Below are 72,089 nucleotides of genomic sequence, written 5' to 3'. Positions count from 1 at the left end.
GAATTTTTTAATTTCTTTCTTGATTTCTCTCTTGATTCATTGGTTGTTCAAAAGTAAGTTGTTTGAGTTCCATGTATTTGGATAATTTCCAAAGTTTTTCTTTTGTTTATTTCTGTTTTTATTGCTTTGTGGTCAGAAAAAGAGATATGATATGATTTAGTTATTTTTTTGTTTTTAATTTATATTAGCATGTAGTTTTACCATTTTTAACATACTGTGGAGTATCATACAAAGTAAAGCATTTCAGTGTCATGTAAAACCAAATTACCATCGATCCAAATATTTTTGCTCACGAATAGAAAAGTATCTAAGAACTTAGGAATAATATTCATCTCACAGCTCTATAAAAATAACTATAATGGATAAATATTGCATAATTTTTTTAATTATTGAGACTTGCTTTGTGATCTATCACACACTCATGTTAAATGTGCTGATGAGAAAGATATACATTTATCAGGCATTAGACAGAATGTTCTGTATATGTCTGTTAAATCCATTTGGTCTAGAGTACAGTTTAAGTCTGTCATTTCTTTGTTGATTTTCTGTCTGGATGATCTGTCCATTGCTGAAAATGAAGTATTAAAGTCCCCAATGATTGTCATATTGGTTTATCTCCATCTCTTTAGGTCTATTAATATTTTCTTTAAGTATTTGTGTCCTGATATTGGGAACATACATATTTTTGAATTGTTATTTCTTCTTGCTGAATCAATAACCTCTTTATCATTATGTAATATTCTTTACTTATTTTTAAAGTTTGTTTTATCTGGTATAAGCATAGCTACTCCTACTTTCTTTTGGATTTTATTTGCATGAAATCTCTTCTGTTACTTCACTTTCAGTTTTGTGTATTCTAAGAGGTGAAATGAGTTTCTTGTAAGAAGCATATAGTTGGGACTTCTTTTTATCCATTTAGTCACTCTATGTCTTCTACCTGAAAACATTAATCCATTATATTCAAGATAATTACTGGGGCTGGTGCTGTAGCTCAGTGGCAGAGCACTTGCCTATCATGTGTGAGGCACTGGGTTTGATCCTTAGCACCACATAAAAATAAAAACACACAAAATAAAAGTATTCTTCTGTTTACTAAAAAAAAAAGAAGTATTTTAAAAAAGATAAAGACAATATATAAAACCTTCTTCTAGCAACCCATAATTTGCTTTCTAACATTGTTGTAGTTCCTTTCTTTCTTTCTCTCTCTCTTACCATCTTCCTTTGTGGTTAAGTGATTTGTTCTAGAAGTGTGTTTTGATTTCTTGCTTTTTATTTTTGGTTTGCCTATTATAGATTTTTGCTTTGTGGTTACTCTGTGCTTACAAAAAAAGTTTTTATTATAACAAGCTATTTTGAAATGATAGTAATTTAAGGATCATAAAGAACAAAAATAAGAGAAAATATGCTAATAAGAAAAATACACTAACACTCATACATCCCCACAGTTTGAATTTTTGAGCTCCCAATTTACATTTTATACTGCCTATTTCTTAACATGTTAATATAATTATGATTATTATTTTAATTTTGTTTTTGGTCTTTATACTAAAAATACAAATGGTTGATGCATGATGCTTACCATATTAGAACATTCTGAATTCATTAGATAATCACATAATTACTCTTACCATTATACCTTCCCATTTTTTTTTACTCATTAATATCTGTCAGTTTGAAGAACTCCCATTAGCATTTCTTTCTTTCCTAATTTTTTTTTTTTCCAATGCGGTCTCTCTATGCTGCCTTTGAACTTGTAATCCTCCTGCCTTGACATACTGAATAGCTGGAATTACAGGCATGTGCCACTAACTCTAGTTTCCCTTAGCATTTCTTGCAGAACAGGTCTGGTGGAGATACGTTCTGTCAGCTTTCATTTGTCTGGAAATGTTCTTATCTCTTCTTCATTTCTAAAGGATTGCTTTGTTGAGTGTCATATTCTTGGTTGACAACTTTCTTCCTTCAATACTGGGAAAATCTCATGCTACTCTCTTTTGGTCTATAAGGTTTCTGCTGAAGTCTGATGTCAGGCAAAATGGGACATTCTTTGGTATTGTTTCTTTTCTCCTGTGGCCTTGAGAATTTTCTCTTTATCTTTCACTTTTAAGAGATTCATTATAAGATGTCTTAGGGTAGACTTCATTCAATCAAATCTGACTGGTGGCCTTTGACCTTCACCATACCTGTATATTTGTATCCTGCTCTAGGTTTGGAAAGTTGGATGCAATTATTTATTTGAATAATCTTTATACTCCTTTGGGCTTCTGCAGTACTTCTCAAACCCCAGTAACCCAAATATTTGCTCTTTTAGTACTATCCAAAAGTTTCTGTGTGCTTTTTTAATTTCTATTCTTTATTTTTCCTTTTTTATCCTACAACTATGTGCTTTTAAATAGCCTATCTTTGAACTCATCAATTTTTTCTTCTATTTGATATATACTACTATAGATGCCTCCTATTTGAATTTTAATTCCATTGAGCATATTTTTCAGCTCAAGAATTTCTGTTTGCAGCTGGTAACAGTGGCAGGCACCTGTTGTCCCAGCTACTCAGGACACTGGGGTAGGAGGATCACTTGAGTCCAGGAGTTCAAGAACAGTTTGGGCAACATAGTAAGACTCCATTTGAAAAAATAAAAAATCTATTTGATTTTTTAAATTGCTTTCATCTCTTTGTTAAATTTCTTTATTAGACAATTGAAACATTTTTCTGTCTTTTCTTCGAGCTGATTGACTTTCCTTAAAACAGCTGTTTTAAATTCTCTGAGAGTTTTTCCATATGATTACTATATGGTCAGTTTCTGGCACCTTATTTTGATCATAAGGTGAGATCATGGTTTTCTGAAACTTCTTGATGCTTGTTGGCATGTGACATCATCTGGGCATTGAAGGATTAGATATTTATTCCAGTAAATCTAACCTGGCCTTGTCTGTGCCTGTCTTCCCAGAAATTTTAAGCAGGCTTTGGTCAGGCACTACAGAATTCTGCCTGGCTGTGGGCAAAATCACCATGGGTGGACTAGCCCCAGGCTCCTGTGTCATACTTGTGGCCACCAGCACCATCAATCTGTGTCACACCCTGAGCCCACAGCCTGCAAACACAGCAGTGGTATGGGCTACCAACTGCTGAGGTGGACTCATGGCTCAAGAACACTGCAGTTAGCCACAGTTGATGCTGCTACAGTAGAGGTTTGATAGACAGTCTTCCTCTGGCATTGAAGCTATTTCAGAGGCTCCTTCTATAGGTAGTCCTGGGGTTATGAGGCCATTAGAATCTGCCCAGCATTAGGTTTTACCAGACCTGCACTAAGTTCCAGGGCAAAGTTTTATGCTTACTACCCTGTCCTTTACCCCAGCAAATGGGATTCTGCACATGATGTGTTGCCTAAGGCTGGAGTAGTATCAGTGAAGACAGTTCCCTTGGCCACTAAGGTCGACCCTATACTGAGTCATGCCTGAATCTCACAGCTGTAAGTAACTGTACAGTCTCAGCGGTGCACTGAGGCCCATGCCACAGCTGGGCGTGATGCAGGCTGAAGCCCAAGTCCATCCCACAGAGGCCCAGATCTCTTGCCTCCAGACAGAGCAGTTCTAGAGCTATCTTAAGTACTGGTCTGGCATTAGCTGTGCTGCCCAAGTTTGATGGAAGGGTGCTAGAAATGGTCGGTCCCTTGATCATTGAGGCTGATGCTAATCTAGGTTGCATCTGAGTCTCATAGCCACAGGGCCCTGCAGTCTTAGGAGAAGGGTGTGCCCAGGTCCAATTCAAGAATGGCAAGAATTCAGGCTAAAACTCAAGTCTGTGCTGCTGGTGCACAGGTTTCTTCCTGATGCCAAGGTCATAGAGGCTCTGAGTGCTGGCCCATGGATGGCACCTTCAGTTTCTATGAGTTGCTGGGTCTTCCCTGGCAAGCATGGTACCAGGTTCCAAGACAAAGCCCTGAACTAGCTTTTGTATTCTGCTACCCAGTGGATGGAGTTTCGCTCCCCGCTCGGCCTCTGCGGTTGGAAAAGGAGTAGTGGAGGCAGCCTCTGCCTCCTGGCTCAGTTCTAGTGACTCAGTTGTGGGTATTGGTCTGAGTTAGTGGTTGTGAGGCTCTTCCCAGCGCTGGGTTCACTACAGAAGTACTGGTACCAGGTTTCAAGTCTAAGAGCTGGACTTAATTCTCTCTCCCTCCCCCAAGTAGGAGGCATCTCTGTGTATGCTGGGCTGCTTGGGGTTAGAGGAAGGGTGTTGCAAGTAACTCTTTCCTACCTGCATTTTTCAATAGGTCTTTTCATCTTATTATACTGAAAGCAGGCTTTGTGGGCTTTTACCTGATTTCCTTGCTCTTGTGTAGGTAGTTTGGTGCATGAATGGCTGTTCAACCTATTGTATCTGTGAGGAAATGATTATCAGAGGATCTTAGCTGCCATCTTCAACGACTGTCTTAAAAGTTGAATCTACAAAGGAAATGAACAAACCCCTGCCAATGGCATAGCCATGGGGGAGGAGTATGGAATCTGCTTCCAAGTATCGGTTAAGATATTCTAAAGTAAATAAAAGTATTGGAAGAGGCTGCAGTATAATGAGCACCTGGCTCTCTGGACGATGAGTAGAGCTCAGAACGCCTCTGGATGTGAAAGTCAGGGTGTGGAAAGTGGTTTAATCAAATGGACAGCCACTGAGGTCACAGGAGGGTTGCAGCTTACTAGTGTTAGGCACTGAGCTAGGCAAGGAGAGGGCAGCTCCTCAGGGAGCTTTTCAAGTCGATGGGAAACCAGTCACACACCAGAAAATGTAAGCCTTCTGGGTTTAGGGATTCCAGGAAATGGGGTTTTGAAAGTGAAGCCAGACTCCGAATGGGAGCCAGGTGAGCAAAGGCACCGTGTGGGCACTGTGCTACATGGCATAGTTGGAAGATAGTAAGTTGGAGGACAGCTGAGTTGGGAAGGTTTCCTATAAGAGATGTGAGGTTGAAAAGGGCCAGACCAAGGATAGAGTAGGGGATTCAAATGACAAGATTAAATAATTTGCAAGTTAACTTATAGGTAATATGGAAAAGATTATGAATAATATAATCATTATAAACCCAGATCCTTGTGTCCAGTCTCTATGTGGAGTTACAATAAAAAAGCAGTCCAGCCAATATTAACAAAAAGAAAGAATTCTAGTCTTTTATTTTCTTGTTCTCAAATAACAATCTCTAGCAATTCTTTAATCCTTTTTTTGTCACCTCCAAACATACTATTTCATGACCTCTTTTTTTGCGATAAGCTCAGTTGCCCCACTCCTTTCTTGCTCTTCCTTTCTCCCTGCATTTTATTATAACAATCAACTTCAGTTTTCTGGTTCTGTTTTTTCCCCTCCCCCTCCAACATTTCTGCTCCAATATTTCTCTATTGCAAAATTCTGTAACCCTTTAGACAAATGAAAACTCCCCTAATCATGGAGATGGGAGAGGGTGGAGCATGGAAAGCAAAAGTTGAAGTGTAAAGACAACATTTTCTGAATCAAAATGAGAGATGGGTATATTCAAGTCTAAATATAATTTATTGCATCACTGTGAGATGGGGTACAGAGGAAAAATTGGGGTCTTAGGAAAATGTCTACAATTATTGATCTGACCCAGTGATATTCAGTATTCCCAAAGATTCTGCTGGTTATGATCCACACAGAGAGAACCTTACCCAGAAACACACAAAACCATGGTCAGATAGATTGGATATGACAGTGTTTTGATATTTGGGAGCCAGTGGGTGGATGGACAAGTTCAATGAAGGAAGGGCAAGCGTGGGAGACACTGGTGAGTTGATGGGTTGTGTGTCATCAGGGCTGGCAGGAAAGATGGTGAGTGATTGGCAACACTAATAAAGAAAATAAATTTTGTGATTTTTTTTTCTCAAGGTTAATGAGTCACAAATCAACCATTTCCATGTCAATAATTTCCAAACATTTTAAGCTGCATGTATCAATCTTCTGACAGGAATAAAAAGGAAAGAGTTTAAGTTCATATTTTCATTAAAATTTATTTTATTTTTTAAATTTTATACATAATTTCAGACTTCAGAAAAGTTGCAAGAGTAGCTTGTTGTTTTGTAGAATTCCAAATGTTTGTTTGTTGGCTGTTTTATCATGCCTTTGACAGCAGTGCTATACAGTTGATGTCACTGAGTCCTTCTCCATGTCTTATATCAGGGCACCATATTTTCATTTGAAAATAAAATATATTATGTGGAATGCTTGTTTTGAGAATGATTCTGTAAAAAATTGTGTTTAGATATAAAAAACAGAACAAACAGCTCCTGAATGAACAATGGAGGGACAAATGAATAATGGAGCTGTTTTCCAAGATGGCATCAGATCTGGGCCTGGGCTTTCTCTCCCTCTCTTCTCCTTCTTCTCCCATCCTCCTCCTCCTCCTCTTCCTCTTCCTCCTCCACTTCTCCTCTTCCTCCTGCTTCTCCTTCTTCTTCCATTTTCATAGTTTCTATGTGTCTAGTCCTAAGTACCTATAATCCCATTTAACTTTTAAAACTTTAAAAATCATGTGTTATAAGGAATATAATTCTGTATTAATATCTTTACAATATAGTCATAAAACTGGATGCTATGCATCCATTAAAATAACAATGTCTAATCATATGAAGTGACATGAAAAAATGTTCAGAATGAAGTTTTAAAAGCAGGATGCAGCTCTCTCTGCTTCCTTGTTGTCATGTCCTGAACTGTTTTCCTCTGCTGTGCCATTTCACCTTAATGTTCTGCCTCACATTGGGCCCAGTGCAATAGAGTTGGCTGTCTAATGACTAAGATATTTGAAACCATAATCACCAAATAAACTCTTCCTCCTTTATGTTGTTCTTATCAGGTATCTTGGTCAAAGCAGTGAAAAAGCTGACTAAAACAGAAATTGGTATCCAGAAGGGGGTCATTGCTATGAATAACCTGACCAAGTGGTTCAAGTGCTTTGAGAGCTTTTTGGAATTTGTGAGAGGAATTTTGAAAAGTTTAGATATGCAAACTGGAAAAGTTTTAGAATGTTGTAAGCAGAGCTTAATGGGAAATTCTGAGGGGTGGGGGGGGGAGGGAAAAAATAACAGAATGAATCAAACAACATTACCCTATGTAAATTTATGATTACACAAATGGTATGCCTTGACTCCATGTACAAATAGAGAAACAACATGTATCCCATTTGTTTACAATTTAAAAAAAAAAAAAGAAAGAAATTCTGGTGGGAGCTCAGAAGACCAGAATGCCAGGACTATGGACATTAAAGACTGGGCTGATGGGGTTTCAGAGAAGAAGAGGACTCCATTGGAAATTGGTCTGAAGACCATTAATTAATTCTGGTTAAGAAGTTGTCTACATTTTGTTCACGTCCTGAGATTTGTTCTGAGGCTGAATCTAAAAATGATGGAATAATTAATTTGGTGAAAGAAATTCTAAAGCAGCATTCAGTGAGTGGTATGGATATTGCTGGTAGCTTTTAGTTAAGTTTACTTTGATAATCAGGAGCAGAAAGCAGAGCAGAAAGATTGGAAAAACTTTCAGTATGGCCAGAAAACTCTGAGTATGATTGGGACAAAGGAAGGAAGTAAGTGTATATGTTGAAAAGATGAATATCCACTAAAGAAACACTAATTATTTCATCCAGAAACAATAGGAAAGATGACTTGAGGGCAAGATCACACCCATCTCAGGGTTAAGGATGTAAAAGTAAAAATTCCTTTGAGAAAAGACCCCAAGGGGCTGGGGAGGGGGAGGGAATGGGAAGTTATTTCATCATGCTTAGCCACCCAGGCATTAAGACACTACTGCAGCTGAGGTCCCAGGAGGCTTGGCTACTGCTTAAGACGGTGGCAGGCCTTGGCATCAACCATGTGGTACTGTTTCTGCAGGAATAGAAGATGCTGGAGTTAGGGAATCCTGGAGACTTCCACCAAGATTACAAAGGAAGGTCTAGGAGGTCAGGCAAAGTGAAGCAGGATTCAAGTCCCTGTGGGCAGCCTCTGACAGGGCAATACATGGAGATGTGAGAAGAAAAGTAAAGCGTCAGTGGAGATCCCCAAAATGAAGACATGCTGGTAATGTGTGATGCCTGCCAAGGAAAGCTGCAGTCATCAAGAAGAAACAAGCCAAGAGAGAGGCCATGTGGGCTACAACCAACAAAGCCATAGGGACAAAGCTGCACAAGCCCTTTGGAGAGAACATCACAATGCCATGTGTTCCATATGCTGGATATGGAGCTACAGCATTTGTTTGCCTGGCTGAATTTCAGTCTTTCTTTGGTTCCATCCCTTCTTTCATGCCCCTATTTCTCCACATGAAAATGTTTACTCTGCACCTTTATGTATTGTACATAGATGACTTGCTTTTGATTTTTACTGAGAGTTTGCCTTGAGTCTCAAAGGAAACTTTAGACTTGGATTTATAAGCAATGTTGGATCTGTTAATACAATGGGGACTCTTGAAAATGAAATCTATTAATTTCATATTGTGAAATGAGTTTGAGCTTTTGGGGGTGAGGGGCAGAAAGTTATGTTTCAGACATGTACTGTTCCTCAAAAGCTTATGTGTGAAACAATGCAAGAAAGTCCTGAGGTGAAATGATTGGGTTAGGAGAGCCTGATTAACTGAGTGGTGACTGTAGGTGGGTAGGGTGTGGCTGGAGGAGGTAGGTATCTGGGGGCACACTTTCACTTTTGAGGTATATATTTTGTCCCAGTGAGCAGAACTCTAACACAACTCTCTGTCTCTCTCTGTCTCTCTCTGTCTCTCTCTCTCTCTCTCTCTCTCTCTCTCTCTCTCTCTCTCTCTCTCTCTCTCTCTCTCTCTGCCATACCCTTCTTTCACCTTGATATTCTGTCTCACTATGGGCCAAGAGTAATGGAGTTGGTCGTTTATGGGCTGAGACCTCTGAAACTGTGAGCTCCAAGTAAACTTTTCCTCCTGGGTGCGGCAGGGTGCAAAGTTGTAGTTACAATCCCATTTTTGCAACAAAGCCACAAGGGAGAATAGAAATAGAAATGAGATAAAGAGATCTAGAAAGACGCATACCTAAGAGTGCTTATTTCTGGGATTGGTATATAGGCAAATTTCACTGTTATCTGTTTATATTTCTGAATAATTGGAAATTGTATATCACTCATGAGCAACACAAGTAATAAGGAAGTTTCCAATTTCCAAGAAAACTGCTTGTAAAACAAGTTCTGACAACTTTGTGGCATCTCTTTGAGAAGATCCCCTCTTACACACTAAAAAGAAAGGGAAAGCTCCTCCCCCCATTTCCCCACACACATCTCACCATTTCTCTGCACTAATTCCACATTGCCAGTTGCAATGGACAGACTTCCTTCCCCCTTTCCCTGGCCCCTTTTCTCTGGTGTCTCTACCCTCCTTCCTCTGAATTCCTCCCCTGCAGAGAAGTTCAGCTCTGTCCCCTTCCCATCCTTCCCATCCAGTCAACCATCCTAGAGAGGTATCTGCCCTTTGCTGCCCTGAGTCTTGAGATCCTTCTTCTCCCCACCCTATCATATTGTGCTCTTAAATGTGTGTCAAATCTAACAGTGGCCTTTCCTGGAAGGCTCCTTCAGCATCTGACATCTGCAGTGGCTTTTTTAAAACACTCTCTCTCCTGGCTTCTAGGTTAAGCTGCCATCTCCGGCTTCCTCTCCCCTCTCATTGCTCATCTCCAAACCCTCCAACTCAAATGAGTAAACTCTCACGGACTGCCCGGGGCCTTCTGCTCTCCTCTTTCACGTCCTTTCCCTGGACGATCTTACCTATCAGAGGCTCATCAGCTTCCCTCCAAATCTCCAAGGATCCTCTTTCAGCTCAGCATCTAGTCTTTTCTGTCATACCAGACAGACAACGCTGGCATTTTTACTTCCTCAGCTATTTGCCTACTAAGTCCAAGTAATTCCACCCTGAAATGTCTCTCTCTGTTTTTTTCCCTCCAGGGCTAGACAAATGCTCTACCACTGAGCAACAACCCCAAACTTGAAATGTGCCCCCCTTTTTTGGTTCAGTTTATTGAGGCAAAATGAATAAATAAAAAATGCTCACATTATAGTGGGTGTCCCTTTTCTCCCACTCAGCTGCCCCTGCCTGGTTCAGGCCTTTGCTGGCTTGTGACAGATGCCTCCTCCTCAGCTTTACACAGTACCTCTTGAGCTGCCCCTGAAGTTCCTTTCCTGAAAACATTGACCTGCCCAGGGCATTCCTTCAGTAAAGTCAACATTTGGATTCCCACAGGATGCCTGTTCCATGGAATATTAATAGCTGATAGGGCAACATTTTTAAAAAGCTCACAGAAGATTTACTTATTGGTAAACATTGGGTTTAACTAAGCCCAATAGGCATCTCTACTGATAACATTCATCAGAGTCCATCACAGAATAATGACCACTTTAAATCTCCAAGACAGAACTTATCAGTATATTGTTTTTCAAATTTATCTGACCTCAGAATTCTTTAACTTTTCATGGAACATTCATAGTTTGGGAAAGTTCTGGAGTGGGCAGAGGTTTAAGGCAGAAAGAGTCTAGGTCCCTAAGTCACTGCTTGGAGTTGAACTGCCAGCAGAGCAGCCAAACCAGAAATACCTGTGTTGGATATGTTGGATCACTGGGTGGATGAGATATACTTTGTTGTGTTCAACCACTAAAACTTCTGAGTTATTGGTGATAGCAGTTAGCCTATGCTGCCCAATATATAATGCATGCAGATTTTTAAGTTATTTGCCAACAAATAAATTATCTTTATAACTCCTGGGGAGTTTTGTCACAAATAATAATAAGTCACATGAATTTCACCCTTATTAAATGTTGGGCACTGTGATAAGCACTTTGCAAATATTATCTCATTTAATCCTATTACCATCCAATAGGGTATTATTGACCCATTTCATAGACAGAAAAAGCAAAATTTTCAGAGGCAAAGAATTTGGAGATTTGAATGCTGGTCATTTGGCATCTGAATCCTTGATTTTAATCACATCAAGGTGCTGCTTCCTGAATCCAGGTGATGAAGTCAGACATGCTGGATTTCAAGTGTAATTTGATTAGTTATTATGCTCACAGAATATCTGGATGATTTATTTATTTCTAGTCTTTTTATTTAGACCAAAGGTTCTCAACCAGGGTCGATTTTACTCCCCCATGGGATATTTAGCAATATCTGGAGGCAATTTGGTTGCTACAACTGGGAGGTATTACTGGGACCCTGTGGGTAGAGGTAAAAGATGCTTCTAAAGCATCCTACAGTACACAGTACAGCCCACACAACAAAGAACCATCTTCTTACAATGCCATAGTGCCAAGGTTGAGAAACCTTAAACTAGATATTTTGTACGTTTAATTAACAGAGCACAAAATGTTCATGTTAAAGCTACACTATTGCTTAGAACAAGAAGCATGCTTTAAAACTCTGCTTTATACTTTGATACCTAAAAGAGCAGGAAAAGCCAGGGCTAACAAGTAGCTTTTGGTGCTCAGAGATGTTGATCCCTGATCATTTTTGGAGAAAATCCAGCTCAAATAAGACTGGCCATGGATAAAGAATTAGGTTTGGCAGAACCTCAGGAACAATGTATGGTGGCAGAATAGAAATTCCTCTTGAAAGAATGCCAAACCTTTTTGGTTTCCTAGTAACGTAATTTTCCTGAGATTCCTCTCGTTTTTGAATTTGCAGCATTTCTACACCTATTTTAAATCAAGGCAACAAAAGAATTTTTAAAAAATGAGACAGAATCAGAGCTTCTTGGGGGAGGGAAGGAAACCTAAAGGACATCTGGCCCACCCCTGCTCACCCCTTCTGGTATACAGTGCCCCCCCCCCATTTCAACAATCATATGATACAGGGATGTCACTATCACAGATCCAATCTATTTCCAGAACGCTCTGTCAGAAAGGTCTCCCTCCCAGGAGCAGAAACCTGCTCTGTGAACTCTGCTGCTTCTAAATCAATCCAGATGTTAGGGGGAAGGGACTTGGAGATGGGTACACAAAGGACAAGTGGGGGACAGGCAGTGTTCTCTGGTGAAGCTTGCTGAGCCCCAGCTGCTGGGCTCAGTGTTTTCTGTGCCTTATTTCTAATCTTCCAGCAATCTGTCATAGCAACACAAGGTAACAACCAGATGTAGGCTCCCCACCCCTACCAGTTGTCTCTTTTCCAGATGAAATATCAAGAGATCTGTTTCCACATGCACACATTCCTTCTGCATCCTGCTCATTCATTCATTCATTCATTCATTCATTCATTCATTCAGCACATATTTGGTGGCCACCTATGCTAGGCTTATGCCAGATACTGGGGATACAACTGTGGGCAAAATGGCCTTTCAGACCAGCAGGCGTGAGAAGTCCTCAATTGGGGGATATTAGTATCATGTATAGGGAAAAAAATTTTTTTAAATCATTCTCACACCAGAAATCTACAAGGTAGCCTGAACATCAGGGACACATTGCAGAGGAAGTGATGTCTACCTGGGCACCTAAGCTGAGATGCAGAGGGCTTCTCCAGGGGATGGGATATGGAGTGCTACAAGCAGGTGGAATAGCCTGTGAGGATACCACAGATAAACTTGGGGCACCGAAAACAGGTCTGGGTGGCTATTTTCAAAGAGAGGCAGGAGCAGGAACAGTGCAAAAGAAGCAGGCCCAGACTGGTGGGCTCTGTAGGTCACAGAAAGGATTTGAATCTTCAGCAGAAAGGGAAAGACCAATAAAATTCAGAAACCATATGATTGGATTCAATTTTCAGAAATGAGCAGAAATGCCACAAAGTTGTCCCAACCCTTTGGAGGTGAGGGAGGGATTGCCATGGTGGCCATGGGAACTGATAGAAGTAACAGTGGTGGTGAAGGGGTTGGGGAATGTTTGCCATTTTCTCTGTCTCCATCAAGTCACCCCCAAAAGTTGCCCCGAATCAATGTCAAATTTAAAACAATATCTTGGCTATGTAACTGCAGTTAGAAAATAAGCCCCAATCACCTTCGTCCAGCAGATTACTCCATGAGACGCCCATGTTGAAATTCTATATCCAGCCTGGAGAAATAGGACTATTTAAGGTAGACAGGACTTGGTATTTGGATGTGGGGCACAGAGAGGAAGGAGGAAGCAAGGATGACTGGTCCCTGGCTTCAGCAGCAGGTAGATGATGGATGAGTGTGTTTACTGAGAAGGAAGATAGATACACTGGGACCAAACAGAGCAGAAGCACCTGTTGGTAGTCCAAGTGCAGGGAGAAGAATTAGAATCCCTGGGAGAATCAGGTGGTGAGAAGTCAGAGAACAAAGAATTGAGCCCAACAAGTGAATGAACCCTCCTGAAATCCCCATGAAATCTCCAGGGGTTTCTGAAAAGTTCACAAAGCACTTACCATAATGGTTACCCCCATGAAAACCAGGATGTGGCTGAGCTCTGCATCAGGATGGATGAGAGAAAATGGGATGCAGAAGCCAGAAGCTGAGGGACCGAAAGACTGCCACACCCCAGGGATTCACTGGACTTTGGAAATAATTAAGATGGGGGCGAGGGGATGTCTTGAGAACATCATCTAGAATGCAGAGAGAGTCAGACCCCTAATTCACACCTAATTCACATATATCTGGGCCTTTGGCTCAAGACATTTGCAAAAAGAACTCCATTGCGTTCTGTCATTCCCCAGAAAAGTTTGAAAACATCATCAAAGAAATAAGAAAACCCCTAGTGGTGGAATCATAGGAAACATGGCAGGCTATTGGGGTTATTGGTGGTGGGAGGGCATTTTGGCCCCTTCCAAATCACTCTGTCTACTGCTGCCTCCTTGTGCCCGCAGGTGCCCCTGGAGGAATAATCTTCCAGCTGTACGTGGTGAACCCTCTCTCCGTCTGTCAGTCTCATCATCTCTCCTGAAGAAAAGGAAAGACCCAGAGGGAACAGCAACAGAAAACAAGTTAGACTTTCTGAGATCAGGGAAATTGTGTATAATTCTATGTTTTTGTCATTACTTCTTAAAATGGGCATCAATTTTCCCTATGACTTTCACATCTGGAGACTGAACAAAACTGACCTGAACAATTGCACAGGAGCTGCCTAATCTACTGGAAATCTCTTGAAAAGCCATGTGAGGTAAATGTGGAAAATTTTTAAAACATCAATTTACTGCAAAATAATTTGCCATTTGAGTGTTACATGAAAAAAAATTTAATATAATTTCCATTTTCATTGCAGGTTTTTGTTGAAATAGTGTTGTCTTTGATTATTTTCTGTTTGTTTGTCACACAGCCAAGCAAGAGGCCTGGGTTCTTGCCTGCCCAGCAGAGTGTTTGGGGTTCTTGTCTTGCATGTGCCCTGCACTCCCCCGTACCAAACTAGCTAATTAATTTCTTAAGACTGAGAGAGTCTCATCTCTCACTGTGTCCTTTGCAGGCTGGAGATCATGAGTGTTCACCAAGAATCTTTGGATCTGAGGGGACTGTGGTGGAGATAGCAGAGTGGACTTTTCCTCAGGAAAACAGCCATCTCAAGAGGTTACTTGGTCTTCTGTTCTGGGTAACCCAGGGCTGCCAGGACCAGGTTGTAATTAGCTTTTTGTCCCAGACTGTGGTTCCCAGAAGGCACTCCACAAATGTTTGATGTAAGAGGATAGGCATCATGTCAGGAAAAGAGAACATCTAAACATAGGGGGAAATACTACAAATGCAGACCTTCTTCTCTTTGGAATTGGAAAACTCCAGGACAGAGGAGCAGCACCATTTTGGATCCTGGAACAGGAGAACTGTAACTGGTGGAGGAGGGTAGAGCATTTTCAAAATCTTTATTCCTGCTGGGAAAGCAACATAGGCAAGATACGCAAATCTGAGTGTCCATACCTAGGACTGCAGAGCTGTCCCTGTTAAAATTCTCAATTCAGAACTTCTCTTTACATACATTCAATTAATGGAAGCTCAGAGGAAAGACAGATTTGTGTTTCAACAAAGATCTCACCACTTACTGTCTATGTGACCTTAGACTACTGACTTAACCTTTTTGAGCTTCCATTTCCTCATCTATAAAATATGGGTAAAATGTCATAGTATAAGTTGGCAAGATAGTGAGATCTTGACACCTGTAAAACACTGTGCCTGGCACTCACCAAGCACTCAGTGAATTTGCAAGAGAAGAAGAGGCCAGGCCCTGACCACAGTTACCAGGTGGAAGGTGTCTGTCTATACCCTCTCTAAAAGCCTCTGCAGTGATTCCATGGCCCACGCTCAGGAATGGGGTAGGAGGACAGTTCGGAGAATAGGGAGCAGCATGGAAGCTGGGGCAGGGAAGGGCTGGGGCTGAGGGGAACTGCCCGCAAGAAGCCTCCTCCCAGCCTTGAGCAGGGGACAGGTGGGAGTTGGGGGTGAACTGAAGGCTTCTGTGGGCCAACACACAATGAGGGCTGTGAAGAGAAGCAGCAGCCAGGACAGGCCTAGGGGGATGGAGAGGGAAGACTGGGGTTACAGCCCCAAGGGAATTGACAGGCTGTTTCCAGAGTCTCTGCCAGAAGCAATCTCTCTGGTTGGAGCTCTTTTGCCCTCTTGGCTGACCTCTCATCTACCAGGGCTTACCCCAAGCTTTCCAGGCTCTGAGACTGAGGCATCAGGAGTGACTGCTCCTGCCTGCCCTGCCTGTCCGCCTTCCTCACTACCACTCAGCTCTCCACCCCGCTGACCAGGCCTCCCTTCCCCAGCTGTTTCCTCTCCTGCCAGGCTCCTCCCTGTGGCTCACTCACAGGCCTGCTCACAGCTTGCAGCTCTCTGCCTAATTGTCACTTTAGCCAAAAGACCATCCCTGTCAGCTACGGAGAATATCACACCTATCATTCCCTATCACTCTCCAGTTATTTTCTTCACAGTGCTGATCACCCTGTGACTCACTGTACATCATTGGTGAATTCGTTATTCTCTTCCTCCTACACTACAATGTATGCTCTATGATGGCAAAGGACATCGCTTACTCCCGTGTCCCCAGAGTCCGGCCAAATAACTGGCACTTGAGCATGTTTCTGCTCAAATGAATATTTGATGGGTCAATAAATTCATGAATGAGTGAGTTAACTGCCAAACCCAGCTGCTGCTATGTGAAGAACACTAATATTCTAAATTGGTTCTAGAACTTCACCAGCAAGGAACCAGGCCCTCGTGGAGGCTGTATATACTACTTGCTATATACTTGGGAGATGCGAGGGAGGGGAGAAGGCAGAAACTCACCCTGGGGAATTCTGTACACCTGCTTCAGGTATCTATCCTGGGATATTTTTATTAGGGGACTGTTGTACACTGGAATCTTCCTTTGGATTCAGTGGCGTGACCTCCTGATGATGGAACTGCAGGCATTGTGACCAGCAGGGGAGGTGAGATGTCAAGCTGTTTGGCTCACCCAAATCATACCCCTTGAGTCACTTCATGCCTATTTATAAGGCTAACTCCAATAGGAACCAAAAGATTTATGCAGTCTAGCCACTGGAAAACTTGAGAATTCAAGTCAGTTTCAGCAGTGTTCCGCAGATGAATGACAGCTGTGGTTAGACCTTGGATGAAGTTCTTGCCCACAGGTCTGGGTTCTCTTCTCTGGTGTTTAAGATCACTGCCTCGCCAAGGAGGCAGCAGGCAGGGTAGCATTACAGTAAGCAACTATGACACAAAATGCAAGAATGTCCACACCCCACCCAAAAGCCCATGGTCACGATGCTCGGCTGATCTGCTCATGACTGAATCCATTGAGAGGAATTATTTCAGTACCAAGAGCACATTCCTCCAGTTCCCGTCCATATGTGGGGAAAACGGCACACGCCTCATTGTGTGATAGTGCCCAGAAACAAGTAGGCGCTCAGACTGGAGAGTGACAGAAGTCTCCCCACAACCAGGCCCACAGCCTGGAGGCTTTCCAGGGAGCCTCCTTGAGGAAGCACTGATTTTCCAGAGAAGGGTGGAGCACAGTGGTGTTAAAGTGACAGAAAAGAAAACTGAAACGTGTTCTAAAAGTGCAAGCTTAGAAAGTGGTGTAACAGCTATGTAACAGGCTGTCCCTTGCTGGAGTGTCACCCTTTCCCGGGGCTCTACCTTCCCTGTCTGCTGCACTGAATCCCTCCTGGGCCATGAACTAGTTACAAAAAAAACCCATCCCCACAAAAGAGTTGCAACTGGACCGAATTCATGAGACTGGGAGGTGATCTATGCCTTCAGCAAAAACAGATAACCATAGGTCCATGGAGTTCTTTCATCAGGATTAAATGAGACTAAGTGAAATTGGGTACATAAAAGACCTAGAAAATTTATGCTAGGAGATAGTATTGCTCAATGAATTTTACTTTTTCTAAGTGCCTCATTGTTTTGCTTACTAAATAATATTAGATTACCTTGTAATGATTATTATTTCTTTTAACTTCTGGTCTAGGCTGTACCGTTTAGCTTCTTACATTTTTCTTTTAAAGAACATAAAAGGTACTTGGGTTTTAGTCATAATAAAGCTGTATGCTACAATATAGTTTTCAGATTTGAGAGTAACTTAAGAGATATTCATTTCCCCTATTAATTCATTTTTATCCCCCTTTGCTCCAAAGCATTTTGAGAGGTCTTCAAAACATAAATACATCCAGATACAAAGGGAGAAGATTAATTATTATAAATTAATCACAAAGCTGGTTCCAAGCTTTGTAGAAAGCAAATCTCAGAGGGAAATCTACGCAATAATAAAATCCCACAATGCTTGGAACATATCAAGGAGACTAGTTTTCCTACGCTCAGAGCTGCCTCTGATCCTGCCTGTTGGTACAAGCAAGGGTAATCACCTGAGAGCTGCTAAGGTAAAGATCCAAGCAAGATGGATTTCTGTTGGTCTCCCTTGATCGGGGGTGGGGGTGGGGGTAATTTCACTCACAGGAGAAATTAATTAAATATGTTTGTTAGTGTTGTCATAAATACTAAAAAAATTACCCCCAAAACCTAGTAGCTTAAAACTACTGTTCTACTTTGCTTACAATTTTGTGGAACAGGAATTTGGAAAGGGTACCACAGGGATTGTTTATCTCTGCTCCATGATGTCAGGGACTCACCTAGGTGAGGTGAAAGCTGGACTCTGGAGGCATCTTCACATACATGTCCGGTGGTTGATGTGACTGTTGGCTGGCACAGGAGCACTCACACGCGGCCTCTCCATGTAGCCTCACTGGCCTCACTGCCTGGAGGCTCAGAGTGGTTGAAATTCTTAAATGACCTCTTAGGGATCCAAAGAAGGATATCCCAGAAAGCCAGACGAAAGTTGAATCTTTCCTGGCCCAGCCTCAGAAGTTAGGTGAAGTTGTTTTTTCTGCATTGGGTTAGTTACAAAGTAAGTCATGGGTCACCCAAATTCAAGGAGAGATGACATAGGCCCCAGTTCTTTCTGTGAGGCATGACAAGTTCACATTGTACAAAAGCACATGGGTAGGAGAATTATTGTGCCATCTTGGGGAAAATTCAATCTGGTATAACATTGTTATGGTTTGGTTGTGTCCCCCAAAAGCTCACATGTGAGACAATGCTTCCTGGTACAGAGGCGAAATGATTGGATGGTAAGAGTCTTAACCTGATTAGTGAATTAATCCCAGATGGGATTAATTGAAGTGGTAGGGTGTGGCTGGAGGAGGTGGGAATTGAGGCGTGGTTATTGGGTAATATATTTTGTATCTGAAGAGTGGAGTCTCTCTCTCTTTCTGCTTCCTGATGATGCCAGCTGCTTCCCTCTGCCATGCTCTTCCACCACGATGTTCTGCCTCTCCTTGAGCCCCAAGGAATGGAACCAGCCTTCTATGGACTAATACCTCTGAAACTGTGAGCCTTCAAATAAACCTTTCCTCCTCTATAATTGTACTGGTCAGATCATTTAGTTACCGCAGCAAAAAAGCTGATTAAAACAAACATCCTTTATATAATCACCCATTAATACTGTACCTTGCAACCAAGATTTGATAAGAATTGAGCAAATGGAAGGGGCTTAGGTGGTGTCTTCCTGGTTTCAAACAGTAGGTGAAGGGATCTAAATAAGCATACAGAATGTTTGAAAATCACAGTCACCAAGCTAAGTAAATCATCAGAATCTGGGTTCTCTTGTGTATGGATGTTCTCAGGCTGCCATAACAAAGTTCCATAGAGAAGGTGGTTCAAACAACATGAATTTGTTTTCTCCCATTCTGGAAGCTGGAATTTCCAAATCAGAGACAGTTTCTGGAGAAGACTCTCCTTTGAGTAGCTGACAGACACCTTTTCTCTGACCTGACCTTTTCTTACTGCAAGTGCAGAGAGACACAGACACAGACACATAGATATGGATCTTACAAAAAAACTGCTTAGGAGGCTGAGGCAGGAGGATTACTTTAGTCCTAGAGTTGGAGGCCAGCCTGGGCAACACAGCAAGATCTCAACTCATCGTCGTCGTCGTTGTCGTCGTCGTCATCATCATCATCATCATCATCATCATCATCATCATCAAAACCAACAGCCCCATGCTTGTCTCACTCTACCTCCCAAAGTCCCATTTTCAAATACAGTTACATAGAGGTTGGGGATTCACGTATGAATTTGTGAATGACACAAATCTTTGACCATGACACCATGGTTTCAGACATGGTACTATCCAGTAGAAAATGGCATCAATAACTGAATATTTCCAAATATCTGGAGTCTTTAATCAAGTAGACAAATCACCCATACATGTAAATTTTTCACTTTTTTTCCATTTTAGTCTTATAGCCAAAATTCAAGCCTGAGATTTTGACAGATAAAAATAGACCCAGAGCATCATTATATATAATTTGGAAAGGATTTCACGGGCATACATCTGTAAGCAGTTCGGGAACACTTTCAAGCTGTGTTTACATGATATTAAACATCTGGATGAAAACTGGAAAAAAAATAATCAATTTGGATTGGAAACAAAACAGAAGTACAAATCTCGGTGCACTGCCCCTTGGAATTCTGAATGCAGAGCTGATCCCCATACCCAGGCATGAGATAATGATGCACAAGAAGGGCCATTGAAATGGTCCAGGCGGAAAGGGGGCTTCTGTGAGAAGGCAGAATTTTAAAAAAGAACTCCATTATGCACACAGGAGATGGGAAAGGATGAAATCAAAGGCTATGAAAAACGTGAAGAATATGAATCTTAAAGAATCAAACTGTTGGGACCAGGAGCTTTGCAGCTTGAAGCAATGATTTCAGTTCAACTGAAAATCCAGTAACTCTTTGCTATCAGGCCAAGGGCCCTCAGGAAACTTAAGCTTCCAGGTAACAATGGATTATTCCTTTAAGCATCACAACCTATTTTCAACTCTTTCAAGTATAAAACTTTCTAAAATGTTGAACTTGTTCTCCTGGCCTCTCAAAGAGAATACAGTGCACCCAGGTCACCACCATAGCCTCAGTGTGTACAGAAACGGTCATATACCCACACGTCTCAGTGGCCCCTGCTAAAGGAGACCAGGGCCCTGAAATATTTTCATTCCTGATTTTTCAGAGTTCCTTTTCTCTTTCCATCATTCCTTGGCTTTTCATTCTTGCAGCACATCTTAGGATAGGTTCTGTTGAGGCAGATTCTGAGGTAAGTATTTGAGGACAGGTTGCTTCTATGTTCCACTCTGGTGCTCCACCTCCCTCCTGTTCTCACACCTCGCAGAGTTTTTTAGTTAAAAAGATAACTAGGCAGTGAATGAGAGCATAAGGACTCTCCACTGACCAAAAGATAACTTTTTCAAATAGCTCAGGAGTCTTTCCTCTATGATTTCTCCCTGATTCTTGGCTATATTCTTAAATGATGCTATAAGGGAACTGATAGTTTAAAAAAATGTTTTGGTCACTCAAACTATCAAACCAAATTAACTTTTGAATCTAAGGAAAAGTATACTAAATGGCAGATTGTGTTAGGTAAACTCTCTGGAGAAGGACACTGACTTATTCCTGTCATTTCAGTGTGCAGGTTGGGGCTTTCCTTCCAAGACAGATGACATCTGAATGCAAATGGGGACCCTGAGGCAAAACCCAAACAGGCTGGCTTACACTGGCACAGTGGGTCTTTAGGATAGAGCCCCAGGGAAACTAAGGGTCAGTGAATGTGCAGGGGCCCAGGCCTGAGGGATACCAGGTTATAAACAAAGCCTGTCTCCTCCTTCAATTTCCAGGGGGAAAAGGACTTGGCCAGGACTGGCACTTGAACTAGCAGGGAAGGCTTGGGGGTGAGCAGGAATGCATGGTACTCAGAACTGTCGTCTGAAGAGGGCTGGGACAGGCAGCCCCTGACTTATACCAAGCTCATGAACAGCCAGGATAAAAAGCCAGGTGTCTTCACTCCAACACAGCAGAAATTACCCAACACTTATTTGTCCAGAGGCAAAGCCAAGAAGAGGATATGTGTTCCAGAACACAAGGGCACACTGGCCAGAAGTTCCCATGAGGATAATTAAGGGGAAAAGGGCCTGAGGCCAAGCCAAAGCCCAAACCTCCAGCCGCCACAGCAAAGCCAGCAGGGAGGAGACAGGCCCCAAGCTGGGAGGAGGCTTGGGCAGTGCGCACACCAGGGTTGGGCTGCTGCAGACAAAGCCAGAGAAATGAAGTGTTGGCCAAGGCAGGCAGCAGAGGAGACTGAAATGGAGTGGATGTGGGGCAGGGCTGGCTGATGACAAACCTCTCACTGCCTAGACTCCAGTTAGTTCTTTGTTTTGATATGTGTTTAGGGCTCTCCTGTGAGTGGGGAGTGAGAAGACTGTAAAGAAGTAGGCTCTTAGACAAGAAAGAATGACAGCTGCAGAAGTTTGAGCTTCGGTTTGGTGTCCTGGATTTGGGCAAGGCTGGAGAAGGGGAGATGAACCAGGGGGCTGATTTGGCAGCAATCCAGTCATGGGTCAAAGCTGGGCATGGGGGCACACACCTGTGGTCTCCGCTACTCAGGAGGCTGGGCTTCTTAAGCCTAGGAGTTCAAGACCATCCTGGACAACACAGCAAGACTCTGATTAAAACAAAACAAAACATGATATGGAAAGGAAAGGGCAAAATCTAGAGAATGAAAGAAGAAAGAGCATTAGAATGAGAGGAAATTGGATGCCAAAGTAGAAGATAAAAATAAGGGAACTAATTTTTAAGACTGTGATCCTGAGATGACAACTGGGAGACTGTTGGCATCTTGGACTTCAGAAAGATGGATTTTTGGAGTTGAGAGTCCATGTCGCACTGACCCTACCTCTGTTTGGTGAGAGGAAGCCATGGCAGGATTGTGAGTCTTCCTCTGAGGCTCTCCTCTTTCCTGCCAGTAACTCCCCATTCTGATTAACTCTTGCAGCATTATCAACTATACTAGGGAATAGAGCAGGTGTCCTGGACACTTGTTTTTTGGGATAGAACCTCAGTACTTGATCTTTGGACTCATCAAATTTATCAAGAGAAATTAAAGTATGAGTTATAGGAATGTGGAGGATGAACTGAATTCCTGGTCTCTCAACAATTATGTGCCTGAGACAAAATCCACACTGGAATAAAGAAACAAATTTTGGAATTATAGAAACCAACTGAAATCATCATGTCAACATGTCTGTGTTGAGAAAAGACGAGTTCACTTGAACGAGGTCACTGTGACTCAAATATTATATTTTAATGGCATTATTCTGAAAGAGCTTCAATAAATCTAACCACTTGTGAATGCCTAGATAACACAAATTTGGCAAGATTTAAAACCCAGTTAAGATTGATACTAACAGCCAAAGGAAATTTTTATTGAAACCCTGGAAACTCTCATGGGATGATATGTGTTAATGGTTTGAATTATGATAAATTTGATATTTTGGCCACAAGAGGCAAATAGTGTTTAAGGTATTAAGATACTCACATTCACAATCAAGAGCCAGGGAGTAACAGAGATAGGCCCAGAGATCCTAAGTCTAATGTCCTAAGAATGATATTAATTTATGCCTTTCCTCAGAGAATGAGCAAAGTTTATGGCCAGCAGGGATCAGATCCAGTGCTTGGAAGATTCCTCCCTTAAGAGTGTGGATAGCTCCAACCAGACAGATTGGCCTCAAACCAGAAGGGAGGGATCAGTTAAAGGACAATGCCAAGGGAAGACTGGGGAAAAGAAAATGCTGGCTAGACAGGAGAAAGGAATGGAAAGTTTGAAAACCCATAAAAGAAGGGAAAGGGAGGGGAGAGAAGAGAGTTATTGATGAAGAAACTGAAAAGAAATTTAAAAAAGAAAATTGAAAAGATATGCTGGTGAAGTTCTGCTTTTGATGATAGTTCCACTCCAGGGGGAGATGGGCTACTGGATGAGGTGAAAAGGAGGGAAAGATGAGTGTTGAGTTCAAAGTACGTGGAAGCCAACTGAAAACAGGATGCACTCAAGGAGAGTAGAAGGACCACAAGGAACGGTAATGTGGTGGGACATCCTAAACTAGGACCAGAGACCTGGCTTCTATCCCAGTTACCCTCTAACTTTGGTCAAGCTGCTTCATCTTTCTGGGCTTTTTTCTTTATATCTAAAGTGATAGGGTTAGACTAGGTGACCTTGAACATTTTGTCCTCCTTTCAGTCCTCCATTCAATATAGATGTTACAAAAGCAGATATACATAAGTGGAACCTTCCAGATTGGAACATGTACTTAGCTTTTCTATGTAGAAAATGTTTCAAAGGGAAGAATAAAAGGTTCCACGCCACACTTGGCAAGCAGTAGTTGTTCTGTAAAATAATTAGCAAGTAAGCATTTTGAATTGGGTTGTCACATAATAGAAGAGAATTAAAATGGGGGGAAAACCCCACAAATTTAGGAAATTCAATTTTCCCTTCCATAGATCAGAAGGATGATTAACATAAACCATGGGAGGGTGGTTAATAAAGATATGTGCAAAAGGAGAGAGCCAACATCAAAAGAAAGGAGTACTGGCATCGAGATTTAGAATCTTGAGTTCTAGTTCCCAAGTCTGCCACTCCAAGGACTTTGGCATATCATTTTCCTTCTGTGCCTCAACTTCCAAAGGAATCCTAAAGATCCTGGATGCCAGTCTCCCACAGTACCCCTGCCTGTGGCCATCCAGTTACAATCATTTAAAAACACCTTCTTCCTGTGTCTCTGTACCAATAAGGTCTAAGTAGGGAAGCATTTTATATATTTTTAAAGGAAATAACATAATGCAGGGAACTGACTGCACAGGTCATGGAAAAGCTGAGAAATCATCCAGAAGACAATGGGGCAACCTAAACAAGTGCAGAAAGCCACTGCCATTCCATGCTGGCATGACTAGACCAGGGAGGTGTGGTTACTGGAGCCCAGAGACTGGGGTCACTTGATGGAAGCTGGAGCCACAGAGGAGGTACAGTTACAGTCAGAGCTACCAAGATTCAGATTGGGGAGAACATTCTTGCCATCCTTTCTCTGTGCTCCCGTCTTCCACCAGGGCCCTCCATTGGCAGGATCCACAAACCATTTTGTACAGGAACCAGGCAAATGCAGCCTGCGGGTCAACCCTTCTTCTGTACAGATAGGGAAAGAACAAGGAATGGATCTGAGGATATTCAGGTCAGGAATGGTCCAAGATCCAAACTCTACCTTCTTATAACTTATATCATTAGTACTGCACCCACCTGGAATCTGAGCATCTAAAGACGTTCATTCAGTCATTTCTTGCTTTTTTCCTTCCCCAGGGTGACATTCAAATGTCCTCATATGGAATGTTTTCCAAACTTCTTTCATCATTCCAGTCCCTCTCTACAGGGAGATCCCTGATGTGCCTCCTTAAAATGTGGCACGATGCATTCATAAGAACCCAGGTGTCCATAATACCAGCTCCAGTACAGTAGGACTATTCCTACCTTTCTGGGAGCAATGTAGCTACAAGTTATCACACTGTTGACTCATTTTTCTCTATAGACAATGAAGACCCACACATTTTTTCCAGACGATTCTAAGCCTTCCCTGACTTGTCCTAGCCAGGGAATCTATACGTTTGATAAACAGAACCATCAAATTTTTCTATAAATCACTGTTGTTGTTGTTGTTTAGTGGGGGGATAGCATAGATCTAAGGGCAGAGCTTTGTGTTACTCCACTGAAGACCTCCCTCCAAGTTAACTCAGAGCCGTGAGTCAAGGCTCACTGGGTAGGATTGCTCAGCCAGCTCCAGGTCCACCTAGCAGCAAGGGAATTGTACAGGTCTCCATCATATTCTTTACTTAAATCACAACATATGATGTCTGTAGAGTCTGCTCCCTTTATCTTGCACCTACAGCAGAAGGGTGCTTAGTTACTGAAGTAGAACAAAATTGTTAGAGAGTGACAAAAAAAAATCCCCAGTGGATTATTTCTGAAATCCACTCCTTTCTTTCATTTGAAAACTGTGGCAACATTGCCCCTAATCAGTCTTTGGATACGCTTCCATTTCCTGAAAACTTCCAAGATTCTATTTCTTTCTGAAGTCTTATGAGACTTGATTTTCTCTCCTCTCCCATGGGAATAATACTGACCCTTTCTATGCTACATATACTACATAGCTGTGCAGAGGGGTCCAGAAGAAAGGCTGGGCACAGCTGAAACAGTCACTCAGGCTGTCTGCAGAGGGGCTGTGTGGATCTTTGGAAGAACAGTTCCAGCACAGCTGCACAGTCACATCCTGCAGCTCCCAAAGTGAATGTCACACATGGGACCAGACACCATATGCCATCAGGGAGACTCCCAGTGGGGAGGAGGAACCTCTCATCATTGTGCTGCTGTTTAAAGGCTTAAAAAAAGAAACAACAACAACAAAAAAAAAGGAAGCTAGGCCAGGGTGCAACAGAGGTTTGGCCTCAGATTTTCTTCTTTCTCCCTTTGTCAACTTCCCTCTTTTTCTGAGTCAGTACTTTAGAGTCACAAAAACGGCATTAGCTTCTCAGGAAGCTACCTTCTGCATGAGGGCAGAAGCTAAGAACTCAGAACAGCCTAATGCCCATATCACCAGCCTCATCCACCCTCTGCCTCCCGTGAAGTGTCTGGATTTGGATGGATCTACATAGAAAACACACTCACAAAGAAAGTGTGGGAAGAAATGTTCCACTCCTGTCCTAAACTATAGGAACCCCCTCCAAACTCAATTGATGTGTAACAAATGCAAGAACGATCTCAACAACCCACCCCCTGCCTACAGGGATCATCCGTATGGAAATTCTTAATAACCTTGTCTTGGGATGTACACACAGCAATTATTTTGTTACCAACAATTGTTTTTGTCTTCTGTCTTCCAAGGTGAACCAAAAAGGGTATTGAAGGTTTACAGACATTGATTAAATATGTGTGCAAAGATTTAGACATGAGGGTATTTACCGATACTATTATAGCAGAAAACTGGAAAAATCTAAATGCCCAATAATGGAGGATTGTTCAAATACATCATGGTACACCCATCCAATAGATTGCTGTGCGGCCGTTAAAAATCAGGTTGCCAGAGTAGATGGAATGATGTTAACAACATAATGGTAAAAGATAAAAGCAAGTTACAAAGGCAAAATACTGTACTTACAAAGAGAGAAATTTTTCTAAGGATATGTTAAGGATGATTACAACTTGGAATTGTGAATGTATTTTTTATTTTCCTCTTTTGTTTATATGCATTTTCCATTTTTGGTAACATGCATTGCTTTTGAAATAAAGCAATAATAAAAGTTTATTTTTGCTAGCAAAAAAGAAGTAGGAAAACCCCTTCTTCAAGGCTGCCTGCTAGCACCCTGGATGTTGGACAGATATGAAGCCAGCTTACAGCCTGCTCTCCAGCTAATCTATAGTCCCATGGAGGCTACCTTGGCTCCAGGCAAAAGCTTCCTTGAAATCAGTGTCTAACTTAAGATGAGTTTTTTAAAAATGGGACTCTCCTGCCAAACTCATCCCTAGGGCCTTGGGTCACTCAGCCTAGAGAAAAGGGCAAACTGCAGAGTCCATGAGCTTTCAAAGCAGAGCAGCAGCCCTAACATGAGAGGAATCTCCCTCCCTCCTGCTTCTGCTGAAGGTTTGCAGACAGCTCCCTTTCCATCCCACAAGAGGAGACAGGCAGATGAGTCACTGCACTGGCTCGGATTAAAGGAGTATTATTGTGTGAGCAGAAATGGATCTATTTTATTATCTGTTTCTTGACACCTTACAAATAGATATGCTTTTCCCACCAGACAGGCAATTTCCTTTAAAAGCCAACGATTTTGTTTGCTGAAGTTAAGAAATGACCAATGAGAATTAGAAACTTGTGCATCTGAAGAGCTGCCAGCCTGAAAAGATGTAGTGGAAACACTGAGGAAGGTGGTTTATAACCCTCAGAGTCTAGGTTTTCAAATCTGCCAAGTGATGCCATTCTTCTAAAAATATACAGAGGAACTGCAGAAACCCATTCCCCTTTTCACTTTCCTAAGAGGTTTTTTCTTCTTCTTTTTCTTCTTCTTCTCCTTTCTTTCTTTCTTTCTTTCTTTAAGAAAAATACCAGAATCCGTTTGCAAAGGGAGATTCACCACTTCGGATTTCACTGTTTTTCATGGGGATGATGGTCATGGGATACTATTTTAAGGACTTCCTTCTCTAACACAGATTTTTCCATGCTGAGAGGACAGATAAGGTATGTTCTACTAATGTTCCTCATTAAATTCACTTGCATGCCAGCAGTCATTTCCCTTTGTCTTGTTGTCTCATGACAACAGATTGTGTATCATAGGAAATTGGAACAGAGACATTATTTGGTTTGGATCTCTCTTTTCCATTGTTTAATTCCACACTCAATCTTTCATTCTATGCCTGCCTCCTTCTGCGGAAATATACCATGAGTGAACGTAGGAACAGCTAAATGAATAGGTGTTGTTTATCTGAAGACTTATCTCATAGACTTTTCAGAACACTTTGACCAGTTCTTCCTCGTCCCCACCCACACGCACTTATCTCTGGGCCAAAATGTGCTGGTATTCCATAAAGACCCGACGACTGGTGGACATACACGTGTTGTCAATGTGCATTCCCCATTCTTGTCTACTGTTACCACATTCCAGTACGTGAACATCACTGTTTAAGTTACAGCTGTTATATAGAGATGTGTCTGTACAGCCCTCACTCTGCACTACCTGTCCACTGAAAACATACAAATAAACAAAAGCCAAAACAAAACAACAACAACAACAGCAACAAACTCCCATCAAATGCAAGGAAAGGAGGTCGAAGGCAAGAGAGAAAGTTTGACATTCATGAACTTGGACACGGACTTTTTAATTCAGTGAGTGCTGCTTTGTGAAGCTGCCATTGTTGCTTTACCTTAAGACTTAAAAGTTATTACAGCAAACTTTTAAAATGATCCCAGTTGTTTCTTTAGTGAGTATTAACCTACATCCAAATTTTGCTACTACGTTTTTCTTTTCATTTCAGAAAGTAGTTTTAATACATTTTCTTGTTCCAAACAGGATCCATCAGCTCAAAGAAGGAATGTTCTTTCTTCTTATCAAATATTAGCTGTGTACCAGGCATTGGGTAATAGCTTCCACACTCATTATTTCATTTACTCTTTTACAATCACTCTATGAAGGAGATGCCAATACATGAGGAAAAAGGGAAGTGAGTCATTTGTTCAAGAGCATACATCTAATGTGGGGCTCTTTTGACCATTTCATCAACCTCCATCCAACTAAAGTCCATGAATTTGGCCATCCAGAAAACTTCTTCTTAGAACTCAAAGCAAAGTTGTATTTGCACTTGGTGCAGGTACACTTTCGCTTAATTAGGAGGCAGCGCCAGCAAGACCAGAAGCCAAAACTCACTTGTGACACTAGACAACAACAGTTAGGAACAGGTGTTCACATCAGTTCCAATTTCAAGCCTCAGCTCACCCACTTCTTGGACATGAGGTCACAGGGAATTTATCTATTTTGAGACTCATTTTCCACATCTGTACAATGGGGATAACAATAGGATGAATTCTATGAAATTGTCAATTTTCAACCTTTTCTTTTTAACCTCCAAAAAGCATTTTCAAAGGGTTTAACTTAAACTCATCACTGGTTCCTTATGCAGATGAAATGAATGATCACAGGAAACACTCTGTAACCAGCACCTTTTGGTGGACTTTTCTTTTACTGATTTCTTCTTACTTGCGTCAATAATTTGCAATTTCTGAGCATTTTATATACAGAGAAACTAGCTTGAAGTTATGTAAGTGTTGGAGCCTATAACTCAGTGAGCCAATAAAAATGGATCGATAATCAAGAATTAACAACAAAGGCCTCACTGCTCTGTGCATTTCTCTCCTAGCTTAGTCTCTTAATTAGTACATAAATTTACAAGTGTTTTTCTTTCTTTCTTTCTTTCTTTTTTTTTTTTTTTTTTTTTTTTTTTTTTTTTTGGAAAGTGGAAGGGGGGTGTTGAGGAAGTTTTTGCATTGTTTAATCCCATCAACAAAGAAAAGGTGTTAAAATCAATTCTTGGCTCTCGAGTTGGGGATGCGAAGTGGTCAGAGCAGCTTGATTGGCAGAGCAGAGCCAGCCTTCCAGGCTAGGCAGTGCCCGGCCCCACCCAGCAATCAGAACCAGCCCCACCAGGGCTTGCTCTACCTGTCCCGCCCAAGAACAGTTCGAGTTAGCATTACCTGCCATGTGTTGTTTACTTCCTCGCTAGATGCCAGGCCCTGTGCTTGGTTCCTCACGTGAATTATCGTATTCACTCCCCACGACATTCCTATGAGAAGGAAACTCCTATCTATCCCTCTTCCCCTTTTCCCATTTTCCGAGTGAGAAAACAGACCCACACAAGTCTCGCCCAAGGTGTCTGAACGGTGTAGTTGAACTCGAACCCGGTCAGCCCCTGAACTCTGAACACACCGAACCTCTGAAAAGCGGGTAGAGGCTCTTTTTCACTTAAGAATCCTGCAAACTTGGCCACACCCAAGGAAAGGGGCTCGTCCTCGCCGACCAGCAAAACCTTGCCGCGCTCCTAAAGTCCAGGGTTCCTGGCGCCCGGCACCGGGCACCAGTGGGGAGGAGCGGCGACGCCCCCGTGGTATTTAACCCCAGCCTGGAGCCCGCGGGGCGCGGGACGCTCCTGCTTCTCGGCGCTCGCGCCTCCTCTCCCTCCTCCCCACTCTCTCCCGGCGCGCCCCACCCTCCGCCCCGCGCTCGCCTAGCGCAGGCACCGGCCGGCGGGCGCGGGGAGCGGGGCACGGGTGGCGCTCGCCTCTGCTGAGCCGCCCCCTGACCGCATCAGTCGGCCACGCACTGCCCAACCCGCGCCACACGGGCTCCAGCCACCCCGCTGTCCGCATCCAGTGCGCCGCGGCAGCCCGAGCCGGGACGCCGGCCCCAGCGCCCCGCAGACGGGCGGGCGACGGTGGACGCCCGGCCAACAGCCCGAAGCATGGATTCGGATTCCGGGGAACAGAGCGAAGGGGAGTCCGTGACCGCCGCAGGTACCTAGGGACCGCGACACCCTGGCTGGGAGGGCTGGGGCTGGAAAGGAGCAGAGACTGGGGCAGGAAATCTGGAGTGTTTCTCGGAGCTGCCGGATGGGAGGCCGATCCCAGCAGCCCGATCCCTTGCAGGCCAGGGCTGGGGATTGCTCCGCACTTTGAGTTTGCTTTGGGGCTTCCTCCACCATCCCGTTGCACTTGGGCGCGCGGAAGCGTGCATTTGCCGATGGCTTTCATGCTGCGGGTCTCCTGCAGCGGGCTCGGGTCGCCTGGACTGGATGGGGGCGGGGAAGGGTTCGGGAAATCCGAGTCCTGTAGTTTGCTGCAGAGAGGGTTGCAACACATCTGCCTTTTGAAATAACTTTCCAAGCGCCGGCCCGGTGCTCGAACCCGGGATGCCGGAGCAACGCCGCAGAGCAGATGACCGGGTCCCAGGGCGTGACAGGGGTCTCCGGAAAGAAAAAGACCCATGAGTGAACAGGCAGGAGTCAAACCTCAGCTTGTGGCTACGGTTCCCGAGGCTGATAGGCGAGCCGGTGCAGAAGAGCTTGCCCATCCCTGCCGCGCAGCTGGCAAAGGAAGTCCCCGAGGAGGGGTCCCCGAAAACAGACGCGGGGGCGCACTGAAGCCCGGCATCACCTTTTAGAAGCGCCGCCGGCTTTTCACAATTGATAGTCATCGAAGCAATAGGAGAATGCTTACTTAGGAGAAAAAAATGAATGCCCTCCCCCGCCTCTCCTGATACTGAGCAACAGGAGGAAGCCACCCACAACCGTGGGTCGACTTACGGCAGATTCTGCCCACCTCCACCAGTCCGCTCCGCCCCCCGACCCCCCCACGGGTCCAGGCACCTGGGACCCGCTCGCCCTCCTCCAGTGCCCACAGCTTCCCTTGACCTATTCGTCCCTGAAGATTAGCCCTGTAACTGTATGCTGGGACCCTCCTGGCGTAGACTGAGGTCTGGGTCTGGTCCCCATTCTCCCCAGTGTCACACCTGAGTGCCAAGGATGGGAACCAAATGACAGGAGGCACCATCAATCCTGGCCTGGGTATAGAAATGCTGGTTAAGGAGCCAGTCAGCACAGCACCCTACATATTATTATTCCCTTTCTTCCTCACAGCACCTAGCCAGGCGATTATCTCCATTTTGTAGAGGCTGATTGGTTGAAGGACTTGCCCATACTCACAGGGAGTAGCCAAGGCCCATACCCCATACCCGCTGCCCCATACCCCTCATAGAGCAGCTGTAGCCATCTCCTTTAGGTGGGCAGGTGTGAAGGGAGACAAACAGAAAGGAAATGTGACACATTGCCAAGATGCCTGTATGTGACGATTAATGCATGTGTGCAAGGACCACCTGCTTTGCCTAAGTATGTGAGGATATAATTCATAAACATGAGTCCTTTGCTTTCCTGTGTTTCTGTGACTGTAAAGCACCAAGATATGGCTTTACAGGTGGCCTATAGCTCTTCTTTCATCGTTTAAAAGTTCCAGTGTTTTGTGTACATCTAAGTATATTTCCAGAGCTCAAGGGGAAGTGGGGAGCATTGAAACTGACACTTTACTCTCTCAATCTAGTAACCAGCATTCTTCATGCTACTTCTACTCCAACCTGCAACCTCTTCTAGTGGCAGAAGTTAAGTGTTGAGGGAGAGAGGGAAGAGGATAAAAAGGCTTAGGCAACAGGAGGGAGAAGAAGTGGGGAGGCAGGAAAAAGTCCAGGGTTGTTGGTAAGGGGAGGGAAAGAGCTGTCATGCACCCTGGTGTCTTCTCCCCCAGCCTGCCCCAGTTTTGAATATCCCTGCTTGTAGGTGTTTATGTCGGTTTGTGCCCAAAGCACCTCTGCACGACTAACAGCAAACATTATCACTAATGTTAGATTTGTCTGATGAGGAACAGTGCGGCCGGTTCCCATGAGCTGGCACCATTTGTTTGCACCTTACTGTTTTCTGCAGTCATTTCTTCTTTCTTCATGTGCTTGATTCTCACAAGTTGAACATTTTTTTTAATGTCATGAGCCATTTTGCTAAATGGCATTCAGTCTCATTATTTTCAGTCTTAAAGTATTCTCCTTCGTGACAAAGCTTCAAAACTAGATTCTAATTCTCCATCTTGCTTTGGTTGCATCCTGTCAAATGGAAATTCTTGTTGCAGATTCAGACACAGGTTAATTGATGGTTATGCTATTCATAAGGGTTGACCTTTGTCCCTACAAGAAACTTGGCATTGATTTGTGGACCTGTGTCTTTTCAAGGTGAATGGGTCTGTAACTGAGAATGATAATAGTGAGAATATGTATGTTTGTGTGTTTGTGTGTGTGTGTGCGTGTGTAGGAAGTCGAAATATAAGGCTTGCTACCTCCTCAATACCCTTCCCTCTTTGAACTTGTGAAAAAGCCATAACATGAACCTTGTAAGTTTAAAAGACAAAACTCCGGAGTCATAAAAACCTTGGTTTCAGTTTTCATCTGAAAGGCAAGTTACTTAACCTCTACAACCTCAGTTTCCCCCTCTGTAAAATGAGGGTAACTATAATACCACAAGGGGCTTATGAGCATTACAAAATATAACACATGAAAAGTACTCCTAGTTATCATTCAATAAAAGGGAGCTGATAGTTTGATTATCACTTGATTGGATTATTTGTAAGACTACTTCTAAATAGTGGCTCTTAGTCTACTCTTTTATACTATTTTGTAATAGATAAATCACTAGGTATGTATAAAGCAGTTAGTATTAATGTCATTATTATCACCTTAATATAATATGTTTGAATTTTTTTCCTTTTTAGCAGATGCAGCCGGTGCAGCCGGTGTGTGTGTGTGTGTGTGTGTGTGTGTGTGTGTGTGTGTGTGTGTGTGTAGTTTTAGTTCACCTCTCTTCTTATCTGCATTCATCTTCCAGCTCACGTTATGAAGATGGGGACATCCCACCCTGCTACTTTCACCACCCTCTCCTCCAGCTCTAGGGAAAGTTGTATAAAGCAGAGAACCTCTTACTCAATCCACCTGCCAATCTAGAGATGGGAAGGGTTCCTTCTTCCCTGTGGCTTCCAATGGGAAAAGAGTGGCAATTCCTTTCCCTCTGCTTCCTCTTCCCTTCCCTACCCCCAGAAATGTTACTCCTTCCGGGTAGCAGGAGACCTGCGAGGTGCTTACTTCCATCCCTTCCACTTTTGTCCATCACAGCCATCTCCCTGGTCTCCTTCCTGATCACCTACTGGCTGATTAGTGAGGCAGTCTTCACGGGCCACTCACTCTTTACCCCTTTGAAGAAGCTCTACCAAATCTCTCCCCACATCATGCAGTGAAGATCAAGCACACCCTGCAGAGCAGAGTGTTGGGGGGCAGGGGATGAGTTTTGTCTTGGTCTGCACTTTTTGTATTGTTTTGTTTTTCAGAAAGCATGGGATGATGCTTCTGTGTCATTCTGCTGCCTGCAGCTCTCTGTTGCCTTTCTGTCATTTTATGGTTCTTTCTATGATTAGGAAAGAGGCAGGGTTTATGGAACACTGGATTCACTCCAGAGACCCAACTTGGCAGTCTTCCCTTTGGCAAACCCACCATACATCTCTCAGAAATCCTAGAGCTTGGTGTATTAACTCAAGAGTGATTAAGAGTCTTTCCTAAGAAGCAACAGGGGAGTAAACATTAGCCATGTCAGGTTTTTTTACCCATTCTGGCTTGGAAGACCAAGTCTACCTAGCTAAGGGCAGATAAGCTCCTTCCACCCACAACTAGATAGTCCCAAGCTGATAGGGCATCCTTGTGCCTGGGTATGTGTTGCAGAAAAGTATTTCCAGCCAGGCACCATGGAGCATGGAGTAATTCCAGCAGTTTGGGAGACTGAGGCAGGACAATTACAAGTTCAAAACGGACCTGGACAATTTGGCAAGACCTGTCTCAAAATATAAGAAAAGCCACGCATGGTGGTGCAGGCCTGTAATCCCAGCAGCTTGGGAGGCAGGAGGATTGCGAATTCAAAGCTAGCCTCAGCAACAGGGAGGTGCTAAGCAACTAACTGAGACCCCCATCTCTAAATAAAATACCAGGTAAGGCTGAGGATGTGACTCAGTGGTCGAGTGCCCTTAAGTTCAATCTCTGGTACGGAGAGAGAGAGAGAAACGGAGAGAGAGCACGCGCGTGGGCTAAGGGTATAGTTCAGTGGTAGAGTGCCCCTGGGTTCAATCCTCAGTACCAGAAAAAAAAAGGAAAAAAAAAAAGGAAAGAAAGAAAAAAAAAAAAGGAAAGAAAGAAAAGTATTTCCACAAGATAGGGTCTGTGTGTGGTAGAGGAACCTCAAGAGGAAAAAGAACTAGAAACTAGAACTAGACTCTGCCCATCCTATAAGTCCTCAGTTTGGTCCAGGTGAAAAAGTAACAGGGAGTAGGGGAATTCAATGGGCAGATTCAATAGGACATTTCAGGAGGCAACACAGCTTGAGCAAAGGCACAGATAACAGGGAGGCAACTGGAGTCGAGGGCATATACCAGGAGGTCCCTAAGAAATAAAATGAGATGAATGTAGGTAAATTATAAGAAGTTCTTATAAACTTGATTCTGATGGTGACTGGGGAGACAGACCTCATAATTGGTGAGCAGAGACATGACCAAATGAGAGCTGGGTTTTCTGAAGGTGTGTCTGGCAGAGATAAAGACATGCAGGGATTGCCTCAGCTTGGAGCCTCAGCTTCCAGGGTGTGGCCACAATATCTGAGAGGGTGGTAGCACTAAGGCAAGACAGAAGAGGAAGGATGCAAATGGCATTTCAGAGAAATCAACAACAGAAGTTAGTGACAGATTGTACAGAAGGAGTGGAAGGAGAGTGGAAGGAGATGGTGGCATGTTGAGTTGGGGTGAGGGCAGAACAGCTGAGTGGAGATGTTCTAAAGGCAGAGATACACAGGAGACAGTCTCTGCCACCCCACATGCTCACCAGCACCAGGTCCCTCTTTTTCCTTCAGATGCTTGGCAATAATGTTTTGGTTAAAGAATATTTTCCTCTTTAGACAGAAAACTCTGCAGGTACCTTAGTTTGGAGGGATTTTCACTTCTCATTGTTAGGTTCCTGGTAGAGGCCATTGAGTAATCTTTGTTGACAGATTGATGATGGATAGATTGGCCAACTAAAGGCAGGGACTGCCTGGGGATGATGTACCATTGGCTGTTAGTCATATTCCCATTTCTTGTTCCTGTTTTTGAAATTTGCATGGTTTCAACCTCAACCACACAAGGAGCTGTAGCTGCTTTGATAGTCAAGACCATGACTTGTACGTCTTCATGTTCCCAAGATGTTACGGGGCTAGTAATGAATAAGTATTATAAGGAGCCTCTGGAAAACTTTGCACCTAAAAACCAGACTAGCAACCAGAAACCTGTCTTATAAATTGGAACTACCAAAGCCTTCCTTTAGTGTTGTGCTGTGTTGCTTCCCGTGTTTTAAGATTTCTTGCACTGTCTTGGACTCTGTTAGAAATTATGGAAAATGTGAACAGAGATAAGGACACCTCCTGTTCTGTCCTCCCAAGCTTGAAATTGGATGGGCAGGCAATACATAGGTACTGATAGTTACAGCTAAGCCAATGTGTGAAGACTCCTGACCTCCCTTGCCCAGGGTTACACCCCCAACCATGTCCTGTTTATGTGTTTTCCCTTAACACCAGCCACTTAATATTACATATTTTATGTTCCTGTACTGGACTAGTTAGCTCCCTTAGGGAAAGGATTAGATCTCTTTCTTCTGTGTCACCTACCTCCATACCACCCATGTGCCCCAAACCAGTAGAAGGATGCTGGCTGGTTGACTGGCTGGTTGGATAGATAGATGGAGGCAAGTGTACATGGATTGATAGTGCTGTAAGTTGGTTCCCCAGGAAGTAGACTCTGAGGCAGGGATTAGCATGTAGAAGGATTATTTGGAACTCTTCTTAGGATCAATACCTGTAGAAGGAAGGGAAGGGAAGAGAGCTAAACTGGACAGGGGAAAAGCTGAGCAGCAATGTAGACCCAACCACATCCCCAGAAGAGCCCACAGGGAGCTTCAGAGCTGTCTTGAGGTAGGGTGAGGGGCCAGGCCTTCCCATCCCTCATGATTAATCATTAGATGCAGGCCTTCTAATAATGAGTGACCTCGAGTCAGACTGTTACCTCCAAATAAGAGCTTCTGCAGGCAGAACTCCCAGAAGCTTGGGGAGAAAGTCCTTCACTCCTGAAGGGAATCTGGACAGGACATGGCAGCACAATGGCCTATGCGATTTTTCAGGGCCCTGTCTACCAGCTGAATTTAGTGGATGGCTGTTGAGCTGCAAACTTTACCTAGACCTCTTTAAGATAGTGAAGACCGCTGGGTTAAAATAGTCATTCTAGACCTCATATCTCTGCACTCAGCTGTTCAGTCCCCATAAGCCAACAGATATTGGTAGATCATCTGTTTTGTGTTCAGAGAGGTGCTGGGTGCTGTGGTAGTATACAGAAATGAAATTAGATGTGGTCCTGCTTTCAAGATGTTTGTAACTGGGTTGGGGAAAGAAAAACACTCACCCAAAACTAAATCTGTAAGATTCGGTTGCACCAGCAATAAATAATGTAGGATTTGGCAAGTGGGGCAATGTGGTTTGGAATTTTGTGGGAAGGCTTCTGAAAATGGAGAGAGAATGTGTGTAAGTATGTACATATAAAGCTCTATTTCCTACGCTATTTTTCTGTTGAAAAAAAATATAGCACCTGCTTTTACATTTGTCAGCCAAACTAAATTGTAGTCACACTTTCCATTAGCACTTTTCTGTTTCATTCTCCTCTAGAGTTACCATTAACTCCTTTTGGAATCCACATGTAAATCTCTAAAAAGATACTATATAAATAATTTTGTTTTGTTTTCAGTCACTTGCCTTCCAACTCTTCATGTAAAATGCTTGTGTAGGTGGGTGTTTGGGCTATATTCTATACAAGCATGGAAATAAAAGGATAGGATGGGGGGTGTGACTCAGTGGTAGAGCACTTGCCCAGCATGTGCGAAGCCCTGGGTTCAATCCCTGCCACCACAGAAACAAAGAAGAAAAGAAGAAAGAGGAGAAAGAAGAAAGAAAAGAAGGAAGAATTTAAAATATATGCTTCTTCTAACAAGTCTCCCCTCCCCCCCAAAAAAATATAAGAAGAGTGAATACCCTTTTCCTCCCACATATATAAAGGTATAAAATATGTTTTTAATACATCAGAAATGTTCTTTTTATACAATTTCATGGCACAAATTCTGAGGCTACTTTAGAACAATCTTCACGTTCATCTTGGGTTTCCTAAACATCATTGCCTGGGAATAAATTTGAGCCTGTTCATGGAAAATCTACCAGTGTGCAGACTATAAAAATGGAAGGCTTGGCAGCACAGAAAGTGCTAGACACACCCTAATAGAAACCAGGATTTTGTAATTCAGTTCTCCGGGAAAGAGAGAGAGAGAGACACTTTGGTGATATTCAATATTGCTTTAAACTGTGGAGAAACCACAAGGACAGCCCACTGGCTGCTAGGTTCTGTTTCAAAAGTAAAATATGCTTTCTGTGAACTGTTGTAGCCCCAAAAGGAAGCATTTTAGCAATACAAAGCTTGTGGAGACCCCCAGGTTATATTTTCGTAGTAAAGGCATCCAATTTCACAGGAGGCAGAAAGCTCTGTAAAGAGCTATTGCTGTGAGTGTGCATTCCCGTACTCCTGATCTGGGGTCTGTGGGGTCTGCAGGGAAGGTAAACAAACAGGGTGTAGAATAGAGGAGGGAGAGATGGTGGCTGTCTGCAGCAGCTTCCCTACCACATTTGAGGCTTGGATCCTTGATTTCCTTTGGATAAGATTAAGAAAATCAGGGAGGAAAGACTGGGATAAGAGTTGCAGGGTAAGAGAAACTAGAGTTTTAAGGAGTCGTGGTCAAACAAGATGAGAAACTACAAGGATGGTCTTGTCAGCCAAGATCCAGCCCCAGAGGACTGCTACTGAATGTAAAATAATAGTGTTATATTACATTTTTATTATTTATCTTATATTTACTAAGACCTTTCAATGTCTTAGGGACTCAGTTAATTGTATGGTATTTAATCCTCATACCAAGCCATCTTCTGGGCTAAGCCTCAAAAGTAGTCCCATTTTCTAGACTAGGAAATAGAGGTACAGAAAGGTAATTTGCTCAGAATTACACAGATCATACATGGAAATGAATCCAAAGACTCTTCTCCTGTAAGGGGTAGACTACATAGTTAGATTGATGGATACCACCAGGCTGCTTTTCATCCTCATTCGGCTTCCACAGTGCCCGGAACCCTGACCCTTGGGCCCCCTCTGTTAGGACATTGTATCACCCAATGTTATGAGCTGCAGACATTCCCTGCATTAACCCAATAACACGCAGGCAAGGATTGGCTGGTTTAGGCTCCAGTACTGGGGCTGGTAAAAGGTGTTTGAGGAGGTGTCTTAGTCTGTTTTCTGTGGCTATAACAGAATACCAAAAACTTGGCTATTTATAAAGAAAAGAAGCTTACTTTGGTTCATAGCCCTGGAGGCTGTGAAGGTCAAGATCAGATGACTGTATCACAGTAGAATAGGAAATAAAAGGGCAAGAGGGCATGTATGAAAGAGACAAAACACAAGGGGCAGCCTCACTGTGTAAGGACCCACCCTCGTGGCAACTAATCCAGTCCCAGAGAGGATGTTAACCCACACATGAGGGCAATGCCCCCTCTGACCCAGTCACCTCTTAAAGGTCCCACCACCTGTCAGTCCTGTTACATTGGCAAGTAAGGTTCAACAGAGTTTTCAAGGGAACAAACCATATTCAAACAACCACAGGAGAGAAGAAGAGGAGAGTCAGCACAAAGCTGCTGCCAGGGAGAGAAGGTCATGGAAAGACCTCATAGCCATGGACATCCCTCATCAGGGTCTGGTGAGAGGGGAGAGAAAGAAATGATCAACAAGCAAGGTGAAGAGCAATGCCAAACACAAATGTTCCCTTTTTCAGAGTGGGCTTGGGTTGGGACTAATTTTGTTCACATGAACATTTAGAGTAATTTCATGTAGACTCTCCAGGACATGTGAGCACTTGGACTGAATGGAGAGAGAAAACTCAAAGCTGAGGCTGCAGCATTAGTGGAGAGAAGCTGAGATTCAGAGGTAGATGGTGCATGTTTGGTTTCCAGAATCGTCTCTTAGTTTTTGATTGTTAGTGACATTATTTTCTGGCCACAGGAGTGCAAACTCAAGGTGGACTATATGAAAACAGCACAAAGAAGGAAATTAGACTGGGTCCTAAAAGCAGATGTGATTTTTCCAAAAAGGGTGTTGTCCAAAATCTACCCTGAAAAGATGTGAAAGAGCTTTCTTTGGGGACGGAGAGGGTTTGATAAGAGAACAAGAGTCGCCCTTCTGAAATGTTTACGTGGGGATCCGAAAAACATCTGGATGCACTGCCTGACAGTGTCAGAATTGTAACTGGAGTCCACATTCTGTAGCTCTATCCTTTCCCAAAAAACATAATTTTCAAAAATAGGATTAGAGTCATTTTAGGTTTTAAAATATCAAAAAGACTTCTGCTCTTTCCCCACTTCTGACGCTTTGCACTGTGTTCTTGCCACCCCTATCTCTTGTCTCCTTTTCCTGTCGTAGGTTTCTTCATCTTGTGCACATTCGCCCAAAGACCAGACCACCATGGTCCCATGCCTGCACTTGACCCTGCAGCCTCCTCCCCTCGGCCAGGCCCACTCCCCTTTCTCAGTCAGAAGAGCCCTACATGGAGTCTTTGGTTATTACTTTTTTTTTTGGAGGTTGTGGGGGTGTTGGTAGTTTTTTAAATGCCCAGTGACAACTGCAAAGGTAAATTTACTTTGATCTTTAATAGTTACTAGCTTCAAGAAATAATTTATTGGCCTCTAATTCTCCACTTATGTTTTATTTTTCTTTGGATTAATTTTTTATTGTAAGGAAACTGGAAAATTGGTTCATCTGCATTAGTCCTCTCTAGCTTCAGGATTCAACTTCATATTCACTGATTCAGTCTCATTAAATGACACTGGCTAAGTTTATACAGGGTCAATTTTTAGAGAGCCCAGAGCAGTATCTGGGAGAAATTAGACCTGGATTTCCTTAATTCCCACCCCCATCCCCTGCTTTTTAAAAACATTTTACTTCTCTGCCTGTATGCTACTCTGATTTCCCTGTGCCTTTCCTCCATTGCTATTGCTGTCTCCCTCATTATTACCCTTTTTCTCCCCATGTCCCCCATCATGGGGCCCTTGGCCTTACTTTTTTTAACAAAACACTTTGTTTTGGAAAAGATCATTCATTCTCACAGCATGAAACTGAAGATTCCCAAAGCCTTGGTCTAGCCCAGTCCAATTCCTGAGCAAGACTCCTATCTTCCAGAGACCCTGGGCCTTTCTTCACGGTCCAGGAGAGACCTCAGCACAGTGCACCCAGACAGACCACTGCCTTTCCCTCACCTTTCCCAGCTCTGCTGGAGGCCTCAACAGCCCCCAAATCACCAAAAGTAAACTTGTAAGAACAATTAAATATCCTTCTCATATTATCTCATAGCAAAAGTATGACATGGATAAGGCAAGTATTATTAATTCCAATTTATAATAAAGAAACAGATTCAGAGACATTGAATTAACCCAGCTGCAAAGCAAGTGGCACTTTTTACACCTTAAACCCAGTGACCCAGGAGGTTGAGGCAGGAGGATCACAAGTTTAAGGCCAGCCTAGGAAACCAAAGCAAACTTAGACCCTCAGCAACTTAAAAAAGAGACTCTGTCTCAAAATAAAAATAAAAAGGACCAGGGGTGTAGCTGAGTGGTAGAGTGCCCCTGGGTTTAATCCCCAGTGCTGAGAAAATAAACAAACAAACAAGCTGCTCCAAAAGGTGGGAATTAGAGAGAGAAAACTCAATATCCAGCCTAAATAAACAATTTCAATATTCAATATTAATTTACTGAATAATTAAATTCATAATGACATTTTCATAGAGTATAATATTTTATTCAGCTGTTAAGAAAATATTAATTTGAAGAACATGTAATGGTATAGGGAAGTGTTCACATTATAATGTTATACAAAGAAGGCTCAACAATCCATTTTGCTTTATGTATGTATATACATATATGCTTACACGCATACCCCTATCCACACACCCCTTTGTATATGGAGAAGAGAACACTCCTCACATTCACACACATAACCACTTAACATTTTTTTAATGCTCAAACAAAATAAATCACTCCATGTGATGAATTTATTGGTAACTTTAATTTCCTTCTTGGTACTCTTCTTCCAGATTTTTTTCTCAAAAAGTACACATAGCTTTCAGCAGGAAATGTTCTTTTATAAGCAACAACCAAGGGTTGGGAGTGTGCTCCACGGTAGAGCACAGCTTAGCACGTGCAAGGCCCTGAATTCCATTCCCAGCACCATAAAATGAAATAAAACAACAGCCAAGTTGATCCAGCAGCCTGTTCCACTACTTGTCCTTCTGACTTTCTGGTAGCCTGTCCCTCCTTCTCTCCCTTCAATATTGTTTTTGCCCCAGTTCCTCTTCTCCCTCTCACTATTCCCCCAGGTTCCTCTCACTGGCTCCTCCCAGCCCCCTGGTGGGGGTCATCCAGGGTCTGTCCTTAACCTGCTTCCTGCTCATCACTACCCTGACTTCCACTCCCTCTTTCTCTGGTGCCTTCAATCATCACCATCTTCTCCTGTGGCCCCACCTGAACATGAAGAAATGTGGACAGGTGGGGTAATGAAGTCATAGGTCTGAGGTCACAGACTGGCCAAAGGCACTGTGCCTTGCAGTCTAACAGGACCTGTTGGGTGAGCTTGTAGACTCAGCCTTTTTGGCTTTCTTGAAATATGGCCTTGCAGCTGTTCACTGACCAGCATGTGGACACCCGGCATCTCTTACCCTCACTCTTTCTGTGACCGTTTCTCTGTCCTTGACTCCTGTCCTAAATATGAGTGACTTTTATTTTCATTTTTTCATTTATATATTTGGACTTTGTATTACTTCTAAAATTAGGGAGAAAATAAGAACATTTAAAAGTCTGTTTTAATGGGAATATTAGCTTTTAGGTCTGCCACCACCAACATGATTCCATCATTCCAAGAAAAATTTCATTAAGGAATTGTGATACTATGTATAATGTAATTAGACAGAAATTTAATTGAGAATTTCTTGTGTATTTTGGAGTTGAAAATAAGAGACCATATGGTAGCCCCAATGCTTTATTGCCTCCCTACCTCCCCATTCTACTCTAGCCTACCAGACAGAGGAAGCCCTGTCAGGAAACTTAAAGGAAAAAGAAGTGCTCACTGGTTAGACTCACATTTATCAATAACTTTAACCCAATTGTAACTTAGTCCCGATCACCCTTAGTAACTGGTATTCCCTATCAGCCAGGATTTTGTCTGTATTTATTTTATTGGTTCATGTTATGAAAGGCTATTTATTTTTACCCTTTTTCATATACAAAAACTATAATGGACTGTGTATTTTTACCTTTCTAGAAAATTCTCTCCCCCATTTAAAAAAATTCACTTAATTTTCAAGTGGAAAGCAGTTACCTTATTATTAAGAAACTGTCTTTCCTTATTATTTGCAAATGAGAATTTTTAAAGGAGAGATCAGAGAAGATGAGGCCGAATGAGATAAAAAAAGCAGGCATGGTGCTAAGAATGATGCACAGCATAAGGTATGCCGAGCAAATGCAGTAAGCCCCACGTACCCCAATCCCAGGCTCCCCCGTCACCCAGGAGCAGGTCAGTAATGAGCTGAGCCTCAGGAGTGAGTGAAGAGGTCTGTTTCTAACCATCCTGGGCTTTGTTGTTTTGTGGAAAAAAAAAAAAAAGACTAGGGATGTATCCCAATGGTAGAGTGCTTGCCTAGCATACTTGAGGCCCTGAGTTCAAGTCTCTATACCTCAGAAAAGAAAAAGAAAAACTCCACATAAAAATATCTCTGTCAAATTCCCATAACTCAGTGAGAGTGAATGGCAGAGATCTGAGCAACGTATGAAGCTGGGCGATAACTAGGAATAAAGTCATTGTGAGACATATTAGATCTAAAAAACAAAATCCAACCTTCCCATTTTCTAAAAGAGCCACCAGAGTGAGAGTCAGCCAAGTGGGGTCCCCAGGCCAAATCCAGCTTGCCATTACAGTTTTAAACAGTTGCACTTTAAATGTGTATAGAAGAACCTATATCATATTCTGTTTTGCTTTAGCCCTTTCTTCTCTGGCATTTAAGGTAGTTTACCGATATCTGTGCTAGAGACAGTGCTCCACTGGAAACCAGGTAAGGTATAAAGAAAGAGGAGCCATAGAATCTGAGAACCAAGAGACAGGCACAGAATGAGGAGGGAGAAGCCAGATGACTGCCTCTACCAGATGTAGAAGCAGGGGGACAGAGGCTCCCAGAAGGGTCTCCAAGAAAAAAATGGAAGCAGTCAAGTAGTTGATGTGTTTGAACCTATTGAGAAGAACTTTATAGTCTGCTGGAAACTTTGGCAGTGAGTAAGCTCCCGACTGATAGAACACTAACCAAAAGATAAACAAGAAGTGTTAACTCCTGGGAAAACAAGAGGAATAAGAAAGGAAATGCAGACTGCCATGACTAAGCTATGAGTGGTATCTACATCCCAGCCGTATAATTGCTGAAGTATGATTTAACCAAATGTTGAAAGAGAACCAAATTGGAAGGTGGAAGGAGAAATGAATGAGAAAGAGAGCTAAATTCTCTCCTTCCATAGTAGGAAATTGAAAGTCAATAAAATCAAGAACTAACAATATAAGCATGCAATTTAAACACATAGAGGTAATTACTCATTGAAACAGCTAAAACAGCTCAAAATGTTTGCTCTCTAAAGATCCAGGCGTCAGAGGCAGATGAGAGGAAGCCACATTTTGTTTTAAGCCTTGTACAATTATTTGACTTTTAAAATAATAATGTACTATGTATTACTTTGAAAATAAATGTTTAAAATTTTTAAAAATAAAAGTAGCCAGTTAGTCTAGGGAGTAATGTGGCAACCACAATCCCTTTCCCTGGTCCCTCTCACTGGGGAAGCGGCACAGTGATGGGGCCTCAGGCCCCCAGTTAGAGGAAAATAGGCTTCAGTGTTCAAGGATACGCCAGCTCCCCTTACCATTATCGTTCCTGACATGAGTGCAAATGCCTTTCAATAAAATTTCAGAACTGAGAGACATACATTCACATAATGAACATTTTCTGTGTTTCAATCCTGGGATGCAGCTGCTGGGAGCATGAATAACCCACGATTCCTGCCCTTTGGGAGCTCACAGACTGTTGGGAAGATGAAGTTGCACATCTAGCTAGTGGATGATTAATGGATGATAGAGTGCTCTACAAAGGGATGAGTATGCTGGAGGGCAGATGAGGGCAGAGAAATCTCCCAGAGATCAGAAGTCCTTCACATGGAGCCCTGGAGGTTGAGTAGGAATTGGGTTGGGGGACAGAATATGCTGAGGAGAAAAAGGACCCAGGCACGAGGGAACCTGGTAAGGTAAGACCTGAGTACAGCCCAGAGCTGAGAACTCAGACATGCAGTGGGTGAACAGAAGATAGATGGTCAGCTCAGCTGCCTGCGCCCTGCTCTAGAGGCTGGGAATCTAGCAGAGGTTCCTACTAGAGGACTAACATGATCCAAGGCTGCACCCAGGCTTGGAAACTGGGGTAGAGAGATGAATGAGGAGGCAGATAAGCATTCAGGTGGGTAATAATGAAGCTCCGTGCTAGGTGTGTGTGAGGATGCATTTTAAGATATGTGAAGGGAGCTGAATAGAGTGTCCAGTGCCCCACAGGATAAAGGAGCTGAAGGAGAGTAATAAGGCAAGGATGACACCCAGATTCCTGGGGCAGTCACCCCTAATACCAGGAGAGGGCTTCTGGGGGGTGGAAAAAGAAGATGATGAGATTTTGAATATGTGGAGGTAGATGGGTCTGGGAATACAAGTGGAGAAGCCAAGCAAACAGTTAGAAATGGGGTGGGCCTCCAGAGAGACCCCTGGATTGGCGACATATTGAGAGGGGATCAACACATGGCAAAGGAGTGGCACCTACCACTCACAGAGAGTGTGTGGTGAAGAAAGCTTTAAGGAAAGCCAGGAGAGCACCTGGTCTTAAGACACTGACAGAAGAAAAGGAGCCCAGAAGGAGGATGAGAAGGACATAGAGAGCTGTGATCAGCAAAACAGAGACCTGCTGGAGATCGGGTCAGATGAAGACTGAGAAGTGGGTGTCTCAGGGCGATGCCCTTGGGGTTTTCTGTCCTGGATTACAGGGCAGTTAGCACACCTGCTCCCTCCCAACAGCCTGAAAAGCCCTCACTCACACTGTGACAACCAAAAATGCCTTCCCATGTTTCCAAACACTGCTCAGGGACGATTCAAAACAAACAAAAGAGAAAAGTTCAAAATCATTAGCCTTCAGTGAAATGCAAATCAAAACAAGGAGAGACCATCTTATTCCCATTAAAATGACTATTATAAAAAAAATGACAAATGCTGGTGAGGATGTGGAGAAGGAACTCTCATACACTATTAATGGAAATGTAAATCAGTACAGCCACTATGGAGAACTGTATGGAGATTTCTTTTAAAACTAAAATTAGGGGTCTGGGGATGTAGTTCAGTGGTAGAGAGCCTGCCCAGTAAAACTAAAACTAGATCTACCACATTATCCAGCTATCCCACTCCTGGGTATATGCAAAGGAAATGAAGTCAGCATACAAAAGAGATACCTGCATATCCATGTTTATTACAGTGCTGTTCATAATAGCAATGATATGGAATTAGCCTAGGTGCCTGTCAACAGACGAATGGACAAACAAAATGTGGTACATATATACCATGGAATACTATTCAGCCATAAAGAGGAATGAAATCCTGTCATTTGCAGCAAAATGAATGAAACTGGGGGACATGATGTTAAGTGAAATAAAACAGACACAGAAAGAGGAATACCACATGTTCTCTCTCAAATATGGAAATAAATTTAGAAGTGGACCTGAATGTAGAATACTGATTACTAGAGATTGGGAAGAGGACTGGGGTTGGATAGAGAGAGGCTGGATTTGACCAGTGCACACCATATGCGTATATGCATATTGAAATATCTCACTGAACTCCTTCAATATGTATAATTAATATATGTTAATAAAAAATAAAACCAAAAAGTGAGCTATACAATAAAATAGTATTCAACAATAAAAAAAAAAAAAAAAAAAAGAAAGAAAGAAAGAAAAAGAAAGAGAGAGAAAAGACCATTTATGGCATTGGTGACCCCAGTAATCATCAAGTTCAGAGTGAAAGACAGAGAAGGACAAAACCACAGGCTCCCCAGGCCTCTTCCTGGGCTGACCAGTTACCATTTGCTTTTTTAGTTTTAAATTCATTATCAAGTTCCTGACGCGTTGGGGATACCATGGTGGCATGATAGTCAAAGGTGCCCCCTTCTGAAACTGCCAGGGAACAAGCAAATGAACTCAGGCTGGAGGTCCTTGAGTAGGCCCCACCGTGGGGAGGTGTTGCTGGAGGACAGCAGGCAGTGATTGGATCTGGGGAGAAGATGCCCAGAGCAAAATGGGGTAAGCCTAGGGAAAGGATGAGCATCTTCTCTTGGAGGGACAGGAGTGCCAGGCCTAGTGGGAAGAGCTGGCCTTGAGGTTTCCACACAGCTCCCACAGGCAGCTGCATCAGTGCAGGGCAGCTTGCTGTGGCTGGAGGGCCTGGCAGGGTTACCAGTCTGAAGCTTAGTCTGCAGGTACTGAGGTCAGCACAGGAAGAGGTATGGGGAGAGCCAGCATGACCATGCCTGACTGCCTGCTCTGTGGCCAGCACAGGCTGAGACCTGGTTCGGGAGTCAAGGGCCCCGGGGAAGCAGGGGAGAAGGAGGCATTCTGGAGGAAAGCCCAGGAAAGGAAAGCTAGAGGTTCTAAGGCCAGATTTTTCAAAGCAGGAGGCAATCCATTTCAGAAGATGGTGAGAGCAGAGCAGGACAAGGGCTTGGAGGGTAGGGAGCTAGCATGTGAGACAAGAAAAGCTGGTGACCTGGCCCATGCCCACATCTGAGGTTGCCCTGTGCTGGTTTTTTATGGATTAAAAAAATACATATATTCAATTTCTAATTCTGTAGGAGTTACAACAGAGAATATAAAACAAATCAGCAGAATCATCTAGTCTGCTTCTTCATTTAACAGGCCAAGGAATCAGGAAGGTGAAGATGAGCCCCCAGTGAGTACTTGGGGGTGCAGGGGTGGGACTGTCAGCTGACTGTCTCCTCCACTCCCAACCACTGGTCAGTGGCCTGAGTCAGGTTCCCGGATCAGCTCTCTGCTTTTCTGTCTTTGGGGAGCAACTCCATGCGGCATCCTGGCTTCTGGACTCCTCAGGACAGCCTTTCTCAGCATCTTTGAGTGACTGCACCTGGTGACTTGGCTGGGAAACGGGAAAGCCTTTTCGTGGTTCTGTTGTATATTACCACACAGCATAAAAAAATTTATTCTGAGCCATTCACTGCTGTAGAGGCAAGTACAGGGGCCATTTAGTTTAGAAAGGAAACCTCAGAGAAAGACACAGCTCTTAGTAACTTCCAGGAAGTCAGGCTGCCACTACTGATTGCTCCTTTTTCTTGAGCAATATGAATGGGTCTGACCCTTGGCTCCATCTGAAGAGGGGTCCCTGAAGAGCTCAGGATCCACCTCAGGGACCCTTTTAGGGCCCATCCCACCTCCCATCTGCAAACTTCATCCCTCAACACTGTCGTTCCAGAGGTTAGGTGTTAACTGTGGAACCAGCAGAAATTCAAAATGTGGCTTGACTCTTATCTCAGATTTCAAATTCATGAAAAATTTTTTTTTTTTTACCATGGTCCCCTTTCCTGCTGTTGCACATTCAATGTGACTGAAACCCAAAATATCATTGTACAAAATTCATATTTTACCCCTCCCCCCAAAATTAAGTAGAACATTGAGCAAGACATAGTGCTATGAAATGTCTCCCATCCAGAAGTAACTTCTGGTTTATTCTCCCTCATCTGTTCTAACCCCTCTAATACAGCTAATGGTATTTTTTTTTTTAATCTTTCATAACCTCACTAAGCTGAGGGTTTAAATGTTGCTGTGTTTAACTATAGTACCTTTCAGGATCCTTAGTCCTTTAGACTTAAATATGTATTGCCTCGGGTCACATTTAATTTTTTCCAAATTAAACTGGATTTTGGTCCATTTTATTGCCTGCTTTTTAACCTTATAGGTTCTGTGTCTTTACTCCAAAAATTGAATTCCAGACTGACATTTTTATTGCTTCAGTCTACTTACTAATTTCACATATTACCCTGTTGGCACCCTCCCATGACTCTGAATGTGGCATCCTACTGGCGTCCTTGTTAGCAGTCTGGTGGCCTGAGCCTGGGTGTTTGAATGCCTGCTGTGGTGAACAGTTTGGGAGCTGCCAGCAGAGAGAGAGAGAGAATCACCCAGAGAGACAGAACATGGCTTGTGCTATTCCCATGCCCAACAACTCCTCAGTATTAAAATAGCTCAGGAGTGTGAAGGGGCACAAATGGGGAGGCTCTGGGGGTGGCAAGAGGGATAGGTGCTGCTGCCATGGAGAGGGTTCCTGCTGGAATTGAACACTGAGGATGTGGTGGGCAGTGCCTCTGGCCCCAGGTGATGCTGATGTTTGGGGGATGAAAACCAGGCCAGGCAGGTAGCTTGGAGTGAAAGGCAAAGGGTGAATCATGTGCTGAGTTGAGAAGGCATTTGAATATATGCAATTCAATCTGCATTTTGTTGATTCACACCTACTTCCAGTTGTGGATCCTGAACAGATAGAATCTGGGCCTCAAAGAATGAGAAAAGCCATGGTAAAATCATTCATTTGGTCATTCATTTAACAGACATTTATTGAATTACTTCTAAAAGCGGGCACTTGTGATGTCCTGTAAATCATCTGAGCATCAGTCCCTAAGAACTCAGCCCCAGGTGTGGAAAGCAGAGTTGATCACAGTGCAGCACAGGGAAAGACTTCCGTGAAGATAATGTGAAGGACGCGCTCCCTGGGGGGAGGGAGGGAGGGTTGGCCAGGGGCTCATGGTGGGAGGGGCTTTCAGCCGCAGCAGACAAGCTTCGGCTGTGCCTCTTCCACCTGGGCAGGGTCCACTGGACTCAGCTGTAGCCACCAGAAGGTCAGGGTGTGGTTGGCAGCAAGACCCACAGGACCTGATGTCTGCACTATTTGGTTCTTCTCTGTCTTCAGCCAGTGGGCTAGGGCAAAGCCATCCTTATGAGCCACCTCTTGGCTTCTAACTGCTACATGTCTTCTGACTTTGGACAAGCCTCTGCAGGGAGGGCTAGGATGGGGGTGGGCAGAACCACAGGGTCTCTTTCTGAGACTCCTCAGTGTCTCCTGTCATCTTATGGTTTAGGAAGGTCATTAGAAGGGATTCCTATCATGTGCCAAAAGATACCTTTAGACAACCTTCCCTGCAGCATGGAGCTGAGTCACTTGCTACTTTCACCAGATTCTCAATAGCAAACTGGAAACAGTTTGAAGTCTATCAAGAGGGAACTGATAGGGGCTGGGGTTGTAGTTCAGTGGTAGAGCACTTGCCTTGCATGTGTGGGACACAGGGTTCAATCCTCAGCACCATGTGTCCATCTAAAACTAAAAAAAAAATACTTTTTAAAGAGGGAACTGATTAAAGGAATGGTGATACACTGTCATCAAAAAAATGATGATGTATATTTATTGACATGGAAAATCATCAGAATGTTGAATGAAAACACAGGTGAGAAAACAGTGTTCACAGACCCCACATTTGTGAATATTAAAGTACATGCTTGGAAGAGTACACACATGCTAACTGCGATGCATGCTGGAATGGTGGGGGCTTATTCTGTTAGCTTATCTGTATGACTTTTCACAGTGTTCATGTAACATTTTTGGTAATAAAATTATTAAAGAAAGAAACAACTTTGAGAAGAAACAACTGCTCAGTCTCCCCCTCTTAAAATAAAACAAGGAGAATAGTATTAAAAATTATACTAGTGAACCATGTTTATCACTTTATTCCTAAGAGTGATCTGCCATTCACAGCGGCTTCCTCCTTTGTGGATGCACTAGGGAAAGGAAAGGGAAAGGGAAAGGAAGAAAGAGAGGAAGGAGGGAAGGGAGGGAGGGAGGGAAAGAAAAGAAAGAAGGAAAGAAAGAAAAGGAAGGAAGGAAAGAAGGAAGGAAATCTAGAGCGCTTAAGATTGTTGTTAAATAAAATATCAAAAGTATTGCTATTTTAGGAGATGATTGCCTGCTACACCTGAGTAAACATTACATAAACTGAGTCCTCACCTTTTTAAAATATATACTAGTTATAAGTGGGTTTATGGGTGATTTTTACTAAAAGCATCCAAAAACTGTTAATCCCCACCTTACATATCTTACATAAGCAATCTCAGAGAACAGAAAAAGAAAGAAAGCTACTCATTTCATTCTATGAGCTTAGTTTACTCTAACATCAAAATGGGATGAGGACAGCACAGGGGAGAAGTTGTAGACCAACGTCACTTTTGAATATAGGTTCAAAATGCTAAATACAATATTAACTAATGGATTCACCAGTATAGTAAATATACACACATTAAGACTAGGTAAGTTTACCCTGGAAATGCAATGATGATTTAAATTTAAAAAGCCTTTTTATAATTGTTAAATTCACATATTAAAAGAGATAAACCACATGATCATCTCAATAGGTACAAAGAATATATTAGATATAGTTATATATGCATTTCTACTTTAAAGCAAAGAAAGCCTTAGCAAAATAGGAACAGAAGAAAAAATTCTTAACTTGATAAGTGGTACACATCAAAAGCTCATCATGTTTATTGGGGAAATTTTAGAGATAAATCCTGTTAAAAGTTAGGAATGAGGCTGGGTTGTGGCTCAGTGGTAGAGCACTTGCCTCACATGTGAGGCACTGGGTTCAATTCTCAGCACCACATATAAATAAATGAATAAAATAAATGTCTATCAACATGTAAAAAATATTTTTTAAAAAGTTAGGAATAGAGCAGGGGTACCAAAATTGTACAGGACGTTCCCACCATTGCATAAAGCCAGAAAGAAAAAAGGAGGTAGAAGAAAAATTTTATGCAAGCAATGTTGTATACATAAAAAATCCAAGAGATACTACATAAAATCTAATAACAGAGCTCAGCAAAATTTCTCAGAGATAAATATACAGGAACCATTTGGGTTCCTATGCATCATTAACAACCATTCAGTAACTGTAATAGAAAAAAAATTATGCTAACAGGAGCAATCAAAACTCTATGCTACCTCAAAGGAAATCTGGTGGAAAAAAATTGCAAAAGCTTTGTGAAGAATGGCCATAAGCATTCCTGGAGGACAAAGATGATCTAACGAAATGGAAATGATATCAAGTTAATGATGTGATATTTCAATATCAAAGATAACAGTTTACCTAAGATTAGTAAAGGGTGGTGTTTCATTTGATCAATCGATTCTAAAATTCATATGGAAACTCAGTGCTGTGGCGCACGTGTGTAATCCCAGCGACTCGGAAGGCTGAGGCAGGAGGATCACAAGTTCAAGGCCAGCCTCAGCAACTTAGAGAGGCCCTAAGCAATTTGGCAAGACCCTGTCTCAAAATAAAAAATAGAAATAAAACACCCCTGGGTTAAATCCCCAGTACAAAAAAAAAAAAAAATTCATATGGAAGAATAAAAGCAAGAATAATCAAGACAATTTCTAAGCAAAATAAAGAGAAGGGACTTCCTTGGTCTATCATAACTTAAAGAGTATTCGTAATTTAGAAAATATGTTATTGGTACCAAAAATACTGGTGGAATAGAGGAGTAAGATACTTAGAAACAGATGCATGAAATATGGAAACCTGATATGAAAAAGGGGGTGCCTAACAGATCAGCAGTAGAAAGGATAACCTATTCAATAAAAAGAATAAACTGTGAGGAGAAAAAAATTATTGCTATCATACAATAGATTCCAGATGAATCAGAGATCTCAATGTGAAAAGCAAAACCTTAAAACTTCTGGAAAATACATGAGATTCTTTTATTACTTCATGGCAGGAAAATAATTTTTAAAACAAGATATAAAAACTTATCAACCATCAAGGGAAAGATGGAAAAATGTGACAATGTTAACATTTAAATCTTCTGTATGACTAAAGTACCACAATAAATGTAAGAGTGAATACTACAGACTGGGAGGAGGTAGGTGCAACTCATGTGATCAGAGGAGGATAAGAATCCTTAGTATATAAAACTGCTACCAACGAACAGGAAAAAGATATGCAATTCAATTGGAAAAATATGAGTACATTATATGAATGAGCATTTCATAGAAGAGAAAAACCTAAATGCCCAGCAAACACAAAAACATCAAATTTCACTGGCAGTCAGGGAAATGCATATTAACACAAGATTCCACTTTGTACCTATCAGATTGTCAAAAATTAAAAAGTTGGACCACTTGAAGTGTTGATGAGGAAGCAGAACCCCAGGAACTCAGACGTTGCTGCTGGGAGCGATAATGAGTGCAGTGTCACTGGGGAGCACTTGGCAGCCCTTGCTTCGTTTGGCAGGCTTGTCCTAGGTGTAGACTCTGGGAGGCTGTTGTGTATGTGCAGAAAGTGGAATGAATTTAAATGTCCATCAATAGGAAATACAGAGATATATTCATATAGGCAACTAAATGACTAGGTAAATTTGGAAAGCATGATGTTGAATGAAAAGTTGCAGGAGAATTTGTGTAGTGACACTTTTTAATGTGAAGTTTAAAATCTATTTTCAATATTATGTTGATGCATGCACACTCATCCAAAGAGGCAAAAGTTAAAAAACAGGGGTGAGCTAAGGCATATCAACTCTTGGATTCCATTTAGATCTGAGGAGGCAAAAGCAGAAGAGAGGGAGCTGAAAACAAAGAGGGCTTCACCTCCCCGTCTTCAAGAGCAAAATATTAAGACTTGTTCCTTCTGAGCAGTGGCCACACAAGTGATTAGTTATTTCTAGATGTTTGAAATGTTCTGTGGGTTTTTTTTTTTAATTAATTCTTCTGAAGAGAAATAAAACTGCTCGATCTCCATTTTCAAGTGGCAGTAATTCAAGAAGTATTTAAACTAATTAGTTTGTTACCTGCTGCATGGCAGTTCAGTTGGTGGGTTGAAGCATAAGCCTGTGAGACAGGCTGCACACAATCCAGCTCTGCCACTTCCTAAGTAGGTTTAGACAAGCTACCTCATCTCACTTTGCCTTGGTTTCCTTGAATATAAAATGCTGTATCTGCTGCTGCTGCTGCTAATGGTGATGATGACGATGGTGATGATGATGATGATTAATGCCTACTTCATAGAGTTTCTGCAATATGATTGTTGTGCATGAAGCACTTCAACAAGCAACACCACATAAAGTAGATTCTATTATTATTATTGAACCCGAATGTGATCTACCATTCAGAGACACACTAGTTATTTATCTGATGCAAGGGGTTGGGGGTAGATAAGCTTTGTTTAAAGGAATCATGTAAGTAGATGTTGTTTTAGTGATGGTTGCTCTTCGGTGCAGTGAGACAAAAATATCTCTCAGATCTCCATAATTAACCTGTTGCGTTGGAAATGATTCACCCCCAGTGACTTCACAAAGTGTCTGCTTCAGTTAGCTCTGGTAAGTAAAATTATCAAACACTCATTCAGTTTTCAGAGCTGGCTGTAAAATCAATATGAAAAACAATCAATATATAATTCTGTTGAAATATATACAATCCCCTCTAAAAATGAAAGCTACATCTATCTTCAAGTTTTGATTAATACACAATATTGGTCTATCATAAGATGTCCTTTTTGTATTTTTTTCTTAATGATGGAATGTTAACTCTTTTAGCTAGATGGAGATTTAAATTGAGGCCTACTTAATGTTTCTAATAAGTGAGAAATCATAGTCATTAGGAAGCCAAGAGCAGTTTTCTGAAGGTAGGTTCAGAAAGGCAAAGATTACAGGCTTTGTCTGGTATCTGGTGAACTCGGGCCCAATGGCAGCTCTGCTACTTACTAGCACCATAGCTTTGAGTGAATTACTTCTATAGGCAGTGCCTCAGTCTCCTCTATTCCATGGAACTCACAGTTCCTCTCTTGCAGAACTGTTGTGAGGCTCAAGGACACGGTGTACACCACCTAAGGTACAGAATTCATGCTAAAAAGCTTCAATAAGAGGATTTAAAATGTGGATTTCAAACACCTTTACTTGCCTTGAGTTATTTCCCAAAGGTAAGAAGCCTTAATAGCAAGATTTTTTTTGTATTTTGTATTTGAGATAGGATCTCGCTGTGTTGCTCATGCTGACCTTGAACCCAGGATCCTCCTGCCTCACCCCCCTGAGTAGCTGGAATTACAATTGTGTATCACCAAGACCAGCTTTAGCAGAACAATTAAACAAACTGTGTTTTTGAACCTTATCTCTAGAATTATCATTAGCTGAGTTACAGATTGGTTGATGCTGATGGGTGTTTGAGAGGTCAAGGACCAGAGGAAATAATGAGCTAAAAGGTTTTACAGCTGTCCCTGCCATCTCTCTTCAATATGTTATTGAAAAACAAAAACTCTTGGTCTTCTTCTTAGTGACAATGATCTACTGCTGCTTTTCAAGGGTGATTACTCAATGTAAGGTTTATGAAGAGCTCTGAATCTCCTTTCATACAAGAAATGTCCTGTTTTGACTACAGCTGCTTTTGTATGTCCTTGCTCAGCACCCAGAAACGTCCAATATAACTAGGAAATTCCACTATGCCTGGTCCCCACAAAACACATCAATCCCCAGTCCTGTCTCTGAATGAATCAATTGCTAGGGCTAAGCACCCACAATGGGCAAAGCCAAACTCTGCCTGTTCACAGGCTTGAGCAAAAGGCAAGATTTGGGGGTGCTCAAGTGTAAGTTGGAGGCGGGATGACTAACCACATGGCTTGGGGTGATGATGGTCCAATGCAACACACTCTGTTCTGGATTTGTCTCAGATAGTACAGTCTTTCCTTCTTCCACCCTCCACACCAATCCTCCTGCACCCAAACCTGCCTTTGCCTCCCTACCCTAATTTTTTCTATGTATAATGACTTATTTTTCCCAGAGAGTACACACTAATTTTTAAATCATCTGTTCTCATTGGGAGCAAAAGGGTGGTTTGGTGGTGGGCCACAAAGGGAGAGAGAGAATTCCAAGAGGGATACAGTATGGCTGTAACTCCAGGGAATAGAGAACCCACTTTAACAGGGTAAGTAGATATTTGCATTTTGAAGCAAGAACCTGGTTATCCCTCAGGGTCTCTAGCTAGATAATTATTTCAGGAAGATGGTCTTCTTATCATCTATTTCTTACTGGAAAGGAGTAGATAAGGTTTGCATGGGAAAATAGGAAGATTAGGGTCATATAAGTGAGGTTCAAGGTGCCTTACTGAACAGGCTAGTGCACCCATCTCCACCCAGACACCCATGGGCACCTGCAACTCAGGTTGAATTCATCTTCCTGCTACACTGTCTTCTCCAAGATGCCTTTTTCAGTTGACGACACCTAAATGTACCCCTACTCAATTTAGTCCTCTGGCTAGAAGTAACAGTATCATTCTTGGCCTATCCTTCCCCCCTGAGCCATCCATTCCATGCTTTATTGCTCTTCCCAGCCCCCCAAAAATAAGCTAAAGATCAAAAACACAGTGCATTTAACTGTTTTGTTAAAACTGGTCTCGGTGTATGGCTGAAATCCCAACAACTCAGAGGGGAGAGGCAAGAGGATCCTGGGTTCAAGGCCAGTATGAGCAACACAGTGAGACTCTATCTCAAACATAAAATTCAAAAAATTGTCTTGCTAACTGTTAAGGATCCCTATGACCTTTGGGAAATAACTCAAGGCAAACAAAACTGCTTGAAATCCATATTTCAAAACATCTTATTAAAATTTTCGAAATGTTTATGGCTCATCTCTTGTCTGATCTGGTTGGTTAGATCGTTACTTTTCCCTTGTAGTTTGGCTGTGGAAAGGCTCTTGCCACAAGAAGCACAATCATCAGCTCTGCCATCCCCTCACTGTCTGCACGTGCTTGCATGACTAGTGCATGGTCCTCAGTTCTTGGTTTTGTTTCTTGAAATCTTTCTAAACCACCAGTCTATTTTGCAAGGGTTAGTTTAGTTAAAACTAAATAATATAATCAGTGAGACTGTTTGACCAAGCACACATAAACATATGCTGAAATAAAGCAAAACTTCCAAAAGGGAACAGACAAGTGAGGGATATGCTACACACCCCTCAACACCCCTTACCAGGAAACTCTCTTCCTTTAGGATGCCACACATCAGTGGGGATCAGGGTCTGTCTGTGTATTAGATATCAGCAAAGTTTGTTTTATCCATTACAAAAATAGAAAACATAAATAAGAGGTCTAAAGTTTTCATTTTGTGCACCTAATGTTTTCATTGGCACACCAATGGTGCCTGGTGGAGGCTGCTGCCTTTTAAATCATGATGAGCCTATCCATAGAACATACAAACTACTTGCTTCTTGTTCCAGGTGATGGAAATTTGGGGGACCTCAGGTCTTAAAAGACCTTTCTCATCATTCACCAGAGGATCTGTCTTTAAGGCGGGGGGCTCCTTTGGAGAGATAGGGAGAGCCAGACCAACAGAAGTCCTTGAAGAAGTGCTAGGTTAGTCCTCGGTCAGTAAAGCCCATTCCCTAACCCTCCTTGGTCATCCAAGTTTTATTGTGGATGCCTTTTAAATATCTCTGAATGCCTTTCTTAAGTCATCTCACTCAAGTATGAAAGGGATCAGATCAACAAAAGGCATTTTTCATGAGCTTCTAAGCTTTGATCACTTCTCCATGGGATTGGAGATCAAGGTTTTTGATTGGCCCTCACTCAAAGGCCCACCATTCCTTAACAATTTCATTTTATTCTATTTCCTTTAGCTCCACAGTCTTTCTTTAATATTCCAGGAGTATACAAATAACAGTTTTATACAAGGGAAGGAAAATGGTTCCCAGTTTGACTCCACTGAAGATGCCATAACTCAATTAGTCTTTCTGGAAACCGTAACTGTGTTAGACTTACATTTCAAAATGTTACTTAAGGCTCCTTAATAATCATGTTCCCACAGCTACTTAAGGACTACCAAGAATTAAAGCAGCAAAAGTCTTCTCCAGAAGGCATTTTATCATTGTTATGGGCATCCTGTCCTGCTGACTACCTTACCCCTCAGCCAACCCCTTCCTCATCATTCATTCACCCAGAGAAGAGAAAAGGAAATGGGAAGGGAGAGGGGAGGCCCTCACCCTCCCCTCCAGCTCCTGGCCCCTCAGCAATAGTGATGGATGGAACATGAGGGACATAACAGGTCCACTCATCTTTTCTGGGTGCATAAACAGCTCAGCAGGATAGTTCCTATAAGTTCAAAGTAGTTTGTGGGCCTGCTCCATCTCAAGGAAGCTTGCTTGAAGTTGTTTTCCCCACAGCAGTTAAAAGTAAGTGATTGAGTGCCAAAAGCATGGACTACCACACATCTTCCTCTGGCACACGGTCTTACTCTCCCCCTGACCTGGGGCCTTTCCTCCCACCTTTCCTGAACCCTGGGTCTTCTCTCATGACAAATGGTGCTCATAAAGCACTACAGATTATTTCTGTGTGAATACCATGTCTACTTTTAACTTCTACTTAACACTTTTTAGCTAATTTGCTTCCCTGTCATCATCTGAAGCTGTTTACAGAAGTCAAGTGATACTGTCTGTATGCTGGCTATTTCAAACATTTCCAACTATATAATTTTGATACAACTCTCCATACTTATGTTCAAGTTTTCCACACCCTTCTTAGAGAAACTACAGAGGTAGAGAAGTGGCAGAGTCCTGAGAGTAAAAGAAGAGCTGTCCCCTGGTCCCTCTCCACCTCCACATCCTGGGTGATGCTCAGAGCACTCTCCTGGGCTGTAGCTAACAGCTCAGAGCCTGTTATCTTTTATAATCATCATTTACTTCATTTTTCCCAAAATCTATTACCTTGTTATTACCATGCTCATCTTACCAGGCTCATCTGCCTCTTTTCAGCCCACTCATCCAGCTTGGTAAGATCTTCCTGCTGTTTGTCACCATCAGTGTGTCATTTCACCATCTGGGAAAAGCTGGTATTTTCTAGAATCATGGAAACATCACTTATTCTCTGGCTGAACATCATTTCTAAAAGCAGTAACTCGACTGGTCCCAGTGAAGTCCCCGTTTAGATGACCTTTTGCTTTCTCTCTCCCCAAACTAGTTCCCTACCACTGTCATGCCATTCTCTCAACGTAGTCCTGGTACTTTTCCTTTATTTATAAATGTCCTAAGGATACGTACTCTCCAAGTATTGACTTCACATTCCTTTGCTCAAGCTCTTCCATCAATCTTAGTTGAGAAAGTCTCCCTTTCTTTCTACAAGGACGGATTTTGCAGCTTCATCAATGTTGTCTCATCATGCTGGTCAGGCGAGCTATATTATTGCTGTATAATCACATTTATATCTCTATGTGCAGAGATTCTGAGGTATCATATATAATCCCTTACCTTTTGTGGCTGGAGAATAGGAACTTTTGTTCAAACAGTCAAGAGAAATTCATCCTTAGCCAAAAGAGCGTTCCTTTCCTTGTATACAGGGGTGAGAAAATGGGTTTTGCCAAGATCTATCCTGGATACCTTAGTATTTTCCCACGAACAAGCATACGTCCACTAATTAGGCCTATTGCCCCAAATATCCCAAGCATACCCCTAACCTTGACTCCCAGAGCTTAACTCTCTAGGCTCTTCCTCTCTGCCTATAGTGTCCCTTCCTTGTGGGTCACCAACATGATCCCTCTGCAGAAAGCTAAGACAAAAGGATGGAAGGAAGCAAGATCAAGATTTCCATGTGCAAAATCTTTTGAAAAGTCTGCCCCCTCAGGGCACACCTCTCCCTCAAATCATTTGTAACATTATGTATACATGTTGGAAGGGTGGTGCTTTAGTTAGCTTTTCATCACTGTGACCAAAATATCCAACAAGAGCAACTTAGAGGAGGAAAAGTTTATTTGGGGCTCATGGTTTCAGGTATCTCAGTCCACAGATGGCTGACCGCATTGCTCTGAGCCTAAGTGATGGAGCATATCATGGCAAAAGGGCCCAGAGCAGAGGAAAATGGCTCAGCATATGGTGGGGTCAGAAGCAGAGAAAGAGAGAGAGGAAAGGACAAACCTTCCAGGAAATGCCCCCCAGTGACCCACTTCCTCCTGCCATACTCCACCTGTCTACAGTTACCACCCAGTCAGTTCATTCAAACTAGGATGGACTGATCAGGTTATAATTTTCATAATCTAAGCATTTTACCTCTGAATAGTCCTGCATTAACAGGAGCTTTGGTGTGGGGGACACATCTCATATCCAAACCTTAACAAGTGGTGTCTCCCCACTGACCCATGACAGATCTTTGGCAGGTATTAAAGCGTTCTGTTCACCAGACTGTCTTGATTTTATTTCTCTTAGTCCTTCCCACTGTTTCCCATATGTACAGAACGTGGGATGTGGTATGTGGTGTGTGTGTGTCCAGAAAGTATGGAAAGTGGACTAAACAAAACTATACATATAGGTATCTTTCTTGCAGGATTGCTCAAAGCCTTAGTATGCTATTTGTATGATGAACCATCACGAGCCAGCCTTAATATTTAATCATCTGCAAATTCACTTAACTGATCACATATCTATCCTAGAGGACTGAACAGGACTCATGGGATACATGTTGGGGCATAGTTCACGTGTCATAATCACTCAGGGAGCTTGTGACAGCTGGGAATCATTGGTAGTAGTGGTGGGATTTTTCCTTAAAGCTTTCCTGTTGATTTTGTTAATCTATAATATTTGAGAGTTTTTCTGGGAATATTTTGATCTTTAAGGCTTCAGAGATGCTGTCCACACTGTGACCCTCCTAAGCCCTCACCCTAGAAGTGTGTATCCCCCATTCACATGTAGGTAAAAAATAAATTCTTTCACAAGAGAGATGACTAGAAACATCAGGGAAACCACCCAGGGACTTAACCATCTTGGTGAAAATTACTGGTGTGTATCCATGACATTAGAAACTACTTCCTAACATTGTAGCTGTATCCATCTACCTACATTCAAATCTACCTTCAGAGCCTCAGAGGCCATGCCAACAATTCCCACTCATGCTAATTTAGGCTGTTTTGCATGTTTCTGCATTTTGGTTTATTATTTATATCTTATCTCCCTGCAGAACCGTATTCAGAGTAAAACCCAACTGAATACTTTTGAGGGGATTTTTCCATAACACTTCATACAGAATCAAGCTAATAGTAAATGCCGAATAACTGCAGGGGGGAAAAAAAAAAGGAATAGAGTCCTTGGTCTAAAAGGGATGAGAAGGGGTTAAGGTTGACTCTAGATTTAGTTTAACTAATTAATTGCAGTGCTGGAGATCAAACTCAAGGCCTCACATATGCTAGGCAAGCTCTCAACCACTGACCTGCACCCCCAGCCCATGACACTAGAATTAAAAAGCAGGTAGAGAGGGGTGAGAAGTGTGGCAGCATGGAGAGTGGACCGCTTACCCTGCTGAGATGGCAGCACCTTAGGCATTAACTAAGTGTCATCTGCTTCCACTCTCTGAAATGTCTTCTTTTTTACATCTCTGTTCTTCATTTTTTTAGCTCAATGATACATCTATCACTCATAGTTCAAGAGTAAGAGTTAAGTGACCAACATGCCCCAAGTTGCCTGGGGCTTTTTCAGATTTGTCAATGAAAGTCCACTATCTGGGAAACTCCTGATTATTGGCACACCTGACAGTTGATCATTCTACTAAGGAGACAAAAAGAGAGTTCCCTGATCAAACAGTATTGGGAAATGAGCATGCACTACAGTTCTAGCTACTCAGGAGTCTGAGGCAGGTGGATCACTTGAGCCCAGGAGTTTAAGGCTGGCATACACAAGACAGTGAGACTCCATCTCAAAAAATAAAATAGGAAGTGTGAATTCTACCCACCTGCATTAATTTCCTATTGCTGCTATAACAATTTACCACAAGTTTAATGGCTTAAAACACTAATGTATCATTTTATATTTCTAGAGATAAGAAATCTGAAGTAATTCAAGTACCACTGTGATATGACATCCATTATTGCCCATTTAAAAGGGAACAGCAAGGTCTTCTTTATAAATTAGACCAAGGTGAGGCAGAACATAATAGCCAAAGGTCATGACAGCCAGGAAGCAGAGAAAGAAAACAAGAAAACATGAATAAGAAATGGTCCCCAAAGGCACGTTCCCAGTGACCTACTTTATCCAGTCATGCCCACCAGCCTACAGTTACCACCCAGTAGTCCATTCAAATTATTAATCTATTAAATGGATTAATTCACTGATGAATTACAGCTCTCATAATCTCATCATCTGACCTCTGAATATTCCTGAATTGCCTAACACATGAGCAAACCATAACACACCTTATTCTCAAGCAGTTTTTAGAAGCTGTGACTACAAGTAATGACTCATTTTTTTTTTTTTTTTTTTTTTTGGAATAATCAATCACCTGAGGAGACATAGATAATGTTTCAGTGACAGGGCCATTACTGACTTTAAAGCTTACAGCACAATTCTTTGAATATCCTTAGTTCTTCTAAATATTTGTCATATGGGGACATATTTGATTTTCTCTCTCTCTCTCTCTCTCTCTCTCTCTTTTTGAGCAAAGGTTACTCACACAAAGGTCTGGTGACCATGGTGGATGATCACACTGGGAAGGAATATCATTTGCCTCAAACTCTAGAAGAGCATAAATCAGGAAATCAGCTTTCTAGAGGTAGTCAGGAGACACCATTCATTCCTTTTATGTTCTACATGGTATAAGTGTTTATCTTCTTTGCCCTGAGGCTGAACGGAAAATCCTGACCATCTCAGGTTTGTTTGGATATCAAGTTGCTTAAAGATCCTGTAGTCTTAAGACTTTGGGGAGAGAGATTATGGGGCCATGGAAGGCCCCTAGTGCCTACTGCTTTCATTCTACTGATCTCTGTCATTATGCAATAATTGGCTCCTGTGTAATTTGTGAAGCTGAATGGTTTACATGGTGGCAGCAATTGCAGGGAGTTGTCCATGAGCTAATAGAATCAGGAAAGACATATGCTTGAAGATCTAAAATAAAATGGTGAGATTTAGCCTGGACAAGAGAAGACCATTTCTATTGGGAAGAGCACAAGCACAGCTAAGAAGGTTCCAAAGGGCAAAGAGGCACAGCATGTGAAGAGAATGTGGGGCCTCCAGACCTATGTGGCTTTCAATTAGGGAGTAGTGGCATATAAAGACATGAGTTTTTAGAAACATAATTAACAATTCTCATATTCCTATAACATTTCTTTCTTTTTTTTTAAACTACAGGTCCTGATGTGTTTAGTTCAAAGAATCTTGCCCTTCAAGCCCAGAAGAAGATTCTGAGCAAAATAGCTAGCAAAACTGTAGCCAACATGTTGATTGACGACACCAGCAGTGAGATCTTTGATGAGCTCTATAAAGTCACCAAAGAGCACACCCACAACAAGAAGGAAGCCCACAAGATAATGAAAGACTTAATCAAGGTGGCAATCAAAATTGGGATTCTCTACCGGAACAACCAGTTCAATCAGGAGGAGGTTGTTATTGTGGAAAAGTTCCGAAAGAAGTTGAATCAGACCGCCATGACTATGGTCAGCTTCTATGAGGTAGAATACACCTTCGATAGGAATGTGCTCTCCAAGCTCCTGCATGAGTGCAAGGACCTGGTGCATGAACTGGTGCAGCGGCACCTGACGCCCAGGACCCATGGGCGCATCAACCATGTCTTCAACCACTTTGCTGATGTGGAGTTCCTCTCCACCCTCTATAGTCTGGATGGAGACTGTAGGTCCAACCTCAAGAGGATTTGTGAAGGAATCAATAAATTACTAGATGAGAAAGTCCTTTGAATGGCTTCTCTTCTCCTGGACTTCGCTGCTTTAAAATTACAACATCCAACATGGTCCAGGTGAGAATCAAGAAAACAAGCAGAAACCCTTGTCAAAGATGTCCATATTCTATCCTATTCATCCATCTAATGCTGATGCTGAACTGAGCTCAGGTGTGTTTACTCCATAGTTCTCTGACGAGGTCTGTGCTTTAAATTGCCTGTGTTTGCAAGCCCAAAGGACAGTTCATCTATTCTAAGTAAAATGGCTGCTTTGCTCATAATGATGAGCTCAGTTCATTTTAGAGTGGAAGGAGCCCTGGACCAGAAACCAGAGGATGTGAATTCAGTTATCACCTCTCCCAGTTACAACTCTGTCCTCTGTGTCCTGGAGCCATGATGCCTGTCTGCCTACCTCACAGGGCTGTTGTGAGGATCAAATGAGATGATGTACAGTCACACTTTTGAAAAGTCTAATGTAAGATCTTAATATTTTCTGAGTGTGAGAAGGATAAACCTAGATCTAGACCAGTAAGCAGCATTAAAAATGGGTCAGGCTTGAAATCTCTCTCTAAATATGCTGCTTCAAACAAAATAATATGAAATCCAAAGGTGTGAAAAAGTATGCTTAAAAATCAGAAAAAAAAATGTTTTTGAAAAGTTAAGTTTTTTAGGTCTTAGATGAGCAGATTTATAACCCCATGGAAGGAAACTTTCCACAGGGGGTAGAGAGAGAGTTTTGAGTCATAACACAGAAGCAGAGGAACACTGTGCTCCCCTGTAGGACCAGCCTTCTCTCATAAAGAGGCACCATCCGTGTGACCCAGGGAGGCTTTATTCCAACAAGCACAGGAAAGCCAGGCAGAGTGAACCACTATTCATCTTTCTTGGCCTTTCACAGTCATTTTGTGCTGTTTTCTCTGGTTCATTAATAAATTGAAACTACCCTTCAAACAAGTCTTGGAGTTGTGATTCAAAAATAAAATTCCCTGGAGTTAGATCCAGCGTTAAGAGTAACAGCATTGAAAAGAAGAAGAAAATGAAGAGCAAGAGGTCGGCACTCAGACCCAAAGGGGAAGTAGGCCCAGGGAGTGCAGATGGACAGGTCTTAGAGGGGGTCAGTGGGAACTAACCCATAGACACTTGACAGTCTCAGCCTCACTTTCACACTGAGACTCTGGGCATTGTGCCATCATAGTCTTAACATCAGGGCACTATGCTTCTCTTGTCTCTGATAATCACGTAAAAATACCACACTAATCTGAACATGGTGGCACACACCTGTAATCCCAGCTACTCCTGAGGCTGAGGCAGGAGGAGTGCAGGCTTGAGGCCAGCCTGGAAAATTGTCTTCAAAAAACAAAAACAATAACAAAACAAAAACAAGCCAACAAAAAACACTAGCTCAGCCCATGGTCTCTCTCCAGCAGGAACATTGTGAGCAGTGAGAGATGATTTGTAGGAGGTGTGACACCATGTCCACTAAGCCCACAGTGGCTCTTCAGCCTCCACTGGCTCCCATGTCAACATCATGCAAACCATCCAGTTAAGCTTCTCACCCACAGCACAGAGTAAGTTCATGGGAAGGATGTCCACTAGAGTATATGGAAGAGTTAAGTCAGTCCCTGTTCTCCATACTTGACAAACATGACCTGGTCTTCTTTCTGACTCCAGGGTTGAATGATGATGCCCTATGTATCTCTGGGCTGGGATGGTCACTGGCCATTTGGCAGTCCTGGTAGGAGCTGCAGTTATAGTGCTCCCCTTCCTTCCACTTGCCTGTGAGGCACTGGTCTGGCAGTAGCTGGATTTATACAGGAAGTCTTTGAGGCCTTTCTAGGTATACTCATCTGACTAAGGACTTCCTTCTAGTTCAAGACATAGTTCTAGTAATTGGTTCATTTTTTATTAAATAAAGGGATCATTAGAGAACTCAAACACAAGAAGAATGGGTGGAATTGCTTTCTGTCCATGTGAGATAATAGGAAAGAAGGCAGGATGCCCAGCCAAAGAGGGCTGCAGGCACAGCAGTAGTGGTAGGAAGAAGGTTGTGTTGGGCTTTGACAGCCTACAAGTCTCTAAGGAAACTCAGTCCTTCCTGTTCCATGCAAGGAAAGATCAGCTTTTCCTTCAGCAGATCTCAGCAAGTACAGTGGTGTGGACTGAAACATTTTCCACTGCCTTAGGTTCCCCCACTGAGGGAACCAATGGGTTCTCTACTACAATGGCAGCTGGATGTACCCAAGCTTATCAACAGCAGCCAGAATGGTCTGAGTTGAGGCAAGTAATCCTCGACTCATCTAAAACTACAGAGCCAAACCAATCCCATGTACAAACATACTACTGGCATCTAAACTCAAATGATTCTTGAGTTTCACCTGAAAGGCCAACAAATTTCAAATACTTTCCATAACATTCTAGTGACCATAGTCCTTATCCTGAGCACTCCAAATGTATTACTTGGTGGCCATGAAAAAAAAAAAAAAATGACCAAGGTTAGCAGATATTTTCAAAAGGAGATTACTCTGTAGATGTCCACTTGTGCTCAGAACTCTATAACCTTTTTCCAATGAGAACCACAAAAGCAAAGTTTAGACTATACATTTAGGTACTATCAATAATAAAGTCTATCTACCATTTTGCAAAAGGATGGAACAGAAAATGGATTTCAAAACAAGCAAAATCAGGCTGGGGATGTAGGTCAGTGGTAGGGCACTTGTGTAGCATACACCAGCCCTAGGTTCAATCCCCAGTACCAAGGGGTAGCGGGGAGAAGAGGAGGAGAAGGAGAAAGGGAAGAAGAAAAAGTGAAGGAAAAGAAAAAGAAAAAAAAAAAACACGACTCAATTGATCAAGCTGCACAAAGACTTTAGAGAGCAGTACTTGGCTCAGCAAATCAAGTACAGAGACATGACTCATTCTTTAAGGGTGGGGGTGGTAGGAAAAGCTTGCACAAATCATCTGGAAATATCACTGGGTCTTCAAATCATCCTTGAACACCCAGCTCTGGCCTCACATAGGACACCAGATACTTGTGTTGAAATCCCCACCCCACCCCTCGGTACATGTCCCTCCTCATGTATCAGAACCCTGCAGAAGTACATTCCCTGCTGGCTGCCTCCTGTCATGTGTCTGTATCATTCTTCCTCCCTGTGTTTGCATCTGTGAATTTTGACACCCTCAATAATTCCAGGTCTTTGGTCAATGATAAACCAAAATGAAAAGACTTTCCATTTGTGTTTCTCCTCTAAACTCCTCTCTTTCCCCATCTGTACATTTTTCAGAAGCAAATAAGTACATTCATTGGCTACACACACACACACACACACACACACACACACACAGAAATCTGGCTTACATGCCCTCTGCTCCAATATCATTGGGGATTTTTTTTTTTTTTAATTCAACATGATTCCAGAAGTCAAGAGTACAACCGGTCAGTGAAAATTCTAGATCAGCCAACTTTGGCTGTGAAGACATCACTTTTGCATGAGCTGTCCAACAATGGGATACCAACAACAGCTATGAATCAAAGGGCCTTAAAGGAAAGAGGGTCGTCAAAGCCCTCTAACTCAGACTTGTGTGGTTGAATGGATTTCCCTTATTTAGTCTGACCTGCTAAGTGAGGCACAGCCCAAGTAGTGTCTAGCTTCATGCTCTTTCCTTAGGTAAGGATCTTGCTTGTTAGGAAAGAAAATACTTAATTTCTCAAAATAGTATCTATAAATCTCTGTAATTTTGAGAAAGGGAATAAAGTGAGGGAAGAGTCCATGAGTTCCAAAGGAAGTTCTTAATTTTTTGTTTCATTCTGACTTTTTAAAATTAAAATCAACATAAGTACATTCTGAGTCATGTAGGAATGACCTTATAGCCAAGGGATGCCATCTGGTTTCAGAGTTTGAGTGTTTACAATATCACTCCTGCTAATTGAGCACCTTATGTGAAAGAACAGAATTTAACTTCATGTGTTTTTTAGCCAAGGTCTGGCATCCCTGAGAGGTCTACTGGCATAACTTAGGGGTTCACAAGTGCTCCATTTTGAGAAACATTGCTGCAACATATGAAAGTGGAGGCTTGTTGAGAGTGGAGAGTATCACTATGCTCTTGACAGTGACCCATATGTGAAATTTCAAAGGTGGAGGATGAGTATATCTAGGGGACATATAGGTCTGCCCTATATATACAGGTGGGCTTCCACATGCTCTCCCTGGCTTCGAAAGAAAACTGGCCAGGAAAAACTATTACCTACAAATCAAATCAAAGAACTGACCGATCTATCTTGGCAATCCTAAAACTAAATCTCAAATCCATGAAGAATGTCTGCTGCTAGACAAAGCAGGGACTGTCCTCCCAAGGAAGGGAAGAGAGGAGAAACTTGTAAAGGAGAGAATTCATCTGCACATGCTTACACTTTACCAATATCAACCTCATCTGTGCAAAGTCCCAGGCCTCTGGAGAGCTTGCGTGGTACCAGAATCTCAGGAGTTACTCCTGAAGAAATAGGCATACGGCATTCAGCTACCTGTGACATCAAACTCCTTCCATTCCCAGCAAGAGCTCAGTCAGAGTGAACACTCACAGTCCCTCAGCAAGGTTACTAACCTGGCCTTTCCTTACTTGTCCTCACTTCACTGAGCTGGGGCAAATCTCCACAGAGGGTCCTGTCAGCCCACCCAGGCAGCTAGCCCTCCCAGGCTGTGACATACAGTTAGCTCTTCTTAGTCGACTACTGAGGCCTTCTGGACCAGTTCCTAGGACAAGGGAGTCTGGGGCTTGGCTCTGGACTCAAGGAGGGACTGGGTGGGAGCCAAAGCTTGGCACAGAGTAAGTGCAGGAGGCTAGCGCGGAAGCAGCAATTTGGTTGTTTTAGGCAAGTGCTTTTTCAAGCCCTGTGTCACTTGTGAACGAAGAGCCTGTGGGCTGGTCCCCAGGGAATGATTCAGTTCCTTCCATCTCTGAGGAGCCAGCTTCTCTGCTGAGAGGTTCCTATTTCCTTTCTGCAGCAGGCTGGGGTAGTCCCTTTGTGTTTCAAAAATTGTTACTCCTTGGTTTCAGACATAGATTTGTTGAGTTTGGGTTTGGGGAGATGGGTATTTGAGGTCTTGTTTTCTTTTTAGTTTTCATAGAATAGGACATGGAAAAGAGCCAATTGAAATATTCTGTGAATATTCTGTGAAATACACTATGAATATTTCAATGAAATTGACATAGATACATTAAAATAAGTTGGAAATCATAATCTAGAGCCAAGAGTCAGGAGGCTCAGTCTTAGCTTGTCTATCCCCTGGTAATTTCCTTATATTTCACCTCTCTGGACCTCTGTTTCCTCAACTATAAAAGCAGAGAATTGTACAAAGTCTTGAAGAATCATTCTACTTCCATAGTTCTGGGTTCAGTGCATCAAAGAAGAGAAGCTCTGGGCATTTTTTCACTGCAGGTTTCTTGTAAGGTAAACCTATTCATTATTCAATAAGCAATAGCTTCCAAGTAGACTGACAAATGACTTTTCCAATGATTCTCTTTAGAAATTTTGAATGTACATCTAAGTTCGTGAATTTCATAGGGGATAATCTCTAATCAATCTGAATTGTGTCAGACCTCAGTAATCTATCTCTGGTCAGATAATAGAATAACAAGCAAAGTCATGAAAGAGTCATTACTGATTTGAGTCAAATATTGTAGACTACTGTATCAGAATTATTTTAAAAATAAAATATATATAAAACATTTATGTATAAGCATATATATAATATATATTTAAAATATAGATTAAAAATCCATTCTTCCAAAAAATGAAATATTTCATAGTGATCTCAGATCTATTTTCTTTAACCCATTAAGTCCCAAATTTTTAATCTGGTGACTATTTCAATGAAAGTGACATAGATGCATTAAAATATGTTGGAAATTATAATCTAGAGCTTTTAAAGTAATTTATTATCATTAATAATATTAATAAATATTATCACTAATTAGTCCCCTATTACTTTTCTCAAAAGAATAGATTCTAAAAATTTTTATTTCAAAATTATCCTAAGGGGTATATTTGTTGGTCAACTTAAGTTTTTTAGGTGCTCCATAAATGGGCTGATTAGACATAATGGGTTAAACAATTCCATTGAGATACAATTTACATAATATACAATTAACCTACTTAAAATATATAATTGAGTGATTTTTGATATAGGCATAGATATGTACAACCATTACCATAGTCAATTTTCCAATACTTTCATCACCTCAAAAAGAAACCTGATAGTTTTAGCAATCACTTCTCTCTAGGCTTCACACTTCAGTAGCAATATAAAAGTCAAATCTTTTCCGCCAAAATATCACAAATGAGAACTCCTCAATATTGAAATTGTTCTATAGTCTTAGATTCAGAGCAAGCAAATCCCAATTACATGAGTAACTAAGAGAGATTGTGCTGAATTTCATCCTAAGTTGAGCCTCAAACATTCCACTGAAGAGAGAAACCACATCAACCTCGTCACAGGGGTAGCCTCTGCAGGGTAGTGGAGTCTGCAAAGTGGACCTGACTGCTCAAGGCTGGCTGTTCCCTTACCTTCCCATGGCTCCACTGCTGGATGTAAAGTTAATGGCCGCATGCTAAGAGTACCATAGGAGGCGTTCAGCACTATGCAGGTCCTCAGAATGTGGATCATGAGCTAGTTACATCAGAAACCTCAGGGGTAGTGAATGGTTCTATTAAAAATAAAGGATCCTAGGTCCCACCCCCAAACTACCTGATTCAAATTTCTGTAGAGGCGGTTTGGGAATTTATGTAGTTAAAAAACTCCCTGGTGATTTTTAGACACAGTGAAGTTTGCTGACCCAGTGTAGAGGGCTCAACTTGAAATCCTTTGCATCTCAAATTCTATGGCTCAGAGAATGTAATTCCCTCTGGAATTGTTACCTCTTATCTTTTCTACCTTTCAGATTGATTCTCCCCATTTCTCCCTTGGGCATGTGGCTCATCCCACAGTGCTCTTCTCAAATTTCCATCATCCTGGGGCTTTCAGTCAAGTTCCATCTTCACCAGCTGCAAGTGCCTGAAGGACAGCTGCCTTCATGCAGAGCCATGGGAACCATGGGAAAAGTGGCATGAGGCAGCCCATATCATCCTGCCAACGCTGTGACTTTCACATTTGCTGTATTTCTTCCATTTCTCATCTCAATTAATTAACCGCCTTCTAAAGTAGCTCTCTGAAATATTTTCTCTAAGGTCAATCACCTATAATTTCCAGAACAATATTAGGCCCAGTTTTCCCAGGAAGAATAAAGAGTCCCCACCTCTAGAAGTAACATCTGTTAGGCCCCTTTTTTGGGCCCTTTTCTTTCTAAAACCTCTTCTCCAGTAACAGATGATCTAGAAACACCAACATGGGGCAAAATTATTCCTGGAACCTGGAGGTCAAAGTGGGCAAAAAGAGCACTTTGAATGCCATTCTTTCAGCCAATGCAGGAACAGAAGCTAAAAAAAAAAAATTCTGAACCCAGGTTCAGATCAGCCAGCCTTGAGTCTTCCAGACAGGAGAGAAAAGGGGAGCCATGGCTACACTGAGACACAGGGTAGAGGCCTTAAGGCACATGTATATTCGGTCCCCTGTGCTCTCAAGTTGATCAGAGCCACTCAATCCCTTCAGTGTTTCCTATTCTAACTCTCTTTGAGACAAGGGAAGAGGGCTTCATTTCAGAAAGGGACCATATAGTCAATGAGTCAATTAAGTAATTAAAAAAAAAGAGGAAAGAGGGAGCTCAGCCATGTTGTGGGGATGGTTGCTCACAGGAGGGCCAGGTCCCTGAGTGCAGTTCCCCTACAACAAGGTAGGACAACCAGTGATGTTGTACAAGGTCACTCCTGGCTGGGCCAGAGTAAGGCCCTACAAAAGTAAGGGCTTGCCCCAGACCTCATGTCTCATCTGACAACAGGCATTTCTGGAGAGGTCAACTAGCTGTTGGTATGTTATCAGGCCATAGGCCATTCCCCAAACTCAAGTACCCAAAAACTAGCAGGGTGTTTTTCTCCATCTTGTGATGTGATGAAGCCCTTTCTCTCATCATTTATTTGGAAGGGGCGGGGAACTGAATGTGTTTCCTTCCTGCTACTCAACACAGTAACAGGCACTTTCACTTTTGGGTCTCCTGCCTACTCGCCCCCTTTCCCTACCAGAGCTATACTATATGTATGACCTTCACCCCTCTTGAACATTTAACCCATTAAAGATGTCATGAAATCTGCTCAGCAAAGCATGGCAGAAATCATCAGTCCAGGAGAACCAAGGACTCAAATTCCTCAATCTCTCTAAATTCTCTTCCACCTCATCTTTTTTTCAATCACATATCCTTTCATGATTTTGCCTAAATTTCTGCCAAAGAGGTCAAAATTTCAAGAAAATGAGAGGGACCTTCATGATGTTTGCGGATGCACAAGCACATTCTTTTCTAACTCCTGAAACCAGAGGAAAAAAAAAATCTATTTTTTTTCCATTTCAAAGGTTAAACCCAGTTAATGGATTTCCTAAAACTCTTTCTGAGCTAACAACAGATAACAGAATTGTATGAAAGATTCTTGGCTAAACTTAACATCTCCAAGACCTTGAATGTGGACAAAAGGTTCATCAGCACACCTGCAT

The 72,089-nt window shown here is 42.4% G+C and overlaps 1 protein-coding gene across 1 annotated transcript; it reads left to right on the top strand.

The window, feature by feature from the left end:
• Positions 1-29,995: 29,995 nt before the first annotated feature.
• TNFAIP8L3 (TNF alpha induced protein 8 like 3) lies at positions 29,996-66,749 on the top strand. The gene is made up of 2 exons (XM_079128800.1): positions 29,996-30,402; positions 62,913-66,749. The coding sequence occupies exons 1-2, from the start codon at positions 30,351-30,353 to the stop codon at positions 63,473-63,475; spliced, it is 615 nt and encodes a 204-aa protein (XP_078984926.1). The 5' UTR covers positions 29,996-30,350; the 3' UTR covers positions 63,476-66,749.
• The last annotated feature ends 5,340 nt before the right edge of the window (positions 66,750-72,089 follow it).

The sequence above is a fragment of the Sciurus vulgaris genome, assembly GCF_902686455.1.
Source record: "Sciurus vulgaris genome assembly, chromosome: 2".
NCBI classification, from domain to species: Eukaryota; Metazoa; Chordata; class Mammalia; order Rodentia; family Sciuridae; genus Sciurus; species Sciurus vulgaris.
This window is presented reverse-complemented; position numbering and strand designations above follow the sequence as displayed.

Excerpts from the sequence above, each read along its gene's own strand:
- TNFAIP8L3 (XM_079128800.1), top strand. The coding sequence starts at position 30,351 with ATGGATTCGGATTCCGGGGAACAGAGCGAAGGGGAGTCCGTGACCGCC. Across the intron at positions 30,403-62,912 it reads GGAGTCCGTGACCGCCGCAG|GTCCTGATGTGTTTAGTTCA; the intron begins GTACCTAGGGAC and ends TTTAAACTACAG.